At 37.9% G+C, this 72089-nt stretch overlaps 4 protein-coding genes across 7 annotated transcripts in view; 3 read left to right on the top strand and 1 right to left on the bottom strand.

The window, feature by feature from the left end:
- Positions 1 to 7255, top strand: part of LOC306874075 (max dimerization protein 4-like) — a 21596-nt gene extending 14341 nt beyond the window's left edge. For 2 of the 4 annotated variants that reach the window (XM_079423809.1, XM_079423807.1), the window contains exons 4-7: positions 425 to 539; positions 1679 to 1838; positions 2714 to 2785; positions 5553 to 7255. In XM_079423809.1, the coding sequence (XP_079279935.1) occupies positions 425 to 539; positions 1679 to 1838; positions 2714 to 2785; positions 5553 to 5641 (436 nt within the window). In that variant the 3' untranslated portion in view covers positions 5642 to 7255. Of the gene's footprint in view, positions 1 to 424; positions 540 to 1678; positions 1839 to 2713 lie in introns of all 4 variants that reach the window. The other 2 variants (XM_079423808.1, XM_079423806.1) reach the window with 2 other exon arrangements.
- An 11886-nt stretch (positions 7256 to 19141) lies between these two features.
- On the top strand, positions 19142 to 20700 carry LOC306873654 (NADH dehydrogenase [ubiquinone] 1 beta subcomplex subunit 6-like). Its single transcript, XM_079423098.1, has 4 exons — positions 19142 to 19406; positions 19567 to 19659; positions 20365 to 20409; positions 20532 to 20700. Exons 1-4 carry the CDS (start codon positions 19227 to 19229, stop codon positions 20601 to 20603), a joined length of 390 nt encoding a protein of 129 aa, XP_079279224.1. The 5' UTR covers positions 19142 to 19226; the 3' UTR covers positions 20604 to 20700.
- Positions 20701 to 21366: 666 nt separating this feature from the next.
- On the top strand, positions 21367 to 37314 carry LOC306874309 (uncharacterized protein). Its single transcript, XM_079424284.1, has 11 exons — positions 21367 to 21508; positions 21622 to 21678; positions 22220 to 24723; positions 28743 to 28794; positions 30025 to 30111; positions 30327 to 30385; positions 30497 to 30664; positions 32098 to 32200; positions 32310 to 32549; positions 36488 to 36610; positions 36735 to 37314. The coding sequence occupies exons 3-11, from the start codon at positions 22223 to 22225 to the stop codon at positions 36771 to 36773; spliced, it is 3372 nt and encodes a 1123-aa protein (XP_079280410.1). The 5' UTR covers positions 21367 to 21508; positions 21622 to 21678; positions 22220 to 22222; the 3' UTR covers positions 36774 to 37314.
- A 497-nt stretch (positions 37315 to 37811) lies between these two features.
- On the bottom strand, positions 37812 to 40980 carry LOC306873843 (cyclin-dependent kinase inhibitor 2A-like). Its single transcript, XM_079423343.1, has 2 exons — positions 40609 to 40980; positions 37812 to 38590 (listed from the first exon to the last, which is right to left on the bottom strand). The coding sequence occupies exons 1-2, from the start codon at positions 40741 to 40743 to the stop codon at positions 38339 to 38341; spliced, it is 387 nt and encodes a 128-aa protein (XP_079279469.1). The 5' UTR covers positions 40744 to 40980; the 3' UTR covers positions 37812 to 38338.
- Between the last annotated feature and the right edge of the window lie 31109 nt (positions 40981 to 72089).

The following is a 72089-nucleotide window of genomic DNA, read 5'->3' as shown; positions in this document are numbered from 1 at the left end:
ACCATCTATATGGTAGTATTAATTACAAAATATACAAAAGATTAATTTCGCACATGATATTAATAGACCAATGGTTTGTTTCACTTTTGGTTTGGTGTGAAAGAGCCTTTATACTGAACGATATACTGAACGGTCCCCCTTAGTTCTGTTTTCTATGCCCCTGCCAATATAAATGTATTACGAGACATATCCTTAGTATCTGTGGAGTTTTGGTGAATTTTATTTTTAAATGAATCACAGGAACAGTCCTCTTACATAAAGCTGCAATCACATCTTATTAATCTAGTTCCTCAGTCATGCCTGCATGGCTTCAAACCGGCAGCCTTTTTGTTAGCAGCCCACGGCAGCATCCTGAGTCAGTTGTAAAGTTCTAAATTTATCTTGGGGTAATACTTCACTCCAACCTGTTCTTTATTTATTGCAGACGTGCCAAACTGCGATTGTACCTGGAGCAGTTGAAACAGCTTGTGCCTTTGGGTCCTGATAGCACCCGTCACACCACACTGAGCCTGCTCAAACGCGCCAAAATGCACATCAAGGTACAAACAAATCAGCATCTTTCTGACAGTATTTCTGTTTGCACAGCAGTAAAGAGGTTAGAGCAGCTTAAAGCAGTTACAGTCAGAAGGGAAGTTAATCAGGAACTGTCTACAGGAAGTTTGTCACTCTCCATGTTGCAACTCAGATGAGTTGTTACTGACACAGTACTGACATGATTGAGATGATAATTTATTCCAGGCTTAAAGTCATTGAATCATTGCAGCATTACATGAGGCAATTGCTGAATTACGATTCACATTGATATTTTTGTGTGGTACTATGAAGAAAACATTTTTAGGGTGATACAACTGTCCTGATATCATCAAGAGAAAAACCTGATTAAAAGAATGAAATTCTGGAAAAGAAACCTTTTCACTGCTTATTATTATTTAAAAACAACTCCTCTGCCAAATCAAAGTTATATAGTGTGACCAACATGGTCATGTGGTCCATCCGACATGCATAAGCATGAAGGGAAAAAAGCAAAACAGAAAATGATACCATAGAGGGGAGCCATGCAGACCCTCATGAATTTGTGTTAAGGTCAAAATCTCGTAAAATATAAGCTTTCACCTTTTTAAGACAAGGGAAGCTAAGTTTAGGTTGTAAAATGCTAAAACGTTATGATCTTTTTTTTTAACATACTAATTAAGTTGTGTACAATAACATGCTTTCAAGGTTACTTTTTACTTGATTACACCACATAACATCTTGAAAGTCATTAAACTGAAAATTTTCTTTCCTTTTCTTTATCACGGACACTTTTTTTTCTGCCACCGACTCATTTATTTCTGTCTAATGAAAAGGGGTGTAAGCCTCAGTGGAATGGAAAGTGTTCAAAAAACTGTCACTTAAAGTGTGTGAAAGAGACAAGACAAAGAAAACCCAGTACAATGTGTCTGCTGACCCTTTTGTTTCTTTCCTGTTTGTTACACAGTATTTCAACTCAACCTGCCTGGTTTCTTGTCATGCAGCATAGATCTGTCTTTCTGTTAATGTGATTGTTTCCCTTTTTTAGCTCACAAAATTGTGGATTTCTTGCACTGTGCATGCTCTAGGCAATGGTAGATGATATATGTCATGCAGTGTGGTGTCTCTGTGCTCTGTGGTTTGATTAGTGCAAACATATGCTCTGCAGAAGCTGGAGGAACAGGACAGGAAGGCTTTAAACATGAAGGAGCAACTGCAGAGAGAACATCGCTACCTCAAACGGCGCCTGGAGCAGCTCTCTGTACAGGGCTTAGAGCGCATTCGCACTGACAGCATGGGCTCCACCATCTCCACTGACTCTGAGCAAGGTACAGCACAGCTAAAATAATCTTATATGCTGATATATCACTTACATACAATAAAACCTTAAAAAAACTAAATTAAGCACTATACTTTCAGCAATTATACATGTTACACACATACTGTAAATACCATGCACTACATAGACTGTGTGACCATAGTTGAATGCATATCTATCTATCTATCTATCTATCTATCTATCTATCTATCTATCTATCTATCTATCTATCTATCTATCTATCTATCTATCTATCTATCTATCTATCTATCTATCTATCTATCTATCTATCTATCTATCTGTATAATCACTTTATATATATATATACAGTGGGTACGGAAAGTATTCAGACCCCCTTAAATTTTTCACTCTTTATTATATTGCAGCCATTTGCTAAAATCATTTAAGTTCATTTTTTTTCCTCATTAATGTACACACAGCACCCCATATTGACAGAAAAACACAGAATTGTTGACATTTTTGCAGATTTATTAGCGGTCTGCAGTATGAACAGCCTGTATATATGTACATGCTGTTGATTACCACTGATAATTCGGCTCCTCACCCCTCAATATGTACAAACAAACAGGAAGCGGTCTCACCGTATATATACATGTACAGTGAAAAAACAGTAGGTAAGCGGGCAGCGTTGCTAAAAAAAATTATTAAATAAATAAGCACACTTTTTCATAAGCATAACCATACCACTTGTATTGCCCATTCATTTATACAAGTCAAAATCAGTCTGTGGTAACTGACAGTATCTCAGAGTTGCCATCCATAGAAATGAGATTTAACACCTAGAATATTCCTTTATTCTTGAGATCATTGGTTGAGGTGTAAACAAATCACTATTAATGAGTTTTTATTTCTGTGTGTATTCAGAAGTGGACGTTGACATAGAGGGCATGGAGTTCACACCAGGTGAGGGTGATAGCGTGGACAGTGTTAGCGATGGTGAGGACCACTACAGCCTGCAGAGCAGCTCCAGCGATGGAGGCCACCATTCACATTCCCACAGATTGCAGGCTCACATCTGCTAGGCCGTGTCAGACCGTAACAGTGTGTCACCTCCAACATACCCATCAGCCACTCCCAGCTGCCAGGAAGCACCTGGCTGATTTCCACTCCTCAGAAAGCTCTCTCCCTCTCAACCCTTGCAACGCTTTATATCAAACCCTCCCTAACCCCACAAATACACACAGACAAGCAATATGTGGTTTTGGTAAGAACATGTGTGGTAATGCAGTTTTAACTTGTCTGTTCTGCTGTGTATGTATGAGAAACTGTGGCTCTGTTCCAAAACCTAGTAACTGCCTAGCTGTCTATCGCCTACATAAACGCAGTATCCTAACTGAAAAGGAAAAAAAAACTGTACATAGGCTTGGTTTTGTGTATGTCACAAAGCAGCATGGTTTTCCTCTGTACTTTTTGGCTGCGTTTACACTTGCACAAAATCCAATTTTTTTTTCCTTTTCTTTTTTTTCTTTTTACATAGATCAGATATTGTCACACAAAAATCTGTATCCTTTCTGAGCCACTTCCAAATATAGTTTTAAAGTAGATACATATTGGATATCTGGAAGTCTGACCTATGTCTGGCCACCACTGGTGAGGGCGACACATTTACCCACAATATAACTATTCTTAATGTTATATTATGAAGCACACATGCCTGTATGCACTTGCACAACTCACTTTAGATTAGGAAACTTTATATTAGTCGATTATGCTCACACAGAAACATTCAGGAGCATAGAAACCTGCTCAGTAAATTTTATGAATAGAATAGATTCTCTACTGAACGCTAGATTTTATTTTTCAGCAAAAAAGTGATAACGTCACTGATTTTGAAGTACTTGAACTCATAGATTCATGATATAAAGACACTGCCCAGATGCAGGTAATTATCATGCATCTCTTTCTTAAATTCATTCAAGTGAATGTAATCTTGCAGCGCTACTTTTTTCACTTCAGAATTCTAGATCTAATGGAAACTACCATTCATTTATCTTATAATTACTATAGTTATATTACTATAACTACTATTTAAATTTTATATACGGACATCCAAAACCAGAAGGTCAACTGTGTTGCTGAAAGTGATCACCAAAGGAATTGTTCTAGTTTGGATGAGAATTAATTTAGACGCACATATTGTATATGAGTTGTGTCTTATATGAATATAAACAGATGGGACAAAAAAACAGATATGATCAAAATATCAGATCTGTGCATTTATGTAAACGCAGCCTTTGGCTATTCCAAAATTGGGCACAAGTCTATAATACCCAAAATGCTGTCTAGGCAGGCAGGTCACTAGGTCTGTGGATAGAGCTTGCTTGTGTGTCAGTTGATTTTGCATAATGGGTTTAAACAGGATTCTTGTGTGGTTCTTGAAAGTGCAAATCATAGCATTAGGGACACTAATAGACTCCCTAATAGACTAATGGAAAGGGAGCAAAATGACAAAACTTCAGGGCACTTCTAGTAATTAATTAATTATGTTAGAGTATTCACCCCACGCAGTTAAAGTGACTATGAAGATTCATTAATTGGCTACTTTTTTGTGAAAGAAAAGAGAATATTAATATCTAATGATTGATTCATAGCAATGCAATGGTGCTGTGCAAATGCATCAGTGTAGTAGTCTTTATGTAAAACTTTCAGTAGTAAATGATGTAGCAATAAACTTGGAAAGCTATGGCTTTCTTATGCAGTGAACTGATTCTGGACCAAGCCTGAGAGACTGGAGAAGATGAGTAGCTTTGTTTTGTTTAGTTTGTGTGTATGTATGGCAGCACTCAAACTGACAAGTCAAAACTGTATGACCGTACCTTGTGAAGGTGTACGGGGGGGAAAAGCTCTTTGTTGTTGAGGTGTTGGTACTGTCAGAATATTACATTGATGTTTTTAGTTCATTGTCTTTCCCCGTAACTTACTTGCAATAATTTTTGAAGCCTTTATTCTTCAGCAGTATATATGCAGTGCAGTGTGCAATATTCAGTATATGAAACAAAGTTCTTTGTGCTGGGAATTCCAACTCTTCACAGACAGTCCCAGTTTTCAAAGCAGGTTAGACCAAAATAAACAACAAAAAGAAACAGAAACAAAACAAATGTATATTTGAAAAAAAGAAGCCAAAAAAATGATTGCTCACTGAAAGTGATACATTTTCTGTAGTTGCTTTTGAATTATATTTTCCTAAATAGTCCTTGATTAAAAGACAAATAGAGGAGTTTATGAAAATGAGGCCAGGCTAATTTTGTTTGGGAGAACTCTGGCATTTGTCCCTAACTGTCATGCTGTGCCTTGACTTGTCGTATCCCTGTTCTTTTCCCAATCTATTTCATACATCCATCCCTCCAACCCTGCTCAAAACCACAGCCTGCCAGTCACCCCACAACTTCCATCCTCAGAATAGACTCTTCCTTGTCCTTTTGATGAGAAATTTGGGTTAGTCACATCTGACCTCCATCTTTTTTATTTTTTTTAATTCCTCAAAAACGTGCTTTCCATTCTGCCATGCAACATCATTCACTGCGACACTGGTCATCTTCTCTTGTGGCAGCTCGTCTCACCCCATTGAAAAGTGTTATCTAATCAACTCTGCCCTTGAGGCTCTTTTCATAGTTTTTTTTTTTTTTTTTTTCTTAAGTTTCATAATAGCTGTCTTGTTATAGCCCTTTTGCCTATGATGTGTTTTGTATTTCAAACAATGAAGTGGAAGACCTTGGGAGAAGAGCAATGGAATCAATCACTAATGGCAGCTCAAGTCCTCCCCGCACTCTCGCAATGGTGGTTCCTGTTTAGTGTTAAAGTGTGCGTAAGACGATCATAGTATTTGATCCTCTGCCCATAACAGAAAAGATACAGCAACGATTCTTATGTTCGTAAAGGGTGGGGTGTATTAGAAAGCAGCACTGTTTCAATATTATGGTGCATATTGTGACCAACACATTGAGTTTTTTTTTTATCTCTCCATTCTCTGCAAACACTGAAAGGAGAATGGAAGCCAGTTTTCTGCCATGGAATAATAAATCAATAATAATAATAATAAAAAAAGGCAATTTTGACTTTTTATCTCGAAGTTCGGACTTTCTTTCTCTGTAGATATAAACTCAGAATTCTGACTTTCACACAGTTGTCAATGTAAACAACTGTTATAATATAATAATATATAACTCCACGAAGACATGTCATAATTGTGAGATATAAACTCAAAATTGCGACATTTCTTTGTGGAGTTATATATTACTTTATAATATATTAAAACATATTAAAATGAGATATAAACTCACAATTGCGACATTTCTTCGTGGAGTTATATATTACTTTATAATATATTAAAACATATTAAAATGAGATATAAACTCAGAATTGCAATACAATTTTATTTTTTTATTTCGTGGCAGAAACGGGCTTCCAGAGGAGGGAGAAAATGGTTTATTTTATTTAGTTTTATATCTTTTTTTTAAAGCTACATTTTTAAGAAGAGTTTACATTTATGGCATGGATATGCCTGACTGTTGTAGCAAAACTATTCTTTTTGAGTATGTTGATCAAGTGACTTGTTAAATCAAAAAACCTCTCGCACAGAACCTCCCATTAAAATGCTTTGATTGAAAGTTCAGAGAGTTAGGCATGAGATTTTATAACATCTCTAAGAGATTTGTAGCTTTCATTGGCATTATCTAAGAAATACTTTGTGACCGAGACAGGGCTAATCAGTGGCTGCAGGCTTTTATTTCTTTGGGTTTTTTGTTTTTTGTTTTGTTTTTTGGGGCAAGCTTTAAAACACTAAAATGAGGGTATGTCAGCAGACAGGCACAGATATAATTATATGGAAAGTGCCAGGTGTCCAAAGATTTTAAATGTGTGACCAAGAAAAATATATATAGCTATATATAAAATTGCTTTTACCTTTGTTATTCACATAAAAGCACTAGAAGAGTGAAAGATTCCTGCCGTATAGACTTTTATTTTTCTAACCCCTCCGAATTTGGGGAGGCATCAGGTGTAATATCAGATTTCTATCTTTATATGACTATAGATTTGTGACCCATATTTTCTGCCCACTTTTCCTCTTCCCTGCTTTTATTTGTTTTGTGTTTATGGAGCCGTTTGTTGGCAGGTCAGCGTGTGTGGCGTAGCTCACCGAACGCTTGCGTTTTAGCATGAGGAAACCCGTTGCGGAAAAGAGGAGACTGCGAAAGGGAGGGTTCTGTGCCAGAGACCTGTGAACAGATTTCCTTTCCGAAAACAAGTAATATGCATTCAGATGTTGTATAATATTGTAAAGGTGTTATTTTTTCTTTGTGTGTGTCTGTGTGTACGTACACATTTACCTGGTGCTGGCTATGTTTGAGCCCACATTCTAAGGTATTATGTATTCTTGTATTGTAATATAAATAATTAAAATGTTTTATACATACTGGCTCTGCAGAGTCGTTATTTGTAACAATCTTTGTAAAAAAATAAATTTGTTTGTAGTGTAAATCATTGTTTTTCTAGCCCAGTACTGTCAGGCTCCATAATATGTGGAAACAAATATTTTGTAAAACTGTAAATAAAACAAAGGTAATTTTACAAGAAAATACTATTTTAATCTGTAATACTATTGTCAGCGTTGTACATGTCAAATGTGTACATGGTTAGATTTATGACCTGATTTATGGCTTCACAATATATTGGTTTACCCCTGCATTATTTTGAATGTTGAACAATTGTATCAATATATATGTATATTCTATATCCCGCGATCCAACAGAGGATAAGAGAATGGATCAGTTTTTATAGGGAAAGACAGTCTAGTTAAATGTTTATCCATGTCACTACTGATTTTTGAACTAATCAATCATGTTAATAACTTTACAGTACTTGTTGTGAATTTCACTGACATTGTAGTAGGGTCGCTTTGTGAAAACATCTAAATGGTTAAGTATAGCGATAGTAAGACATAAACTCACCTGTTCCCTACTCATATTGGTCTGAAAAGGTAAAGAGGTGTTTCAGGTCTTGGGAGACTAGCGTAAATTGACATACAGTGCCATCTGCTGTTTTTGGAAAAGAAAGTTGCTCAATTGCACATGTGAGAAAATCTGCCTGCACACGTGTGAGAAAATCAGCCTGCATGCATTTGTGAGAAAATCAAGTCAAGTTTCCTCATAAAAAGGCAAATGAGTCTCACAGTTGCAACACACAATACATACACACATATATTTGTCCATACCTCTGCATTTTCTCTCAAATAGAGTTTTGTATTTGCAAATCACCTTGCGTTTGTTTGAAAGTCGAGTTTTTCTTTGCAAAGCAGATTGTGTTTATTTGCAAAACACTGGATTTGTTTGATGAATATTGGCACAAAATTCGCTCCATACCTGTTGTTCCTGATGCGTCCAGTAGGGGGAGAATGATATACGGCAAAATAACATCATTTAAATCAACGCACGACACTTACACGTTAATACACGTCCCATTCGTAGATGTTGACATTTTTTTTTTTTTTTTTTTTGTGAATTTAAATTTAAACGCTACATTAATATAACAGATAGGTCGTGTAATAATGCACAAATGACACTTGTAGATATGATTTTCACTGTTGGTACTAATACATAGCCCACAAAGGACAACTGAATTGCAATTGAATGTAGGCTAATGTTTTTGTGAATTGAAAAATTAATACACAGTTGGATCAGATGGACAATGTAATGATGTGACCAACTGTAACCTAGTTACCGTAGGTTTTCAAATAGAGAGATTGTGGATAAAGTTACATTAGATAATAACCAAATTTATCCCATCAGACACACAGTGATATGAGCCATTGATAAGATATCTGTTGTATTCACTACTGGTTGTCATACAGCTACAGAACTTTATGAAGACAAACAGAATTAGTCACTTCCTAAAATTCCAAGGCCATTTTGCCATCTGAGAAGAAAAAGACAACTTTTGTGTACAACAATTTTTTATTAACACCATTTATTAATGACACACAGCAATGACCCTAGGTCCTCTCAGAAATTTCTCCTCAGCCTCCAGGACAGACAGGTTTTCAACAAAAGCAAGGGCACAGATTATGGACTACCAGAGAAAGAATTGAGATCGATCACACCCTGAACAAATCAAGTATCATTTTGCATGTTTAGTTTTTTACAACAAACTCAAGTGTCTTTGCTATTAACAACAAAAATAATAATTTTTTAGACCAATGGTCTCATATTGCTCCAGGTGTGTGTTCACAATGTGTGTGTGTGTTTGTTCACTTCTCACTACTGTGTATGTGTGTATAACTTGGATGGGTTAAAAGCAGAGTACAAATTCCGAGTATGGTTCACCATACTTCGCCACACGTTACGTTCCTTCCTTTCCATATTATGGATAAACTATTCAACATTAAAAACAAAGTGAATCTGACCATGCAGAGCACAGCTAACACGAGACCTACCTCTGAAAAAAGGACATCCATGATGAACTTGATCTCATCACTGTGGGTGTGTGTGGGTGTGCTGTCCAGAATTGAAGACAGGTGAGAGTAAATTAGACCAATTTGCTCCTAATCGTCAATGTACAGGTCCTTTTCAAAAAATTAGCATATTGTGATAAAGTTCATTATTTTCTGTAATGTACTGATAAACATTAGACTTTCATATATTTTAGATTCATTACAACACAACTGAAGTAGTTCAAGCCTTTTATTGTTTTAATATTGATGATTTTGGCATACAGCTCATGAAAACCCCCAATTCCTATCTCAAAAAATTTGCATATCATGAAAAGGTTCTCTAAACGAGCTATTAATCTAATCATCTGAATCAACTAATTAACTCTAAACACCTGCAAAAGATTCCTGAGGCTTTTAAAAACTCCCAGCCTGGTTCATTACTCAAAACCACAATCATGGGTAAGACTGCCGACCTGACTGCTGTCCAGAAGGCCATCATTGACACCCTCAAGCAAGAGGGTAAGACACAGAAAGAAATTTCTGAACGAATAGGCTGTTCCCAGAGTGCTGTATCAAGGCACCTCAGTGGGAAGTCTGTGGGAAGGAAAAAGTGTGGCAGAAAACACAGCACAACGAGAAGAGGTGACCGGACCCTGAGGAAGATTGTGGAGAAGGACCGATTCCAGACCTTGGGGGACCTGCGGAAGCAGTGGACTGAGTCTGGAGTAGAAACATCCAGAGCCACCGTGTACAGGCGTGTGCAGGAAATGGGCTACAGGTGCCGCATTCCCCAGGTCAAGCCACTTTTGAACAGAGAAGCAGCACTGGACTGTTGCTCAGTGGTCCAAAGTACTTTTTTCAGATGAAAGCAAATTTTGCATGTCATTCGGAAATCAAGGTGCCAGAGTCTGGAGGAAGACTGGGGAGAGGAAAATGCCAAAATGCCTGAAGTCCAGTGTCAAGTACCCACAGTCAGTGATGGTCTGGGGTGCCATTTCAGCTGCTGGTGTTGGTCCACTGTGTTTTATCAAGGGCAGGGTCAATGCAGCTAGCTATCAGGAGATTTTGGAGCACTTCATGCTTCCATCTGCTGAAAAGCTTTATGGAGATTAAGATTTCATTTTTCAGCACGACCTGGCACCTGCTCACAGTGCCAAAACCACTGGTAAATGGTTTACTGACCATGGTATTACTGCGCTCAATTGGCCTGCCAACTCTCCTGACCTGAACCCCATAGAGAATCTGTGGGATATTGTGAAGAGAAAGTTGAGAGACGCAAGACCCAACACTCTGGATGAGCTTAAGGCCGCTATCGAAGCATCCTGGGCCTCCATAACACCTCAGCAGTGCCACAGGCTGATTGCCTCCATGCCACGCCGCATTGAAGCAGTCATTTCTGCAAAAGGATTCCCGACCAAGTATTGAGTGCATAACTGAACATAATTATTTGAAGGTTGACTTTTTTTTTGTATTAAAAACACTTTTCTTTTATTGGTCGGATGAAATATGCTAATTTTTTGAGATAGGAATTTTGGGTTTTCATGAGCTGTATGCCAAGTTCAAGTTCACTTTATTTATATAGCACATTTAAAACAGCCACGAGACTGACCAAAGTGCTTCACAAAAGATACAGCATCATAAAAGTAATTAAAACAAGCAAACAGATTAAAACAAAGAACCCAAAATAAAACAGTATCAGAAAAATTATAATAGGCAGGAATAAAACCTAATAAGCCAATGAAAACAGATGGGTTTTTAACAGAGACTTAAAAATGGTCAAGCTCGGGGCCATTCGAATTTCCACTGGCAGGTCATTCCAGAGACGAGGACCAATTACAGAGAAGGCACGGTCACCTCTACGTTTAAGTCTGGAGTGTGGTATTAAAAGAAGATTCTGGTCACCAGATCTTAAGCTTCTTGAGGGGATATACTGATGCAACAGTTCAGATAGGTAGCCGGGTGCTTGATTGTGCAAAGATTTAAAAACAAATAGTACAATTTTAAAATGTATTCTAAATTGTACTGGCAACCAATGAAGGGCCTTTAAAAGTGGAGTAGCGTGATCCCTTTTTTTCTTTTTCAAAAGAAATCTTGAGGCAGCATTTTGGATCAACTGAAGTCGGGCAATTTGGGCTTTAGAAATGCCACAGTATAACGAATTGCAATAATCAAGACGTGACGTGATAAAAGCATGCACCGCCATCTCCAAAGTCTTATCAGTGAGGAAATGTTTAATTTTTGCAAGTATACGGAGCTGACGAAAACTGGACCCAATTACTGAAGAAATTTGTTTGTCGAATTTTAATGAGTCATCCAAGATAACTCCCAGATTTCGTACCTGTGGAGACCTAAAAGCCGATAGGGATCCCAAGTCAAAATTAAATGCTTTCATATGTTCTGAAGGGCCAAAAACAATTACTTCCGTTTTCTCCTTATTTAAGGATAAAAAATTTTGAGATAACCAGGATTTAACCTCACCTAAACAGGATGAAAGAGCAGTCATGGCCAGTGGATCATTTTTTCTAAAAGGTAAATAGATTTGAGTATCATCGGCATAAAAGTGAAACGATACCCCATGTTTTCTAAAGATAGATCCCAGAGGTAACATGTATAATGAAAATAGAGAGGGGGCCAAAATCGAGCCTTGCGGAAGGCCACAGGGGAGAGAAGCAGTGGAAGATAAAAATTCTCCTAACCTAACCACAAATTTCCTGTCAGATAAAAATGACTGGAACCACTTTAGAACTGTGCCAGAGAGACCCACCCAAGATTTCAATCTATTAATTAATACAGAATGGTTAATGGTGTCGAAAGCAGCTGATAGATCTAAGAGAACGAGGACCACAGAGTCACCCGTATCAGTTGCTAAATAAATGTCGTTTAACACTCTCAGAAGGGCAGATTCAGTACTGTGGGCAGCCTTAAAACCAGATTGAAAGTGCTCAAACAGAGAATTTACAGCAAGGAAAGATTGGAGTTGAAGAAACACAATCTTTTCCAAAACCTTGGAAATAAATGGTAAAACAGAGATGGGGCGATAATTTTTTAAAACTGACGAATCGAGTGAAGGCTTCTTGAGGAGAGGTGTGACGGTTGCCACTTTCAGATAAGCAGGAACCACCCCAGTTAAAAGACACTTATTTAAAAAGGACATTAGACCTGGTCCAACTGAGTCAACAATTTGCTTTAAATACCTAGGATGGATAACATCATATGAAGAAAAGGAAGGTTTCAACTTGGCAATAGCGTCACTGAGTGATTGAAGGGAGACAGGTTCAAAGACATCCCAGGATACAGACAACTGTGGGGGGAGAGGCAGCTCAATAGGGGGAGTATGAGTTACCAATCCTAGTTTAACTACTTTGTCCTTAAAAAACCTCGAGAAGCTTTCAGAGAGAGCAACAGAGGCAACAGACATAGTATTGACTGGGGGATTTACAACAGAATTGATAACGGAAAACATGATTTTAGGTCTAGACTGATTATGTAATATTAAATTTGAAAAATAGGTTGCCTTAGCCGATTTGGCGGCTCTCTGATAAGCCGATAAACTGTCTTTGAACAACTGTAGTGAGATGTATAGATTGTCCTTCTTCCATTTACGCTCAGCCTTTCTACAAGCTTGCCTTAACAGCCGAGTTTCAGCGGTATGCCACAGTTCAGATTTAACTTTGTGCTTAAGAGGCTTTAGCGGAACAGTCTCATTCAATACATCAAGCCAGATGCTATTTAGCAAACTCAGATGTTCATCCGCATCCAGGTCTGCTAACGGAGAGTCCAGGAGTAGATGCCAAAATCATCAATATTAAAACAATAAAAGGCTTGAACTACTTCAGTTTTGTTGTAATGAATCTAAAATATATGAAAGTATAATGTTTATCAGCACATTACAGAAAATAATGAACTTTATCACAATATGCTAATTTTTTGAAAATGACCTGTACACTGGCACAGGCACCATCTTAACAGAACACTTTGAAAAAGTGTCAAGCCACTTTGATTTCTTTTGGCCTCTGATGATGGACTGTGTAGACAAAATTGAGAATGACATTAAAAACATTGCCATATACTGTATGTCTCTGCAAGTCTTTCATATATTAGACAAGCTATTGGTTTGAAATGCACTCTTGATGCACATACTTGAATGTGGTAATCTGTTCCTTTTTTTGCCACAATGAAGAACACCAGTGCCTGGCTGGATGAGATTCGGTTACTCTTGATAACAACATGTTGTGGCAAGTCATGGGTTAGCCCTGGAAAACCCCTGTAGAGTGGTCGTACTGTCCCTTCACACAGGCATCTTGCCTCCTTGGTCCAGTGGGCAAACCTTTTCCCGTGCCTTTTTAAAAGAAAGAGGGGAAAAAAGAAAAAGAAATCGAATTTGTTGGTGATAGCATCTGTAGTGGCTTAGTCCACTCCTCCTGGCTAAGTCAATGTCCACTTGACAGGATGGCAACTCACACCTGACGTTCTGCTCTGCTCCCCAGACTTTGTAAACAACATGGACTGGAACACTTGAAGAAAGAATATGTTTCTGGACAGCATAGACACCATTAGCTCGGTCTATGCAGTCAGAATAAAGGTGATGGCTTGCTGTAATGTCGTGCCTATATTTTGTGTGTTTCCTCTCCAGATGTTTTCTTAAATTTTTTTTTTTTAATGGTAATGTGGCAATGAGGGCATTTTATCTTAATAGCTGCAATGCTCCGTAGCTGCACGGAGGACCTACTGGCGGTCAAGGGTGGCACATCAGGAATGGTTGCTGATGTAGTGGCGGTCAAGGGTGGCACATCAGGAATGGTTGTTGATGTAGTGGCGGTCAATGGTGGCACATCAGGAATGGTTGTTGATGTAGTGGCGGTCAATGGTGGCACATCAGGAATGGTGGTTGATGTAGTGGCGGTCAATGGTGGCACATCAGGAATGGTGGTTGATGTAGTGGCGGTCAATGGTGGCACATCAGGAATGGTTGTTGATGTAGTGGCGGTCAAGGGTGGCACATCAGGAATGGTTGTTGATGTAGTGGCGGTCAATGGTGGCACATCAGGAATGGTTGTTAATGTAGTGGCGGTCAAGGGTGGCACATCAGGAATGGTTGTTGATGTAGTGGCGGTCAATGGTGGCACATCAGGAATGGTGGTTGATGTAGTGGCGGTCAATGGTGGCACATCAGGAATGGTGGTTGATGTAGTGGCGGTCAATGGTGGCACATCAGGAATGGTTGTTAATGTAGTGGCGGTCAATGGTGGCACATCAGGAATGGTTGTTGATGTAGTGGTGGTCAAGGGTGGCACATCAGGAATGGTGGTTGATGTAGTGGTGGTCAATGGTGGCACATCAGGAATGGTGGTTGATGTAGTGGTGGTCAAGGGTGGCACATCAGGAATGGTGGTTGATGTAGTGGTGGTCAATGGTGCACTGTGGATCTTACATCCTTTGAGGTGGACCACAAAGTTGTCACGTCGGAATAAAATTGAAGAACAATATACACAATGGTAGTGTAGATTTGTCCAACAATTCAGACCACACCGGTGTATTGTATAATCTGAAAAAAATAAAAATTAACTCCCTTACTGACATTCCTAATTTATGTGATCAGCATGATGTTTTAGAACAGTGGTTCCCAAACCTGTCCTGGAGGACCCCTAGCCCTGCACATTTTCAGTGCGTTCCAAATGGGATATCACCCTCCGAAGGGCACTTCGGAGTGAAAACAATCATGGCCGCCATATTGAAGTGTCATTCCGAACCGAAGTGCTCAAAATTAGCCACTACAAAGGGCCCTTCAGAATGAAGGATTTCGAAGGGTACAACTGATGGACACTTCGGGCCCCCATGATCCTTTGCGCTGATTCTTTGCATGATGACGGCGCCTCCGTATAATGACGCAGAAGGGCACTTCAAGAAACAGTTGTTTGGTCCCCCTACACCCTTCGAAGCCCTCACTCCGGAGGGTAAACCCTTTATTAGGGATTAGGGCATAGGGATGAGCCCTTCCGAATGGCCAGCGGATGGCCAGTATGTCTCCCTTATCAGACACACCCAATTAATGTCTTGCAGTCTCTACTAATGAGCTGACGAGTTGAATCATTTGTGTTAGATAAGGGAGACATACAAAATGTGCAGGTCTAGGGGTCCTCCAGGTCAGGTTTGGGAACCACTGTTTTAGAAAAAAGGTAACAATGCCCATCACATTGCATTTGTAAACTATTTGTAAAACTCATATGCAACATGCCCTGACAATGTTGACAGTGTTTTGTTTCAGAAATACCAAAACACATCAATCATGCATTTAACATCAACATTCCATAATATTTTTAGAAAAAATAAAAAAAGTAATTCACAAATGATGTTACCTTCATGGACGACTGCCCTCGAAAAGTGAAGCTGAAGATGAGCCTGTACTTTACTTTTCTTTGAGGGTTTGTAAAAGGTAGTAGAACAGAAAGGACAGTGGTACAGTGTGGGAAGTCGTGGCCTAATGGTTAGAGAGTCGGACTCGTAATCGAAAGGTTGCGAGTTCGAGTCCCCGGGCCGGCAGGGATTGTAGGTCTGAGATTGGGGGGAGGGAATGTCCAGTGCTCTCTCCACCCTCAATACCACGACTGAGGAGCCCTTGAGCAAGGCACCGAACCCCCAACTGCTCCCCGGGCGCCGCAACATGGCTGCCCACTGCTCCGGGTGTGTGTTCACGGTGTGTGTGTGTGTGTGTGTGTGCATTTGTTCACTACTCACTGCTGTGTGTGTGCACTTGGATGGGTTAAACGCAGAGCACCAATTTCGAGTATGGGTCACCATACTTGACAATACGTCACGACTTTACTTTACTTTACTTTACTACAGGGAACAGCAGGAGGTGCATTTGTTAAGTGTTGGTAATTCACCATCTGTGTTGATAGAATTTCTACACCTAAAGAGATAAAACAATTTACATTAGATGGAAAGAGAAAGAGTAGATGGGTGTTTATAGTTTATACAAGTTGAGAGATTTACATTTCCTTAAGTAGATAAAATGCTAGAGAAACTACACACCTTTGTGAGGTGCAAGTTAAAGAGAACACGAAGAAAGAGTATAACTGCTCACTCACTTAAGTATTTTTATTATTTCCAACATTTAGGCAGGCAAGCAGCCTTTGACAAGATACAGCTTACTATAAAATGGAGAGCACCACAAATATAATCACAGGTAATATCAACAACATCAGAATTAACATATAATAATTAGCCAGCAAACAATTAAAATACTCTTAACTTTATATTAATAAAACAAGATACACCATAAATAATTGAGCACCAACAATCACAAACATGATAAAACCACATTAAGTTCAAATAAACTTTAATTAGATATTAGATAATCTCATTTATAAAAGAAACAACTGAAACCAAATTTTTACATTCAAACCATATGGGACAAAAGTTTTTAATGTGGGATTTATCATGTTTGTGATTGTTGGTGCTCAATTATTGATAGTGAATCATTTGTTTTCTTAATATAAACTTAAGAAATAGTCTTTTAGTTGACTTGATACTTGAGTCTGCAGTTAAATTCTCCTTACTTAGAGATTTACATACATACATGGCTATTATAAATCTGTCTTTTGTATGCTCATATCCAACATGTACTCTAATGTTGCTGCAAAAGAAAAGAATAAACGGTTAGAATATCTTACCAGAAAAGGCCATTTCATGCAAGCTAGAGACCTGTTCACAGGTGCCAGACTCCATGCAACACAGATGTGAAGCAGTTCTCAGAAACCGTGGCTGTACAACTAAATGTTAGTTCAGTCATTCACAAGAAAGCTTAATCTTCAAGCATTTTTCTGTTTAAGATTCAAGATTCAACATTTTTAATTGTCACATACACAATTATACAGAGTATAACCAGCAGTGAAATGTAAGTCAGGTCCGCTCCAAGGACAGTGCAATTATATAGAATACAAACACACAAAATATACATAAATATATAAAAAAAAAGAAAAGTAGAAAAAATAAAAAGAATAAAATAATATAAAAGATAAAAAATATAAATATAAATGTGCAGGTCAGTATGTTGTTGACTTAAATAATAATAATAATATAAGCAGGAATGTGCAAAAAAGTTGTACAGGGTATTTAAATAGCAACAATACGAGGTAGAATAAATTATGAATAGCTTATTGATATAGTGATATTTAAATGGAGTCATGTGATGTTATGAGACCAAGTTAGAGTTTAGGAGCCTGATGGCCTGGGGGAAGAAGCTCCTCCTAAGTCTCTCAGTTTTTGCCATCAGGCTACGGAAGCGCTTACCAGATGGAAGCAAAGTGAATAGACGGTTACCAGGGTGATTTGAGTCCTTGATTATTTTAACAGCTCTATTTTTGCAGCGTTTGAGGTAGATGTCCTGCAGAGAGGGGAGAGCAGACCCTGAGATATGTTCAGCTAAGCGCACAACTCTCTGTAGTGCTTTGCAGTCCTGATTGGAGCTGTTTCCATACCACACTGAGATGCACTGAGTCAATACACTTTCTATGGTCCCTGAATAGAACGTTTTTAGGATTGCTGGTGACACCCTGAATTTCCTCAGCTGTCGCAGATGGTACAGTCTTTGCCTGGCTTTCTTAACCTGTGTTTGGATGTGTGTAGTCCAAGTCAGGTTCTCGGAGATGTCTACACCGAATTACCTGAAGCTACTCACCCTCTCCACAGGGGTCCCACTGATCATAAGAGGGGTGTAGGGCTGCTGCTGTCTCTTCCTAAAGTCCATGATCAGCTCTTTAGTTTTTCTCACATTCAGAGAGAGTTTGACTTTGTAAAGAAAAATGCAGACACTGCTTTTTTTAACAGCCAAATATTCCTTTTGCTTGACTTTCTGTAAAGTAATAACACATTTGCCAAATTTTTCTTCATGTTTTGATTTAGAATAGAATGCATCCCAAAGCATTTGTGTGTATTGAAGTAACAGTTATTACAAGGATTTTGAGCTTCAAGTCAAGTCAAGTCACCTTTATTTATATAGCGCTTTTTACAATGTATTCACACTGCTATTATTTTGAACACAACTGTATATAGTGAGTGAGAGTGTCTACTATCAATTAAAATTAGACGAAAGTGCCTATACCAAATTTCTAAATTAATTAATTAAAAAAACAAGCAAACAAACAAACAACAACAAAAAAACTTGTGGCCATGCTCCCATTGCACAGCTGCATCTTGTGGTCCTTTACAGATCCTGTTCCCCTTTTCCTGCTTTTTCCTCTGTTCTATAAAAATAAAGGCAAATACGTCCATAAATAGAAACAATGACATACAGCATGCCCCATATTAGCGTTAATTTGCATTTTAAATAGGAAAACAATGAGTTGATTCATATGTATTTCAAATATGCATAATGCCATTCTAGAGACTTTTTGTACTACACATTATTCACAGTTTCTTTAAGACACCCATAAACCAGCCATTCAGAATATTATAGAGAGCAGTACATTCATTTTTGTTTTCTTCATAGAAAATTTTCCAGCAATCTAACTTACTGAGGTGTGTGACCTGAAAGGCAGCATGCAGTGGAAAAATACAGACAAATTGGGCACTGGCAAAATATGTTTTATAATGAATTATTTGCTATTTATATGTCAGCAAGAAATTACTACTTTTGAACCATAAATGAAGAAATATATTTTTTGCACCCAGACGATCTTCTAGTAGGGCCTAGCATGGCTATACGCTAAACAAAAACCTTGAGCTCTTCTGTCGAAGAAAGTGCACACTGCACAGGTAGTTTTTTTTAAATCGTGTAGTAGTGGTGCGAATCATCGCAATAGTGATTTGACTCCAGATCAGCAGGTGTCGCTGTGTAAAACCACGATATTCATATTGATATTCCTGAGTTCGCGTTGCATTCTGGGAGGTTTGTCCTCTTTAGATGTCATTGTAAATTCGGCTTTATTTGAGGAATAAGAGAAAATCAGTATGACTGGACACTCAGCGGATGAAAAACTCCGCTTTGAGCAGTTAACAAAGCTTCGACGGCAGTGGCTCAGAGATCAGGAGCTTAGTCCTCGAGAACCCGTCGTTGCACCCAAAACACCGGGCCGCATCGAGCGACTCTGGGCTGGGTTTCTGCAGCCCAAGACACTCTGGAGACTATACGTGAGTTTATGATCTATATATCGGATTAAACACATCTAAAGTATAAACGTATATTGTGTTTAGGTATTTGCAATGCTCTGAATTATCTGAGCATTTTACCAGCACTATACTAATATAACATCCAATGTTGTCTTATCTTCTTGTTATGTGGATGAACCAGACATTTAAAGCCTATAATGCCAGTGTTTTTGCTGTCACGCGGATTCTGATCCCAGCCTGGATCGTGCATTACTACGTGAAGTACCACGTCAGTGTAAGTTCATCTTTATACTGTTTCATTTACAGATGCACTGCTTCCATTGAACTGAACTGTAATTTGTGCTCTGTCCTAAAATAACAGGGAAGTCCAAGCCACTATAGAGGCTATATAACTATGAGGGTAAATCTAAGGCTTCGATAAGATTTCATTATTTTCTGAAGATGCATATCAAAACTGAAAAAGAAATAATCCCATTTACATACAAATTTAATTATTACAATAAAAATAAATATTACAATTACAATAAAAGTTATTACAATATACATAATTTTACATTATTGCAATATATATAATTTATTCAATAGAATAATATTTCGGGAGAACTCAGTCCAGATCAAAATAGAATGCTTTGTTCTACATTGTTTTATGAAATAAAAATTAATGTAATTAATGTAGTATTTTTCTCTATTTAGTTTAATGGAGATAACAATTATAAAGCTTATCATTATTATTATTATTATTATTATTATTGAAACATAATCATAGCCTTTATGACCTTTGATGTCTTATTTCAAAGAATGTCAGATTTATTCATCTTTTTGTTACATTTAAGAAATGTAAAATATAATATTTTCTTAAACGCTTGTATTATGTGTGCAAAGGTTGCAGATGAAATGTAACGCCAAATATCTTTGTGCTTTGGCTGATCAATGTCATGCCTAAATTTGAAGTTCATATAGATATTTCTTGTTTCCACAGAAAATGCCATATGGAATTGTTGTTCTTAAACCCAGACTGTTTCCTGTAAGTATATTTGGTCCAAACAGTATTATTGCACTAATAAACAAAAGGAGCTTTGTAAGTTACCTTCAAATAATCATTCATTTTGATGTTTACACCTTCTTTGTTTGTGTATGTTCTTTAAGGGAGACACCATTTTGGAAACAGGAGAAGTTGTCCCAGATCTTCCTGAAGCAGACAGTCATGGTCATCACTGAAAATCCCACATTATATTCAGTATAGACATACCTGTCAGCACTGGTTGTAAAAACATGTTTGTGTGTATACTATGTCAATAAAATGTATTATACAGATTCTGAATGCCTATTCTGTGCCTTTGAATGACAGTATTTGGGTACATTCTGAGATCCATAAAATTTAGCTAATTTAATCGTTTTTTTTTTTTTTTTTTGCTCCACACATCTCACATTGAAAGTAGAGTCTTGAATTATTTTAATGAAATGCACACTGAAGAGCCAAGAGTGACATTCTTGACAACATAGTGTCTTTGACATCAGTCATTGCATGATTTTGAAAAAAATATCACAATTCAGTGCTTTAAATGCCAAATAAGACAATGACAAATAATAAGGGGGGAAAAGCAGTAAACTATTAAAGTCTGTGTTTGAATATTAGATTACTAAATTAAAATATTTTCTTAAATGCTCCTCATGCTTTGTCGTTGCTATTTAGTCAACAGTTCTCAGAATGGTCTGTGAGTGTTTTAGTATTTTGAAATTATGAAATGAATAGCATAAACCACAACTAGAAAGAGCTATTTCTCTGATACATCATTACCGCTTCAAAATGTCAAAACTCCTTTTTTTGATGTTTGTCTCGCATATGGTTAATGGACTTTTATTGTGAAGTGATAAACAGGAAGTTCTGAAAGTTTGACAGGATTTCACTTCCGTAATGTTCTTGTTTTGTTACGTTACGATGACCAACATTGCTTTTGGAGACCGAGACCGACTGAGAGTTGTTGTATCTTTTTTTTTTTGACGTTATTAAGCTTTTTATACTTGAAGCTGTAAAGGTGTAGCAATAATCGTAAGATATAATGCGTTACAGGCTTCTTAGATGCCGTGTGTTGATCTTTAAAACGGCGCTGGTTTGTCAGGCAGTAAGTTATCTTCAGTTCAACATGTTTTTGTGGATTCTGTAAAACATTACTATAAGTATAATAATTATTATTAAAAAGTCATAATGCTCTTTTGTTTGTTTCGGATATTTAAGTGAGATGCTGCCAGCGGAATTCAGAGGATCTAAAAGTTTCAACACATACACAAAAGAGTAAGTTTAAAACAGCATTTTGAAAGAGATATTTTTCTTCGTTTCTGTTTTAAATAAAAATGAATTTATTGCGCTTAAATAAACACTTAAATAGACACCGTACTATTGGTTTGTTTTGTAAACATGGTAAAATACCAATATTGTCTTATTTCTGTCATAAATTAGTTTATTAATAATAAGAAAACGAAATAAGATGAGTAAATACGATCAATAATGATTTGGGCAGACAAAAAGTTTTTAAATATTAATAAACAGTGGAGCTGTTTTATTAAAATAATACTTTTTTGTCTCTAAGAAAAAAAAAAAAAATCCTATACTGCCGAATATGGTTTTCTTTGAACGAAAACGTTTTCTTTATTATCATATCAGGTCAGTTGGATCACCTTGACAGTTTTGACTTGATCCCCCTTAAATAATAATAATTTTTAGTTCATTCTTATTCTTTTCGTTTATAATTTCAATTAAATTTAAACACTATCACTTTTACACACAAATGTAGCAAATGCGAGTACCCTAATAATTCAAATATTTCTTCCATCAGATTATGGCATCACCACAGATGAAGGAGCGCCTGTCAGGAGTTGTGTTAAACACTGTATCAAAAGGAGCATCTCCAGAATCTAAATGCCCAATATGCCTGGATCATTTCAAAAACATATCATATCTGGATGTGTGCTTGCATAAGTTTTGCTTCTGCTGCATCCATGAGTGGTCGAAGAACAAAGCAGAATGCCCTTTGTGCAAACAGCCATTTAATTCAATTTATCACACCATTAAGTCTGAAGATAACTACAAGAGGTTTGACCTGCGACCAACTGAAAATGGCTCATTTGGCAACATGGCAGGGCAAAGATTCAGGTATCGCACCACGCTTACAGGTGACCGCAGGCAAGCACCGAGGAGAATGTCTCCTCCTCCTGACCATGGGGTCATATTTGAGGGCCTGAGGGGATCTCTTCCACAGCGGCACAACAGAGATCTCCATAGCATGTTAAGGAGGTTGGCAGTAAGACGAAGAGAGAGAGAAGGAAGAGCTGTGCAAAGTCTTCACGAACAAGAAATGGTTAAATTTAGACGAGCCTTGTACAGAAGAGGTGTGCGAGTCCAGGGCGTGCAGGATGGCGGTCGTAGCAGGGAGACTTCTGCAGAGTTCTTCAAAAGAAATCCTGCTTGTCTCCACAGGCTCGTGCCTTGGTTGAGACGAGAGCTGACTGTTCTGTATGGTACTCACGGTTCCCTTGTGAACATAGTGCAGCACATAATCATGACTTTGATCACTCGACATAACTTGGACGACCAGGCTGTTGTACACGAGATTCGACCCTTCTTGCTATCCCATACAGAGCACTTCCTGCATGAGTTTCTTAGATTTGCTCAATCCCCGTTCAACATGGAGGCATATGACCAGCGTGCTGTTTATGACTTGCCTCTGCCCTCCGGAGAGGGTAGCAGTTCGGAAACCTCTGTGATCGCCATCTCTGAGGACGAAAGTGATTCCTTAGTATCAGGATTCCAGGATTATGCCACTCCTAGTCTGACTTTAAACCAAACAACATGGGATGATGAGACCCCAGGGCCATCCTACTCCTCAGAGCTATCTCAGGTATTACCTTTCCCTGTGAGGGACTCGGATTCTGATAGTAGTGTAGGGGAAGCAGTAGTGTCTGTTGCTGCTATGCCACATCAAGACCGTCCAGCAAATACTGGCTCTATTGCAGTGGAAGAGGAGCATTCCACTGGCAGTGATGATGACTGTGTTGTTATCGGCTATGTTAAGGCAGTGTCAGAAAGGACTCCAGAACTGGTCCAGCTTTCATCTGACTCAGAACATTCTGAGCAGAATGCAGAGCTACAAAGCCTTCGGGCACCCCAACACATTCGATTTACTTCAGAGTCTGATTTGTCTCCCACTGACACTCAGAGAACCTCAAGGAGGCCAGCGAGATGCTCTCGCTCACCTGAGAACACCTCTAGTCACCCAAGAAAAGAAGATAAATATGGCAAAGGGCATCATGAAAGGGAGTTGTTAGGATCTAGAGAAGGATCCTTGCGCAGCAACAAGGCACACTCCTCCTCTCGTAGCAGGAAACACCCATTGTCTAAAGAGAGCAAGCATAAGCAGAGACGAGAAAAAGAGACAAGTCACCACACCTCATCTTATTGGCATTCATATAGCCATTACAGTCAAAGAGACAGCAGCAGGAGATGTTATACAAAGACATGCTCGTCCTACACCAGCTATTACAGAAGTGTACATGATCGTTCTCGTTCCCGATCGCATAGCAGAAGGCGAAGCAGGGACCGTCAGGACAGAAGTTGTTCAGGGAGCAATTCTAGAATTAAGTCCAGCTCCTCCAACCGTCAGGACAGAAATCGCTCAAGGAGCAGGTCTAGAATCAACTCTTCCAATCATCAGGACAGAAGTCAATCAAGAAGCAGGTCTAGAATCGAGTCTAGCTCCTCCAACCGTCAGCACAGAAGATGCTCAAGGAGCAGTTCTAGAATCAACTCCAGCTCCTCACATCAGACATCACGGCATGATGAACATGGCAGGAAAAAGAAATACAAAACAAAGCATCATGAGGAACCCTCTAGCAAATTGTTTACTGATTCTGTTAAAGATGATGCAAAAAAGAAATACAAGAAGCATCACAAAAAGTTCAAGAGGAAAAGCAGGAGTCCAAGTAGAGATGACAAATCTGAGGGTCACAGTCGGAAACATCACAAGAAGAAGAAGAAACACAAGAGTAGGAGACATAATAGTGAGGAGAGGGTGGGAAAAAACAGCCCTGTTCTTATTACAATTGCTAGTGACAGTGACAGTGCTGACCCCAGTGAACCCTCAACCAGTAATATCTGTGAACCCTCAACCAGTAATATCTGTGCAGCTGACTCCACTGTCAAAATAGCAAACAGTGCTACAGAAACTCAGCCGCTCCTGTCCAGATTCCTAGACATGGAGCAAGAGTCAACTGCTGGAACTGGATGTAGTTCTGTGGGTGATGCAGGGAATCACGCTCCAGACAGATTAACGCCAATGCCTTTGTGAGTTAGTATGTTCAGTTTAACTGAACTCCTCAATTTGTGGCAAATAATGATTGGCAAAGGACTATTGCTGTAATGGCCACATGTATTTTCAGTGTTTTATAAATACAAAAGGGATGGGTTTAAAATATGATTTTGATTTGGGGTTTCTTTCTTTTTTTTTACATTTAAGGTATATGTACATTTGTATATGTGGTTTAATGGAAAATGTATTTCATTTCGAACTCCCCTATGCAAGCAAATTAACAATCACCAATTTTCAAATTTTCAGTTTTGTGTGCCTTTTTTTATTTGGCTATGTCAAATAAATTGAAAGGATCATAAATGTGTCTTTTTTACTGAATGTATTTTTTCATAATGTGTTCTTTTGTGTGCACATTTCTATGTGTATGTTTGCTTAAAATAGTCCAGAAGCAGTTTCATGCACAGGCATTCATTATTTATTTTTGTCATTTACAGTTTATGACACATGAACTCAGTGTATATCCTCAGATTTCTAAAACGGTTTCAGAAAATACACTGAAAATTCATCTTTAAATTGAATCAATACATTGATGCCGAGAAAAAATACTTAAATTTTTCATTTGGGTATTTTTATTATGATTTCTTGATACTGTCCAAACTATTTTAAAGGTAAAAAAATGTAAACTGCTGTAAGAAAAAAGTACGTTATCTATGTTGAAAAATCCATTGTTTTATTAGCCAACACGTGATATTTTATTGCAAAATATGTACAAAAATTTGATATTTTTTTTTGCAAGGAGTATTCCCACCGCATTATGTAATATTTCATATACATTTATATAAATCCTGGTAAACGTTTTTCTCTTAGTTCGTGTTAATAATACTCTTTTATTGACGTGTTGTGATGATGGTGTTTAGTGGGCTAAATCATGCACCATACTTTTGAGACTATTGTTGATCTTGGATCCCACTCAGTAGGTGGCGCTAATGCGCATCTTTCTTTTGAGTTTCCTAGTTCCTTCACAAGAAAGAACTAGCTGATGTTGTGTTTTACACGTGAAAGAAAATGGCATCGAACAGTCACATAAAGGTAAATCTAATAGTATTGAATGATAATTATCATTATTGATCATGAAATATATGGGCGTACACAAGGAGAAAATGTATGCAAGAAAATAGTTTAGGAGATGGACCACTGCAGTAATTTCACATCAACACGCCATTAACCAAATGTTGTTTTAATTAAGTTCTGAAATGAAGATTACATTTATAACTATGTCGCTGTATTGTATTTGGCAGTATACAGCACTTTTCTTTACATCCAATGTCAGCAGCCCGTTTTGCACTTTATAGAGCATGACAATCTGCTATCACCACTGGCTTTACCGCTTCTTCCTGGAGCCGAGCCGATGCCGCTACCTAACGTTACCTTGGGCGTATGCATACATAGATATATATATACAGTATGCATATAGGACTACCGTGTTAATATTTCTGTGGGCATGAACTAATTATAACGTAATTGTAAATACATGTAACGTTGTTTTGTCGGTGCAATCGATATCATTAGACTGTTTTGTATACTCGATGCTCTTTTTCACTTTGGTAGGAAAAAAGTTTAGGTTGTTACAGTTTTAATAGAAAATATAGTCTAAAACGTACAAAACATACGACTACTATCCTATATTTAGGTTTACTGGCACGTTGAAAGGATTAAACCATTATGAAGTGACTCTCTTAACAGTACCCTGATTGAAACTTAGCCCCAAAACTTTACATTAAAAGAATAGTTCACCCCAAAAAGAAAATTCTGCCATTATTTACTCACCCTCCATTTGTTTCAAACCTGAGTTTCTTCTATTGAACACAAAATATGATGTTTCTTAGGCAGATGACACACAGGGCAACTTTTTGAGCAATTTTGCTGGGCAACGTTTTTGGAGCAATATTTCTTGAGCACTTTCCCACTGAGAATGGGTAACAAATTTCTATCTGGATACTTTAGATCGGTCATGGGCCCTGTGTCTCAACTGGTTGCCCGCTGACAGTAACATTAATCAAAGTTGCCCCATGCATCATCAGCCTAAGAATGTTAACCAGACAGTTGATGGTAGCCTTTTACTTCCATAGGAACCCCCAAAACCCCCACCCACCTAAATCCATTCTTCAAGATATCTCTTTTTTTATTTTGTGGATCCGAAGAGTACGTTTTCTGAAAAGCCAATGTGTAGGCTATTTATTTCTTTTCACATTCAATATGTAACGCTAGTCAGTAATATTCATTGATCCTAACAGCCACTTTTTAATTTGTTTTCTATTTTTTATTGTTTGGGAAATATTTAATATAACTGCAACATTCACAAACATATTTACATATTCCATTAATTAAAATTAGATAGTTTAATCAACTAAAATACTTCCATCATTCTCATGTCATTAGATATGCTTGTTTTGACTTCTGGCTGCAACACACCTTAACGTTTACGTTTATGATGAAAAAAAAAAAACGAGATGCAAACAGGAAAGAACAGCTGAAAACAAAAACCAAGTTGTTGCATGAATAAATTCTAATATATTTATATACCAATTCCAGAGAAGTTGGGACATTTTGTAAAATGCAATAAAATCAAGAATCTCTGTGTTTTTTCATTCTCTTTAACTTTTATTTAATTGACAAAAGTACAAAGAAAATATTTCCAAAGTTTTCACTGACCAATGTAAATGTATTTTGTAAATATGAACAAATTTTGATTTTGATGGCTGCAACACGCTCCAAAAAAGTTGGGACAGAGGCATTTTTAACACTGTGTGACATCAACGATCCTTTTAATTACAATGTTTAATTGTTTAGGAATTGAGGATACTAATTGCAGTTCTGCGACCAAAATCTTTGTTCAATCTCGCTTGATACAAGACTTCAGATGCTCAGCAGTCTGTGATTGTTGTTGTCTGATTCTCCTTTTCATGATGAGCAATACATTTTCAATAGGAGACCGATCTGCTGGCCAGCACATTCACTTCTGTCTATGAAACCACGCTGTTATAGCACATGCAGAATGTGACCTGTCATTGTCTTGATATAATGACCATGGACTTCCCATGAAAGATATCTTGATGGCAGTATATGTCTCTGTACAATCCCAGTGTATGCCTCCTTGTCAATGGTACTTTCACACATATGCCAGTCACCCATGCCATTTGCTTTGCTGCGCCCCCATACCATGACAGACATTTGCTTCTGCTTCTGTCGCTAATGAAAGTCTGGATGGCCCCTTTGGTCTTTGGGATTGAGAACTCGAAATCCATTTTTCCCGGAAACAAGTTGAAATATGGACTCATCTGAATACAGCAAACATTTTCACTGTCTTTTTGACTCTCTGAGATGAGCTCTGGCCCAGAGAACCCGGTAGCATCACTGCATAGAATTGATGTATAGCTTTCTCCTAGACTAGAGTAACAGATGTTCAAGTTGCATTTCTTGATGCAGCAGCAGACTGTGTTAATTGACAGCAGTTTTCTGAAGTACTCCTGAGCCCATGTGGCTATATGATGCTCTTGTTATACCCAAACATGATACCTTGACCTATTACCAGTTGACCTGCTTACTGTGAACTGTTTCAAAACAGTTTAAAGGCCTTTCCACACTGAGCGCGAAAAAGCAAAACGAATTGCGCTGGAATAAAACAACAGCTTCCTATAGATGCTTCCACACAGACCGCAAACATTCGCCCACTGAAAATGCAAATGTTTTTTTCTTCCAGTCCGACAAATCTTTTCAGTTTCGCAAAGCGAAAACACGGGCCGTCCAATAAGATATAGCCAGAGCAACTGCTGTTACCCAAAAGGTCGAAGCTCAGAAGACTGTATTGAGCACGAGCATAAAAACAGAGAAGTAGAGGACTTTTTCCTCAAGATAAAAGAGTGAATGCTTGCTGTGTTCTTATTGTTGGTATTTAAGAACAAACTATTCTCACATGTTCTTTATAGAGAATAACATTTTTATTAATTCTCCACTGAATTATGTGATCTGAAGAGCACCGTCCATTTTCTTCTAGGAGCGCGAGTGTTTATGAGTCAGATCTTGTTCACTCTAGACCTGTCAATCATGTAATATGTTTATGACATGACAAGCAGGTATCGATCAGTCCATTATAAAACATACAAAGAGTGCATGTCTGCCTATAAAATCAAAATCCATTTTAGATCACAATCGGAAGTTATTACAAGCACTCGATGATGATTTAAAGTGGGTTTTGCGCAAAAACGTTAATACATACATTTTCAATGTAGCTTGATGCTAATTTTACCTCTAAATGTTTCAGATGTATTCTTGTAAACACTATGGATGTTTTGTGTTTCTGATGAAGAAACAAAAGTTATTTATTTTAATTCAATGCTCTATAATGAGCAGCGGACGATGTAAACCTACGCGACATGAAGAAAAAATGCATTGTTGGTCGGCGCCACCTAGCGTGCAGGCGAGAATTAGCAGAACATTTGTTTCGATGTGAAAGCAACATCGTGTGTAAAGGCCTTAATGTGGATATTCTATAACCTTTTTGGAATGTGTTGCAGCCGTCAAAAACAAAATTTGTTAATATTTACAAAATATATTTACGTTGGTCAGTGAAAACTTTGGAAATCTTGTCTTTTATAGTTTTGTCAATTAGGCCTAAATAAAAGTTAAAGAGAATTAACTATTTATATATATATATATAGTCTCTCTCTCTCTCTCTCTCTCTCTCTCTCTCTCTCTCTCTCTCTATATATATATATATATATAATATTGCATATTGTGCAGAACTAGCATTATACTAAAGTGACTCCTCTGGAGGCAAAGAATAAGAATCAGAATGAAAAACCTATTTTTCAGCTGCATTCTTGATTCTTATATATTCTGATGGTGTTTCGCAAACTGTCTAGGAAATCATTCAGGTTAAGTGAATTGGCTGTCCTCAACTTCAGTGCTTAAGACTCTACTGGCTTCTGGAATACTTGATTCTGTTTGTTCAATAATGGCATTTAGTGGTCAGATATCTATGGCAGCACTGTAAATCAGAATGTTCATCTGGGTAACTGAAACAGGCAATGCATGACTCATGTCTCATGCAGTAAAGTACATACAGTATCACAGACTTGCTCTCTCTTGTTGCATACAAATGCAAATGGCACCATATTGCATCTATATATTGTGAAAATTGGCTCAGAGTATGAAGATCATTTAAATATATTTTTAATGAACCACATCCTATATGTTTTGTCGTTATAAAATATTTGTGAGTGTTGGAACACCCATACCACATTCAGATATGTCTATAAAACATAATGTTCTCATAGATAGGAATAATTGGTGGATCTGGTCTTGATGATCCAGATATCCTGGAGGGAAGGACAGAACGGTATGTAGTCACGCCATTTGGAAAGGTGAGTGTCTCTGCGTTGTGTCTAGTGTACTTTCTTGCATGCATAATTATGGGAGAGTACATTTGGAAATGAATATATGCATTTGCTTTAATTAAATAATTGCAAATCATGGTTTGCTTCTAAATCATGTGTTCCCAATAATATATAACAGTTGTATTGATAGGCAGAGCCTGTAGTGTATTTATGCATACTCATTTCTTCCTCTCTTTTGACAGCCATCTGATGCTCTAATTTTGGGAAAAATAAAGAATGTTGAATGTGTACTTCTTGCAAGGTAATTACACTACAGGGTATAATGATACAATATACAATCTGACTTATATTTGTGTTCTGGTTTTATATTCAAGGACAGAAGTCTAATCTAGAACTTTTCCCCCTCTACAAGGCATGGGAGACAACACACCATAATGCCCACCGATGTTAATTACCAGGCCAATATTTGGGCCTTGAAGGAAGAGGGCTGTACTCACCTGTTAGTCACCACAGCATGTGGTTCCCTCAGAGAGGACATCCAGCCTGGGGACATTGTTTTGATTGACCAGTTTATTGATAGGTTAGTGTTAATTTCTCTATAATAATTTTTCATCACATTTTCAATTTCACACTCACTTAAAAAAAAAAATGAAATATATATATATATATATATATATATACTGTATATATAAAACAATAGGAAACAAACAACCCTGTAAACTTACGGCCCTGGAAGCTTAGAACCCTTTGAACACAAAACCCTGGGAACATAGGAATGACCTTCCCAAAGCTTCGTTTTACCATCAGTGAGCATCATAGGAGTTCCTCCATTTATTTTATTCACTTCTTGATTAAAGTGCACTCAATGATAGACACTAGGGCTATTCGGAGTCGAGGAATTGACACCTCATCACTAACATCTAGCATCCAGACACAATATAAAAAACTATATCAACATTATAAAAAAAACAGACATTTTAGATTTTAGATCTTTCTGGGTTTTTTTTTTTTTCTTCTTGTTTTCCAAATATTAATACTCAACATTAATGTTCAGGGAAGACAAATAGCTTAAATTTAATTTACTTTTGAGCAATTTGACCTAAAGACATCAATAGCTTTGTCTTTAGATTTATTGAACCATGCAGCGTAAAACAATATCAACGGTTGACCAAATTGCTGCTCTGCTATTTTTGTATCTGAAATGTTGTATCTTTGAACCTTATTGCCCATAATGGCCAAAACCTGATTGTTAAAAAAACAACAAACTTATATGGCGGTCATTGGCCAGGTTTGTGTTTTGAACTCGACATGGAATGTCTGCAACCATGCATTTTCAATGTGCATTGTATTACCTCAGTTCTGGAGCTCCAGGAGCTTTTGCCAATGAACCCCAGTAAAATCCAAATCCACCTTGAGATTGAAAAACCACAGTATGCTCAACCCAAACTTAAAGTTACTTAGGCAGCCACCGAAACAAGATGTGCGTGACAGGATTCCTGTCTTAACAAAACTGTTTAAATTGTAGCCAGGAGTGGTTTTTTTTTCCTTTAAGCATCTCTTATTTCCATTTAATATTAATTTTGCTAGAGAGAAATGTTTCTTGAGGAACTTAAAGTTTAGCTGAATGTCACAGAACTTTGAGAGAAATCAAACAAATTCTTAAGTTCGCACACAGGCTACGTCTGTCGGACGACACAAACTGGCATAAAATTCGAACACATTCTTTTCACACGAGTATACAGTAATGGTGCTATCACTCAGCATCTGTTGGCAATGCTAAGATAGAACTTTAGAGGCTGCTCAAAATCCTGCCTTTGATGTTGGACTGTTTTTTTTTTTCATGCATCACACTTCAAACTCATTGACAACACTTATTCATTGTTGAAGTGAACATTTGCCTGTGATGATGATTTGAACCGCCCTTGAATTTGAGGACTCAGTTTGGTTCATATTCATATTTCATTTTAATCTTAATTTCCACGCAAAAATGTCACACACCACCCTGAATTCAAGGACATCAAAACGTGTCCAGACATTATATGATGGGCAGCCCACCAGCCCCCCAGGTGTGTGCCACATCCCTATGGCTGAACCTTTCTGCAACAGGACTAGAGAGGTGAGTGACATTTCTCAGCTCTCTGTCTGTCTCATTGTTCATCTTACCATATTCTCATTCTTATTATTTTTTTCTTATTCTCATTCCTTTTTCTTACCTCCTCTTGTAGGTGCTTGTGGAGGTTGCCCAGGGACTTGGTGTGAAGTGTCACACCCGAGGGACAATGGTGACGATAGAGGGTCCTCGTTTCTCCTCTCGGGCAGAGAGCCTCATGTTCAGACAATGGGGTGCTGATGTCATCAACATGACCACAGTACCGGAGGTGGTTCTTGCCAAGGAGGCCGGGCTGTGTTATGCTAGTATTGCAATGGCAACTGATTATGACTGCTGGAAAGAGCACGAAGAAGCGGTGAGCAGATAGAAACCTCTGTGGTAACATTTTCTATGAAGCCCGTATTTATAATACATTATAAGGGCATTCTTAAGGCATTATAATGAATGCAATGTTTATATATATAAAACTAATTGTAGTAGTAGACTTAGGTAGGGTAGGTAGAATGTTCACATACTTGCAAAGTATCCTATACTCAGTATGTCTGTTGAGGAACCATCAAAATAAAGTGTTAGCATACAGTATATTCAGCAGACACACTACTAATACTCTCATGACTGCTAGTTGACATGTAGTTGCAGAGTTACTTATCAACGGCTGTCTAAAGAGTACCAAATCAAAATAATCCAACTGATATTATATATTTTTTTAAATGTTCAAAGCGAATGTGTCATATTACACATTCATCTGATCTGATATCTGATTTTATGGCTGTTTCAGAAAAAAAAAATATTGTTATTATTATTACTTATAAGTGGTCTTTGTTTGCTTTAAATAAAAAGTAACATAAGTAACGTGGCGAGATATGAGACTTATAATACATTATAACTATGAGAAATATAATCCATTGTAACTTAAGCGGATGGATCGTTATAAATCATCATACTCTTAAAAGCTATAACCACAAATAAGTAACTATTATAATACATTAAAACTGTTCTTATGAATATTCATGAGATGATACAACATATTATTAAGTTATTTATAATGCATTATGCATTCATTATAATGCGTTAAGAATACCTTTATAATGTATTATAAATACGGGCTTCATAAGTGTTACCACTTCAGTTTATGTGTTTGTACAGTATGTGTGTTTACTTACTTAACCATATTTTATGGACTATTCTGTTTTGGCAGAAGTTAAATAAATATGACAGAACCTCCTTTTCAGGACATTCAAGGACATTTCCGTTTGTAAAAAAAAAAAAAATAATAATAATATATATATATATATTTATATAGGGCAGATGTTGAAGTTAGTTCATTCTGGTGCTCCCTCCAACTGTCCAGGTTTTATGATCATGACATCATGTTTTTAGCATTGGTGTCTGTGATTCAATTTTTAGCAGTTGCAGCTCTTTCATGAATGCTGGCTTTGTGAAGCTCTATGTTGTCGGTTTTTGCGGAAACGGGGTCTTCAAGGTGAAGATTGAGGTTTTCTGTCGCTTCATTTTTCTTAGTGTTTGACGGCCCCTTTCATTCACCTTGGGTATTTTGCTCAATTTTCTTCTTCGCTGATGGATTCTTGCTTTGTGTATGCATTCATAATCATAAAGGCTGCTGATCTTAAAATGCCAAACAATTGGGCTGTTAAGGTTACAGATGCTCCTGCTGAACAGACTTCCATGATTTTTACTTTTTGGAAGTCTGAGAAGTTAATGATTTCACGCATGGTTTGTGCTAAACACTATTGAATACTACTACTGTGATATACAAACTAGACAATGATAATAAATAATATAAAATAAAAGTTAATCACATTTGTTTTTCACAGTAGTGTACATAATGATATTAACCTCTGTAATAATTTTGTCAAACCCCTGTGTTTTTGATTTTGTTTTGTATTTATTGTATTTTAAGTTTTTTTTTTTTTTACAGTTTTCTGTCAAGGTGGGGGTTTGGGTTAGGTTATAGTATTTATAATTAGATAATCTAAGATTATTACCTTACAGATACACCTTACATGAACCTTACTTTTTCTTTTGTGTGTGTTTGTGTATGTCTTTTTATGTATTTCTAAGCTGTGCACATGCACAGCTGCACACTTTTTAATGTTACTCCCACACAGGGGCAGTCGTGGCCTAATGGATAGAGAGTTGGACTTGTAACCCGAAGGTCGTGGGTTCGAGTCTCAGGTCCGGCAGGGATTGTAGGTGGTTGGAGTGAATAACCAACACTCTCTCCACCCTCAATACCACGACTGAGGTGAGACCCTTGAGCAAGGCACCGAACCCCTGAACTGCTCCCCGCATTGATGGCTGCCCGTGTACCTGGATGGGTTAAATGCAGAGAACGTCCCTTTCCCCCTTCCCCTTTAGTGGGAAGTCGTGGCCTAATGGTTAGAGAGTCGGACTCGTAATCGAAAGGTTGCGGGTTCGAGTCTCCGGCCGGCAATTGTCTCTCTCCACCCTCAATACCACGAGCAAGGCACCGAACCCACAACTGCTCCCCGGGCGCCGCAGCATTGGCTGCCCACTGCTCCGGGTGTGTGTTCACGGTGTGTGTGTGGATTTGTTCACTACTCACTGCTGTGTGTGTGTGCACTTGGATGGGTTAAACGCAGAGCACCAATTTCGAGTATGGGTCACCATACTTGACAATACGTCACGACTTTACTTTACTTTACAGACCAAAAAACCTTTTGTGCAGGAGACAGACTCATAAATGTGTGCGTGAAAAAAGCATAAGATTTCCTCAATCAGAGCTAAGTGAATGGACAGTGTTTCAACTGGAATCCAATTTTTTTTCAGCATGGAACTGAAACTGCCAAAATACACAGATTCACAAGGATTGCATGCTAGAAGAGTATAGAGGTTTTAAATGCATTCCCAGGTCAAATGATACCAAGCCCACAGAGGCTGTGCATCAATACTTTTTTCCGTCTTGTTTTATCTCAGAATCATGATTAAAGTTCTGATAAATGGAAAATTGGTATTTTAGGAAAGAGAGAAATGTAACTAATTCATGTCTAATATTAAACTGTAATATAAAAAAATATATTCTTGCCGTATTTAGCCTAAATATAGTGTTTTTATAGTGTGTAATTTATTTATTTTTACTATGTAAAATAGAACTTTAAAAATAAATGGCCTGTTTAATGAACTGAGATGTTTTTAAAGCCACTCTAAGTAACTTTGGCCCTCTAGTAGTTAAAAAACAATACCGTATGCATCTTGCAAAATACCATTGCTTTGGTTGTACTTTTGCTCTGCTTCACAGTACAGATACATGTAGTTGAGGCACCAGGGATAGAAGACATTTTATCAGAGCAGATGGGCAAAGAATGATTTTTTTTTTTTTTTTGTCTTTACAACCGGTGATTGCCTGGAGGTTAGCGCTTCTGAATTATGCATGGTCAATTTTCCTGGTTCGTTGTGATGACAAATCTTCAGTTTCCCACTATCCACAGCTGAACCTTTTTTTTTTAGCTAATGTTTTGACGTGACATGCATGGGCAAATGATGTATGCAATTTCACACGAAATCCATTGCATTAGGCTTACTTGACTGATGCCCTTTCAAGAAAAGGTAATGAGACAAAAACAAGATTTTTTATTTGTATTTTTTCCCCGTGTAGTAATTTAAAAGCAAATACTCATTTTAGCAGCAGAATTAATTAATATCTACAACCTTGGGTCTATACAAGCCCAGCTATTCCTTTGGTCCTTATATTTGTGGCAAATACTCACTTCAAAAATTGAGTTTTTGAGATCAAAGGCTGGTAGTTTGCTGCAATGTTAACTTCCCCTCACAGTTCAGAGTCCTCCTTCCAGGTTCCTGCTGCTGACCTCTAGTTTTAACGCCCCAATTCACCACATCCTTCCGTCCCTGTCCTGTATTCTCTTTCGCTCTCTGACTCATGCACAGATAATCACATATTTTGCTGGCAACCGATTAGTCATTCCTCTGAAGGAAAACAATATTTGTGCATGTGTCAGAGAGCATTATCTGTGTGGCTACAGGGAAATGTGAGACGCGGAGACTTAACAGCCTGATATCTGTTTTGAGGATGTTGTTGTTGTTTTTTTAGAGGTAAAGCTTAATTTTAAGAATAAATATGATCATTTTAAGTTCAAACTGAATTTCTGCATTTACTGCCCAGTCATAAATTAATGGTTGATCTCTTGCTTGCTGGTCCATTAATTTTTATTTGTGTTTTTTTCTCATGTATTTTTTTATAAACCTGCATATACCAAACTTAGCAACTTTTTTTTTTTTTTTTTTTTTTTCTAGGTGTGTGTGGACAATGTTCTGAAAACCATGAAAGAGAATGCAAATAAAGCTAGCAGCATCCTGCTCACAGCAATCCCACAAATCTGTCAGATGGACTGGGAGAGCACAATAAATGCACAAAAAGTGAGTTTAAAGCTCTTTAAATTATGTAAATTACTGATTTTTAAAATAAATATGTGTGATTATGTAATAGATTTTCTTCTAAATATGACATCTATAATGAGTTTTCCTTTCTGTTGTTGCCCAGCTGATGTCACAGTCATCAGTAATGTTGCCCAAACATTAAAGTATCCGGCCATTGAGGAGCCATCCAAGATGTGGTGTCCACAGCTGCAATCATGTATCTTTAAACAAGCGTGACATTTCTACCATTATTAACCTAAATAAAAAAGAAAAGGGGGTTGTCTTCCTCCCTGACATGGCTGTTATTTTTCTCTTCAAAATGGGGTTTGTTTAAAATGTAATGCATGGTAGCATTGCCAGAGGACAGGATCTATTGATTATCTCGTTTTCCAGTGCCTTTTAATAGTAGTAGTGTTGTTACACCTTTAAGTACCTTGGATAAATCAAAATGCAAGTATAAATATATTGGTTGGATATAAAACTAAATACATGTATTTCATAACCACAAATAAATATGCATAAATATATGCAGTTTCTCCCTATGAAAATTGTGTGGGATATTATTCATTTCAGTGTATTGATGAAACCCCTCCATTTTGAGACAGCAGCGCATTGCTTTTCCAGATTTTTGTGAAGAACAGATGCATATTTGTAACAAAAATTGGTAAACTTTGGTTGTCAGAAATAAATACTGTTTTCTCTTCATTGGGTTTGCCGCGAGGAATGGTAACAGATCTCAGTGTATCATGTTTCTTTTAAAATATTCCTGCTTCCAAAATAGAGGATGTCTAACTTTGATTATTTTATTATTTTCTGTTCCTTTCATGAGATTCGATCAGCCAACCTTACTGTCCTCTTGTCTTGTTGTATTCGGTCTAATATGTCACAGTCTCGTTGCTAATAGCAATCTCTTCAGAGATAAACCCTCAAGTAATAGCTTCTCTTCAAATAATCATTTGTCTTTTGCACTTTGGTAAATGTAACTGTCTGGCTATATCAAGCTTTAGCTACATTTTGTTTTCTTTCTTTCTTAGGTTTCACAGGTTATTTGCAATATGCAGGAGGTAAACTGTGTAAATAAAAAAGAATAAACTTTACGTTCCGAACAATATCAATATTTCTTTGCCCTCAAAGCTGGCGAGGCGATGATATAAAAAAATAAACAAATTATGCGTTATAAAGAACAACAACAACAAAAATTCACGGTGACATGTAGAGAGTTGCATTTATTTAGCCTATCATAAAACATCATAAACTTAACGAAAATATCTTATTTTCTAAGAGAACTGAGAAATATAAGCCACACATTAATAGGTTATTTGGTTTGAGCGCATACCCAATAAACGGACTTCGTTATCTTTCCTCGATTTAACTCCATTTATTCATATCATTCACCAAGTAAAGAACAAATATAGATATGTTAAAATTTTGAATTTTATATATTAGCCGTAATGCTGCGTCCAGATACTTTTACTAGGGTGATATTATCATTATCATTTTTTTTTAGTTTTCGATAGCGATGCCGCATGAAGGCCTATTAAAAATGAACTGTGAACCATAAATTATCATAGGAATACTCCAAACAGCATAATATTAGCCTACAAAGAGCCTATGTCCTAAACCATTAAAGTGCATAACTGCTGCGTTCATTCCTTTACTTTTTAAAGTTTTAAACCTGTCATATGTGATAAATATGTAGGCCTAGTTAGAAAAAAAAAACTTTAGCGTTTAAAAACGACTGAGAAATTCAACCACGTCCATATGGCCAGTCTGCCGTGCCACATCCACAGGTCGTAAATTGCTGTGATCTGTTGCATTGGGATCAGCGTTAAAGCGAATTAAAACCCGCACGGTGTCCATGAATCCGGTTCTGGCAGCATCGTGCAAAGGAGTGCTTCCTGTCCCGGGATCAGGCACATTAGGATCTGCTCCATATTCCAGCAGCAGGTGAGCCAACGGTGTGTTACCCATCATCATCACCTGCGGGATAAACAATCAAACAAAAAAAACGTTCTATGTTGTCAACAAGGTTTTTGGTATAAAGAATTGTTCATTTTCTATTAAAAAACACGCTGACTGTAATTCCTACTTTAAATGTCATTATTTGGAGTCACTGAGAAAGATTTTCTTTCGTTCGTAAGAACAATGTAGCTGACAACAGCTAATAACAGTTCAACAACGTTAATAATTTAACTGCTCATGTTGTAACATTTGTTTTTATTAGGCCTATTACTTAATATTGTTTTTAGATAGCCTAAGTGTGCATCATATAATATTTCCACTTTGTGATAGGCCTACTCATAAACATATAGCCTAGGTATTTCGTTAAAAAGATTAAAATGTTTCACTTAGCATATCTTCCCAATAAGCCCGAAAATTGTCTAATCAATCAGTCACAGTTTCTAATTTTTGCTCTTTGTGTAGGTTCGTTTTAAGCTTGCTAAACTATTACATCGTCTCCGCAGGCACTTTATTTTACCTCCGTGTTTTAAATCCTGCGAAGAATGGGGAGCATCATCATTAGATCGTGACAACAGACTAGATATTAGCTACGAGGGGAAATTGCTTTCAAACATGACCACCACCCTCTTGAAGCGACAGCAGGACAAGAAGTTTGAGTTTTAGGCTAATCTGGTTTATAATATTGAGACAGGGTGGTGAATGTTGATGTGGGATAGCCTAATTTTTTATAATAATACAATAAATTCATATCAAAATATTAAACGGTTGTTTTCTATTATGTACAATCGTTCTGATAGTACATAACCCTTTTGACATTCATTTACACAGTTTAGGAATAGGATAAACTATAATAGACTTTTATGAAGATTTATGAAATAGGCTAGCTACTAAAATGCGACGATGAAATATACTCCACAGTCCATGAAACTCACATACACTCTTAAAAATAAAGATGCTTCACGATGCCATAGAAGAACCTTTTTGTAAAAATGGTTCCATAAAGAACTTTTAACATCTGAAGAACCTTTCTGTTTCACAAAAGGTTCTCTGTGGCGAAAGAAGGTTCTTCCGATTATAAAAAGATAAGAAAGAGATGGTTCTTTAAAGAACCTTTGACTGAATGGTTCTTCTATGGCATCGCTTGAAGAACCTTTTGAAGCACCTTTATTTTAAAGAGTGTAGGTCCTACTTTTAAAGTAGCCTACAATTAATACAATGGGATTAATTTCTTATTTTAAAGTAGCTACATGATTTATATATATATATATATATATATATATATATATATATATATATGTATGCATGTATGTGTCTGTGTGTGTGTGTAAGAACAACTATAATTATATTACATTTAAGACAAATAAAACAAATTTTTTTTTTTCTCTACGAGATTAAACGTGTCAGGCCATTTACTAGTGTTTATTTTATTTTTTGTAAAACAAGATAAATGTTTTAGCCTTAAATACCTCCAGATAACTACACCTAGGATAAATTGGCTACTTTACTGAAATATTAATAATGTTTTAATACATAATAGAAATTAATAGAAATAGAATAATAATAGAATAGAAATTAATAATAGGCTATTAAACAGATTTTTTTCATAGTTATTAGAATTGCATTATAGTCTAAATATGCCGAAAATGTTTCCAATTAGTCTCACTACTCTTTAAAGACAACGTAAATATTAAATCAAAGTAAATGATAGATAGATAGATAGATAGATAGATAGATAGATAGATAGATAGATAGATAGATAGATAGATAGATAGATAGATAGATGATAGATAGATAGATAGATAGATAGATAGATAGATAGAATCCTATTCAACCGAGTGTAAGAAAGAATTAAACAAAATTCTAAAGTTAGGCTATTAAGTTATAAGCATATTACCATAATATAAAATAACTTGAACTTTCGTACAATATTTCCTTTTAAGTGTCTTTGTATTTTTATATTTAATATTTGTACATCTCCAGTCCGGCTTATGTTTGCATTTTTACTTATTTATTGTCAAGACGTGTCTTAAACCTACCTGTATAGGTGTTCTTCCGAATTTGTTAACGCCGTTCACATTCACTCCGTTAGATAGTAAACACTGAACATGGTACGTCTTTCCAGTCGCGGCTGCTTTGGTCAGTTCATCCTCGGCATGCATCATTTTCATCATCAGTCCACTGAAGGATTTCTCATTGACAGGTACAAGCAATAAGGAATCATCTACTGGTTACTCCGAAAATAATCACTTCTGATTATTAATTTTCTCTGTCTCCAGACGAAAAGGGATCCTCTGAGCTGGGTAAATACGTTAAATCGACTTCTTTATGAGGCTGCTGAGTCTTATAATTATTATGTAGGGAGATATGTGTTCAGACTTGCCTCTGTTATGAACGTCACGGCAAATCGTGCTGCAGTAGTGTATGAACTGCGCATGCGCACTCAAACAGCTGATCCAGGAAGACTCGGAGCTACAATGACACAGTAAGGAGAGAGTATCAGTGTTTTAAAAACTGGTAGCCTAATAAAGATATTAAAACGAGTTTTCTTTGTCGGTGTGCACAATCGGAATTATAGACTAATATAGGCTACACATTAAGCAAATCAGACAGATGCAGTTGGTGCCATTTTGAATAGGCTCTTTGGGAAGAATAGTTATCCTACCTAGGGGGAAAAAAACATTATTTTTCAGAGTACGTACCTATTTTTAAAAAAATAAATAGAAACGCGATGCTATAGCTAATAATGATGACTCGCTCAGCATCCCACATAACTGAACTCGATTTAAAAATGAGTTGTTCTATATTATTTATTATTATTTAGTCATTTAGCAGACGCTTTTATCCAAAGCGACTTACAAATGAAGACAACAGAAGCAATCAATTGTAGTATTAAAACAACTAAAACTGATCCAAAACTAAAAGCTGAAACTTTATAATTACTACCTATACACATTAAATCTTTATAAGTACTATATATATACACATATTAAAAAAAAAAAATAAACTAAATAAAAATGACAAATGCATACAACAAAATTTCAAAACTTAACATTTAAATGAAAAACAAAAAAATAAAGCTAAAACCAATTAAAAATATTAAAGAACAAAAGGTGAGTATAATAATGATTCTAACATAAAGCTAAGCCAAACACCAAAAAAACAACAACAACTATAGATATATATATATATATATTGTTACGTCCAGAGCCGTAAGGTTCTGTTTGTGTGTGTTCAGCTGTGCTGTCTCTCTTCATAGGAGAAATGGTTCCACCTGATACAGATAATCAATGGCCTGCTGTGATTGGATGCTGGGAGTATTTAAACTGAAAACACCATCAGAGCTGTGTTGGTGGTGGCTTGACTGTGTGCAGCAGCAGCAGCAATAATAATAATAATAATAATAATAATAATAATAATAATAATGAAGACCCATCTTCAACCCCAGATCTGAGACTTTGTTGAAGCCAGTAGTGAACCGTGTATCTCTACCTTTTATTGTGTGTACTACTTAGTGAAGTAGTTTTCTCTTTTTAGTCTCTTTCTATTTCAATCCCTGATTGAGACTTTAAAGACAGAAGTGAGTGTTACCTTTAATAGTTAATCATTGTTTGACTTAATGGATCATTTTCTCTTGGTTTATTTGAAGTTTGTTATTTAATTATTTATTTCTTTATTTTGTGAGGTTAGTAGGGAGGTGGGTGCCATTTATTTTGAATCATACTTTTTTTCTCCTGTTTATGCTAGAAAGGGAGTAAGCTTATTTTGTTGTACTTTGGTTTTCTTTGTTTTTAGTTTAGGTAGTATGATTAATGAGGAGTAAAATTGATTATGTTTGTTATTTTGGCTATACCCTCTTCTGAACTTGATACCTCTTTTTCTTTTGCCTAAATTGTAAATAAAACTACTTTCTTGAATGAGATCCCTATGTGGTTATTGTGAAACAACTCTGGGTCTGGAGACGGGGTGGCTTTATGCTGTTGCACATTAATTTCACCACCATCCACTTTTTTTTACTGTTTCATTCCTCCCCTAGACCAATCAGGAAATCGTAACAATATATGTACAACCACACACACATTTATCAATTCAATATATATAATTTAATTTCCATTTAGTTTGTTGAAGTATTAAAATAACTCAAATTAAATAAAACTAAAACTTAATAAAAAACCTATACAGACATAATAAATTCAGACATTATTTATCTAAAATTAAAATAGATAACAAATACAAATCACGACAGTATAGTTTATCAGTAATCCTAAGAAATAACACTACCAAACACGCATGCTAAAAACAACAACTTACTTACACATAGTAAGAAATGGTTCTAAAAACTGAAACAGAAGTGAAACAAGTAGAAAAGAGGAGAAATCAAAAGCGATACTTATTTATTTTATACAGAGTAATACTGTCAGTCCTGTGTCTTGTTTCCCCCTCCTCTCGTGTCCATATTTGGCCTTCCTGTTCCTGTCCTCGTTCCCTGTTCATTAGTTGATTAGTCCCTAGCCCTGTGTTTAATTGCCCCGCACCAGTTTCTGTTCTTCCTTGTTGATTCCCCAGTGTTCTTAAGCCCCGTGTCTCCCTGTCTCCCATGTCCTGTATTGTTCGTCCATCCCCCAAGCTCCATGTACCGTGTGTTTGGGAGTTCAATAAAACACGGTGTTTGGATATCTCCGTGTCTCCTTGCTCCAGTGAAACGTGACAGCCACACTGCTATTTCAATGTAGGCTAGTATTTCTTCTTTTAATCATCGAGTCCGTCCAGTATAGGACACCTACTTTGAGCAACATCCCTCATAATAAAACATACATTAGGTTACATTTACATACACACGCTACTTTTTATCTCAAGTTAGCCTATTTATTTTCTCAAGTGTTTGATTGGCTGCACACAATTTATTACATCTGAACGGTATAAAGGACGGGGAATTCCAGGGATGTACTGCACCTATTCTGACCATTATTTTGTCCTCCTTTTAGTTTTACTGCTATTTCCCCCACATTGCTGAACACTATAAAAACAAGGCCTTAAAACGTCTTAAAGACTGCAGCAAGTAGTTCAAGTAGTTTTTGTTTTGTTTTGTTTTTTACAGTGTTGTACTTCGTTTGGTTGTATGCTGTTCTTTTATGTCAGTGAAACCAGTACAAAATTTATTACAAACTGAAACATGATCACTTAGACCATTAGATAGAGGGGACGCAATCCAATGTGATCATGTATTTCCAACCTAAAATAGAAGCTTTACATAACTGCAGATGTTTAGAAATGCCCTAAGAACAATGTGCATTTACTTTTTAATTTTAAGTTCTTTATAAGTTTATCATACACAGGATGATGATCCATTAGCCAATGTGTTATTGAGATAAATATTTGTTAATTTAATTGTCATAGCACAAAATGTAAAATTAAAGGGGTGCACTAAACTTTTACAGAATGTATAAGTGACTTTTAATATCACTTACTACTTGTGTGTAACCTACTGACAATTTAGTAACTTTAGTAAATTTATTCTATAATTTATTCGACTTGTGCATGCATTATGCAGACATGTTTAACTTCACTTTAAGTGAAGATATGTCATAATATCAACACTGTGAATTCAATTTGAATGATTTCACTCAGTAAGCCTATGTTTAGATTTTTTTAATGTATGAAACCTATGGAATTACTGAACGGTAACACCCATGGATTAAAATAATTATTAAAGCATTTAGTTTAAAAATAAAATTAAATAAAATTAACTTAAATAATAATAAAAATAACACAAGTAAAAACATGCCACTCAGGGCCTTCTGTGCAATTTCTTTACTCCACAAATCTAAACACATTAAATGTATCCAAAAATCTCTCACTGACAAATAGACACCAAAAACTTGTCACAGATCCCAATTTGTTTAGAGACAACAAATTAGATAAATTGTCCTCAAAACGGTTTTGATGAACTAAAACAAATATTGATATTCAGATGAAATTACAAAATTAAGAACAAAGCCATTCATCAAATCTGTTGAGATGAGATTTTGTGCACGGTCAAGAGAAAAAAGTTGGGTGGGTGTCTGTCTTACTCAGTAGCACTGTTTTGTAATATATTGGGGGAGCATGGTGTGAGCTAAGCCATTTTTTTTAAATAGAACCAACCAGATTGTTTTGTTCATGAGTATATTTCTGACGTGTCAGGTAACTCCCAGTTAAAGTTTATAAGACGTCCAGCATTTATTTCATTGGGATTTTCCCACTTAAGTTCTCCTTCCTTGTTCAAAGATGTACACGTCACTGCCTAAAAGTCATGTCACGTCAATGTGGTATTTCCTGCATTTGGTGGTGAATTAAATTTTGTTCTCAAAGTTCTCATACACCAAAATGAAAGAAAGAAATATCACTCTCTTTTAAACGTTGTGCGTGTGTGTATTATAATTCGTTACATAGTAAGGGGGGTATCTCCTCGTCCACCACCAGTGTGCAGCATCCACCTGGATGATGCGACGGCAGCCATAGTGGGCCAGAATGCCCACCACACACCAGCTTATTGGTGGAGAGGAGACAGTGATGAAGCCAATCAGTAGATATGGGGATTGTTAGGAGGCCATGATGGTCAGAGGCCAATGGGCAAATTTGGCCAGGATGGCAGGGTTACACCCCTATTCTTTTTCGAATTTTCAGATTTTTTATGACCCCAGAGAGTCAGGACCTCGGTTTAATGTCTCATCCGAAGGATGATGCTTTTTACAGTATAGTGTCCCCATCACTATACTGGGGCACTAGGACCCACCCAGACCGAAGGGTGAGCACGCCCTGCTGGCCTCACTAACACCTCTACCAACAGCAACCTAGTTTTCCCAGGAGGTCTCCCATCCAGGTACTGAACAGGCTCAATACACACACACACGTTGGTTTTTGTGGTTTATGGGGACTCTCCATAGTCGTAATGGTTTTTATACTGAACAAACTGTGTGTGCTATTGCCCCTCACCAACCCTACACCTAAACTTAGCCCTCACAGGAGACTTTGTGCATTTTTAGATTTTCAAAAAAACACCATTTAGTATGTTTTCTAAGCCTTTTGAATTACGGGGACATAGAAAAGTGTCCTCATAAACCACCTTCATATTTTAATACCTCTGTCATACCCATGTCATTATACAAATTTGTGTCCTCATAAACCACATAAACATGCACACACACACACACACAATATTAAAAAAAAAACCCCACAAAAAACACAGTATTTTGACTAAGCAGTTTTTGCAAGCAACATTTAAGATTTTACAATTCATTATAGTGCCAGATTCTTTCTTGAAAGTGTGTAATTGATTTTGTTTTACTGCCCCTTACTGCTTCTGTTCATATCACAGCTGGGGAGAGTTGCTAGAAGGACTTGAGGAAGAGTACATGCATGATGCCTTCGGTCAGTCTGCATTGTGATGACATTGACTTTCTTGGTGGGTGATCTGGCACAGGCCTCAGTCTTTCCACACCGATCATTTTTTGAAACTGCCTCCATGTACAGCCTCGTTCTGAACTCGATCTGACCAACAAATAAACATGATGTTGCTTGGGAACAATGGGGTCTCTGTGAGCAATTGTGAAGCAACACTAGGCCATGTGCAGTGAGAGTTACTGAATTAGAGAAAGACAGAAAGTGATTCAGTCACATGCACACTGCTTAATGGTCTGTGAACTGAGTGTTCAGACACAGCCCTCCTATTAACCCTATAAAGCCTATCATATTTGATGTACTGTACAAATTTCGAAGCCCTCTAAATTAAAAACAATCAAAACTTTTCTGAACAGAGAATCAAATTAAAACCCTCTTGTACACAGTCTACATGTCTTCTGTCCTCTGAGTGATAGTTTATACTTTTTTAGCAAGTTAAAGGCCTTTTAGTAGAATTCTAAAAACATTCCCCTTCAGGTTGTGGTGCACGTCTTCTTGCTTTGAAATCTTTACTGATTACAGTAATATTAACTTTATTTATTTATTTAAAAAAAAAAATATTTAGCACAAATTAATTAAGCTAAATACATTCCTTTATACCAACAAAACAAATTATTGTGTTAAATTATGTAAAATGCAAAAGCAACAACAGCAGGTTACAACTTATTACAGTGTAGGTTTATTATAATTGTAGTGTAGGATAGTAGTGTAAAAGTGTAGGATTTTGATACATAGTTTTTTTTTTTTTACAAAAATCAAGTTAAAATGTGAGTATCAAACATCAGGCTTTTGAGGTTTTTCACGTTTTTGTAAATCTGTCAGTCATCGTTGTTTTGCATTACAATATATATTTTGCCCCCACAATAAAAAAAATAGCTCTGATCATAAAAAGCATTTAAATAGATTTTTTGTTTTTTTTTGTTTTTTTTGGACAATTTATCTATGTTGATTTTTTAGTTTAACACCGTTTTATGCGTTGTGAATTGAAAGATCAGGACCACATTAGCTTAAGGATTTATTAACTTGGCAAGCTAACATGCATGAGCACAACAATTCTGACAGGATGTGAAACAATCATAGGATTCAGACACAGCATATCTGCCACAGGCTGCGATCAAGCACCTGACCTAATAACAAAAACTGTTCTGTCTGCCTGTGGAATTGCTTTGTGGTCATTTCAATTGTTTTATAAGCACCACCTTGTCTCCCTCCTTGTGTCCCAGGACCTCAGTTTGAAAACCCATGGCTTTGACAGTTTATCTCATTAAAAGCACAGGAGCAAAATTCTCAAATAAAGCATTTAGTAGAAAAGAAACAAGAATTCTAAGAAATGTGCCATGATCTCAGTGACATCTGTTTTTGAAGAGAGGTCAGTCCACTATTAAAACATACTTGTATTGTTAGCATCTCCTCTTCTTTTCAAAACAGTTTGAAGACGTCTGGGAATCGAGGTTATGAGTTTCTGGAGTTTTGGTGTTGGAATTTGGTCCCATTCTTGCCTGATATAGGTTTCCAGCTGCTGAACAGTTTGTGGTCGTGTTTGACGTATATTTAGTTTAATGATGCGCCAAATGTTCTCTGTAGGTGAAAGATCTGGACTGCACCTGGACTCTTCTACTACGAAGCCATGGTGTTGTAATAGCTGCAGTATGTGGTTTTGCATTGTCCTGCTGAAATACACGAGGCCTTCCCTGAAATAGACGTCGTCTGGAGGGGAGCATATGTTGCTCTAAAATCTTTATATATTTTTCAGCATTCATAGTGCCTTCCAAAACATGCAAGCTGCCCATACCGTATGCACTTATGCACCCCCATGCCATCAGAGATGCTGTCTTTTGAACTGAACGCTGATGACACGCTGGAAGGTCTCCCTCCTCTTTAGCCAGGAGGTTGTCCGTGATTTCCAACAAGAATGTCAAATTTGGACTTATCTGACCATAGAACACTTTTCCACTCCATTTTAAATGAGCCTTGGCCCACAGGACACGACGGCGCTTCTGGACCATGTTCACATATGGCTTCCTTTTTGCATAATAGAGCTTTATTTGGAAACTGCAGATGGCACGGTGGATTGTGTTTATCGACAGTGGTTTCTGGAAGTATTCCTGGGCCCATTTAGTAATGTCAATGACAGAATCATGCTGATGAGTGATGCAGTGTCATCTGAACGGCAAACTCCGGTGCAGGGGAAGACAACAATGTCTCCAATTAAGCGATTGAGGTGTTTTGTTGTTGGATGTAATAATAAATTTAGCAGTTGTCATTTACTCCCGACATCTGAGCCGCTGAAGACGGAGAGGATTAACATTACTTTCGTTCTGAAGGGAATGCGCCGATCCCGATCTGCCTAAATGTGTCTATGTTAGCGTGAATCATTCGTGATCCAGCTTTATCTACAGAAGAAGCAAGTATAAGGGGTTTTATGAATCTTTGCTAATTTAAAGCAATATGGACTAGAATGGCTTGCTAAAAAACAGAGCTGATTTTGACATGTGTTTGACAGTTGTTTTTACACTACCACTGAGAAATTTTAACCAAAGTAGACTTTTCATTAAGACCCTAAAGAATCATATAAACTTGTGGAAAATGGGCATCCGATGACCTCTTTAAAAAATGTCCCAACATTTCCGGAATTCGGGTTGTAATTAAATTTAATTACTGTTTGCTGTTATAAAATATTTATTGAAGAGCATATGCTTTGAGTGAGAGAAAAGTTCTATATAATTGTTAAAACAAACTATGCATAAAACACAAACTTGTATTTTGAAGTTTTCACCGTATCTTGATTTTCAATGTACAGTGTATTAATAATGCAAACACAGCACTTTAAAATGACATAAATAGGGACTTATTAAGATTATAGATTATGTGATGGTCTGTCGTAACATGTCCCATGCTGGTCAAAGGGAGGTGGTAGATAGGCTCAGGACTCAGATATCATCCAAAGAGGACTTTTATTAAATACCAGTAGAGAAGTAGGGGTATTCACATTTACAGTAAGAGAGGGAAAAATATATAAACAAAATTAGGAAACTAATCAAACAAACAAAATAATATATATTTTCAAAAATAAATAGGAACTTAACTCAGTGTCCCCTTTGACATTAAACGACCAAAGAAAGCAAATTGCTACAGGCAGCAAAACCTACATCGGGCACTTTAAGCAGTATGCCCCCACCTTGTCCTCCCAAAGTTCAGTTTAGACTGGCTTATATAGCCTAAGACAGACTCATTACACCTAAGACCAAACCAACTACAGGGGCACCAATATCAGAAAACTTGAAACCATAAACACAAGCTCTTTTAACCATTTAAACCATTAAACTTCAAAAATACATAAAATAAAAACATAAATGCAATTCTTTAACATAAGCAAAATGTAAACAACATCATAAGACCACTCTTCATGTCTGCATCACCAAGGGTTAAGCCCCCTCCTTATTAATAGAAATGGTTTAACCCAACTCAAGAAAAAGGGACACTGTAGTCCCGCTTCTTCCTTTGAGGAGTCACAAGACCAGGATATGGTACACAGCATGTAAGGTAGCTGTTTACAAATGTAAAAATAAATAAAGACTTGAAATAATAAATAACACAACTACAACTCGTCTCTGTGTGGTTAATGAGAAAAATATATCATAAGGAAACAGTAGTAGACATAACACTATAGATGACCACTGATATGTGCACCTATCTGCAGTCAACACAAACCGCAAATCTTAAAAATGTATTATACATTACCATATAAGGATAATGAACCTAATAAACTACAACCTAGTCAACAGAAATGCAAAAACATTAATAATAAATGTAAAGAGACATAAAACAGTTATTTGTACAGACTTCACATGCTCCCGCCACCGCGGTGGTGATGACGTCACCCCAGCACCCGTCATCACGTGGTCAAGAAACAATTTGACTGAGATCAAAAAGTCATAATTAATATGTTGATGAACATATGACATGTAGATCTAGCAGACTGATGGCAGCAGAAGTGGAAACGACTGGTCAGTGGTGAACAGAAAGCTACTCTAAAGATGTTGGAGCTGAGAGCATCTCACAACTGTTTGTGGGAATGTCCCATGTCCCACCCTATAGAGAACACTGCCCTGCTACTGTATTGTAATTTTGTGACCACTTAAATATGTAAAACACTCCGGTTACTAGCATTAACTTCAGTTCACTGAAATAAGGGAATGAGCATTGCTGACACTTATGGAGAAACTTCTGTTTACTCTGGTACTGAAGCCTGATTAATTCATCAGAATCACAATCACAATGAGCTTTATTGGCCAAGTATGTTTACACATACGAGGAATTTGTTATAGTGACAGAAGCTCCACAGAAAGACAGCAACAGGACAGGACAAAGATAATAAAATAATAATATACAAATATACAAATAGGCAATGTACAAAACATCAAAAACACAATATATAATATAGACAATTATGTGTGTACAGGTCTGATATGTGCAGATTTGAAATGAAAAAAAAAAAATGTATATATATATATATACATACATACAGGTGCTGGTCATAAAAATAGAATATCATGAAAAAGTTGATTTATTTCAGTAATACCATTCAAAAAGTGAAACTTGTATATTAGATTCATTCATTACACACAGACTGATATATTTCAAATGTTTATTTCCTTTAATTTTGATGATTATAACTGACAACTAATGAAAGTCCCAAATTCAGTATCTCAGAAAATTAGAATATCAATTAAGACCAATGCAAAAAAAAAGATTTTTAGAAATGTTGGCCAACTGAAAAGTATGAACATGAAAAGTATGAGCATGTACAGCACTCAATATTTAGTTGGGGCTCCTTTGGCCTGGATTACTGCAGCAATGCGGCGTGGCATGGAGTCGATCAGTCTGTGGCACTGCTCAGGTGTTATGAGAGCCCATGTTGCTCTGATAGTGGCCTTCAGCTCTTCTGAATTGTTGGGTCTGGCGTATTGCATCTTCCTCTTCACAATACCCCATAGGTTTTCTATGGGGTTAAGGTCAGGCGAGTTTGCTGGCCAATCAAGAACAGGGATACCATGGTCCTTAAACCAGGTACTGGTAGCTTTGGCAGTGTGTGCAGGTGCCAAATCCTGTTGGAAAATGAAATCTGCATCTCCATAAAGTTAGTCTGCAGCAGGAAGCATGAAGTGCTCTAAAACGTCCTGGTAGATGGCTGCGTTGACCTTGGAACTCAGAAAACACAATGGACCAACACCAGCAGATGACATGGCACCCCAAACCATCAATGACTGTGGAAACTTTACACTGGACCTCAAGCAACGTGGATTATGTGCCTCTCCTCTCTTCCTCCAGACTCTGGGACCTTGATTTCCAAAGGAAATGCAAAATTTACTTTCATCAGAGAACATAACTTTGGACCACTCAGCAGCAGTCCAGTCAAGACGCTTCTGACGCTGTCTCTTGTTCAAGAGTGGCTTGACACAAGGAATGCGACAGCTGAAACCCATGTCTTGCATACGTCTGTGCGTGGTGGTTCTTGAAGCACTGACTCCAGCTGCAGTCCACTCTTTGTGAATCTCCCCCACATTTTTGAATGTTTTTTTTTTCACAATCCTCTCCAGGGTGCGGTTATCCCTATTGCTTGTACACTTTTTTTCTACCACATCTTGTCCTTCCCTTCGCCCCTCTATTAATATGCTTGGACACAGAGCTCTGTGAACAGCCAGCCTCTTTAGCAATGACGTTTTGTGTCTTGCCCTCCTTGTGCAAGGTGTCAATGGTCGTCTTTTGGACAACTGTCAAGTCAGCAGTCTTCCCCATGATTGTGTAGCCTACAGAACTAGACTGAGAGAGCATTTAAAGGCTTTTGCGGGTGTTTTGATTTAATTAGCTGATTAGAGTGTGGCACCAGGGGTCTTCAATATTGAACATTTTCACAATATTCTAATTTTCTGAGATACTGAATTTGGGACTTTCATTAGTTGTCAGTTATAATCGTCAAAATTAAAGGAAATAAACATTTGAAATAAATCAGTCTGTGTGTAATGAATGAATCTAATATACAAGTTTCACTTTTTGAATGGTATTACTGAAATAAATCAACTTTTTCATGATATTCTAAATTTATGACCAGCACCTGTATACAGTGAGCTCAATAAGTATTTGATCACCCTGTGATTTTCCAAGTTCTCTTACTTAGAAATCATGGAGGGGTCTACAATTTTCAGCATAGGTGCATTTCCACTGTGAGAGACAGAATCTAAAAATAAAAATCCGGAAATCACATTGTATGATTTTTTAACAATTTATTTGTGAATTACTGTGTCAAATAAGTATTTGATCACTTGAGTCAAATTTTTTTAATATTTGGTACAGAAGCCTTTGTTAACAATTACAGAGGTCAAACGGTTCCTGTAGTTCTTCACCAGGTTTGCACACACTGCAGGAGGGATTTTGGGCCACTCCTCCATACAGATCTTCTCTAGATCTGTCAGGTTTCGGGGCAGTTGCTGAGCAACACGGAGTTTCAGCTCCCTCCAAAGATTTTCTATTGGATTTAGGTCTGGAGACTGGCTAGGCCACTCCAGAACCTTGATATGCTTCTTATGGAGCCACTCCTTGGTTTTCCTGGCTGTGTGCTTTGGGTCATTGTCATGTTGGAAGACCCAGCCATGACCCATCTTTAATGCTCTGACTGAGGGAAGGAGGTTTTTGCCCAATATGTCACAATACATGGCCCAGTTCATCCTCTCCTTAATACAGTGCAGTCGTCCTGTCCCCTGTGCAGAAAAACACCCCCAGAGCATGATGCTTCCAGCCCCATGCTTCACTGTAGGTATGGTATTATTGGGATGATACTCATCATTCTTCTTCCTCCAAACACGGCGAATGGAGTTAAGACCAAAAAGTTCTACTTTGGTCTCATCTGATCACAGGACTTTCTCCCATGACTCCTCTGGATCATCCAGATGGTCCCTGGCAAACTTCAGACGGGCCTGGACATGGGCTGACTTAAGCAGGGGAACCTTCCGTGCGATGCAAGATTTTAAACCATGACGTCTTAGTGTATTACTGATAGTAGCCTTGGAAACGATGGTCCCAGCTCTTTTCACGGCATTGACCAGCTCCTCCCGTGTAGTTCTGGGCTGATTCTTCACCATTCTTATCATCATTGATACCCCACGAGGAGAGATCTTCCGTGGGGCCCCAGTCCGAGGGACATTGACAGTCATCATTAGCCTCTTCCATTTTCTGACAATTGCTCCAACAGTTGCTCTTTTTTCACCAAGCTGCTTGGCAATTGCCCCGTAGCCCTTTCCAGCTTTGTGAAGGTCTACAATTTAGTTTCTTGTGTCTTTTGACAGCTCTTTGGTTTTGCCCATGTTGCTACTTAGACTTTGGCTGATTGTGGGGTGCACAGGTGTTTTTATGACAGCTAGCGACCTCAAACAGTTGCTACTAATTTAGAATCATGAGCAGAGTGTAGCTGGACTATTTAAATGCAAAATTAAAGGTCTTTGAGGGTCAGAAATTTGGCGGACAAGCAAGTGATCAAATACTTATTTGACACCGTAATTCACAAATAAATTGTTAAAAAATCATACAATGTGATTTCCAGATTTTTATTTTTAGATTATGTCTCTCACAGTGGAAATGCACCTATGCTGAAAATTGTAGACCCCTCCATGATTTCTAAGTAAGAGAACTTGGAAAATCACAGGGAGATCAAATACTTATTGAGCTCACTGTATATACGTATGTCTGGTGAAAAAATAATGTAGTAGTAGTAGTAGCCCTTTATTGTCACTAGTCACAAGTACCAGCGAAATTAGCCATCAACCTGTCCATACATACACAAACATACATACAATATGACAAGGGGGTAGACAGGACAGGAAGACAGGGAATTTTGGAAGATAATACAGCATAAACATGAGGAAGGGAGAGGAGAAAAAAAAATATAACCCCCAGACTATGCTCCTGCGGGAGTACAGTGTGAGAACAGGAAAAAAAACACCTCAGCAACAGAAGCACATAATCATAACATAGACACATGACTAGCAACGGGGGGAGAGTTGATCCAGCTCTGGCAAGCAGCCATCCGGTCCTGCAGCCCAAGGCGCCGGTCACAGACCCGCTTGTCAGGTGGCGGTGCGAAGCGGCAAAGGCGTTGGATTAGGGTTGGGAGGTGAAATGCATATCAGTATATGAGTGGAGTTCGTGTGTTCGTTGGCCTGGTGAGTCGTCACGCTGGAATTCAAAAACAAGTTGCCTCAGTCCACAGATTGTAATAGCGACACAGCAGGTTGCCACGGAAACAGCCTTGGTCAGGACCCCGACAGAGTCAACAACATCAGGTGTCTGGAAGGGGGGAGGAACGCAAGAGAGCGTCTTCACTGCAGTGCTCTTCCGGGGTTGTTTACACCAGCAGTGACCTTGCCGAGCCAGCTGGTTTAGGGGAGCCGAAAGAAGATAAGATTGCGATTGTTTGGTCTTGGATCGAGTAGCCGCATTCCAATTTCACGGCTACTCTCTTAGTCTTTTCTGGTCTCCAAATCCATCAATTTTCAATCATGACGGGCAGCCTTGTGAGGCTTTGGACAGCTGTTTCCGTCTCCTGAATTCTTCGATAACCCAGAGCAAAGCTTAATCCAATCAGCAGAAAACCCGTTATCGTGGTTCCGAATAGGTAGATGTCAATGTCCTCCATGGAAAGAGCCGCCAGACACACGACCCCGATCAGGTTCCCCGATCCCCTCGATCCCAGGCTTCTCGTCGAGAAGATGGTGTCAATTTCGTTGCGAGACCAGTTGATCAAATCCATGATTTTTCAGTTTTTCAGAGCACTGCAGAAGGAATCTCTCAAGTACAAGACGAGACGAAGAGCAAGCAGGGAAGATAAGGGGAGGACAGGAGAGAAAATGCGACCGCCTTCGCTGAGAGCCAAACGAGAAAACCATATAATAACCGTTTCTCCATAACCGTATAATAGAATTGTGTGTTCCGCGTTTATTGTGAAGTGTTCATGAGATGGATTGCCTGAGGGAAGAAACTGTTCCTGTGTCTGGTCGTTCTGGTGCTCAGAGCTCTGTAGCGTCGACCAGACGGTAACAGTTCAAAGAGGGAGTGTGCTTGATGTGAGGGGTCCAGAGTGATTTTACCAGCCCTTTTGCTCCCTCTGGATGAGTACAGTTCTTGGAGAGTGGGGAGGGTTGTACCAATGATTCGCTCAGCAGCCCAGACTACCCTCCGTAGTCTTCTGAGGTCAGATTTGGTAGCTGAGCTGAACCAGACAGTTATTGAAGTGCAGAGGATGGATTCAATTATGGCAGAGTAGAACTGTTTCAGCAAGTCCTGTGGCAGATTGAACTTCCTCAGCTGGCGAAGGAAGTACAACCTCTGCTGGGCCTTTTTCACAATAGAGTCAATGTGATTGTCCCACTTCAGGTCCTGAGAAATTGTGGTGCCCAGAAATCTGTATGACTCCATTGCAGTCACAGTGCTGTTCATGATGGTGAGTGGGGGGAGAGCAGGGGGGTTTCTCCTGAAGTCCACGATCATCTCCACAGTTTTGAGCGTGTTAAGCTCCAGATTGTTAAGACTGCACCAGACAGCCCGCTCCTTAACCTCCTGTCTGTAAGCAGACTCGTTACCATCCTGAATGAGGCCGATCAGTGTGGTGTCATCTGCAAACTTCAGGAGCTTGACAGAGGGGTCTTTAGATGTGCAGTCATTCGTGTAGAGGGAGAAGAGCAGTGGGGAGAGAACGCAGCCCTGAGGAGCTCCAGTGCTGATCGTACAGGTGTTGGATGTGAATTTTCCAAGCTTTACTAACTGCTGCCTGTCTGTCAGAAAGCTGTTGATCCACTGACAGACAGAGGTGGGGATGGAGAGCTGTGTCAGTTTATTCTGAAGGGTGTTCGGGATGATGGTGTTAAAAGCAGAGCTGAAGTCTACGAACAGGATCCTCACATAAGTCCCTGGTCTGTCCAGATGCTGCAGGATGAAGTGCAGTCCCATGTTGACTGCATCATCTGTAGGCAAACTGCAGGGGGTCCAGTAAGGGTCCAGTTATGTCTTTCAGATAAGCCAAAACCAGTCTTTCAAATGACTTCATGGTCACAGACGTTAGAGCCACAGGTCTGTTGTCATTAAGTCCAGTAATTTTGGGTTTCTTTGGGACGGGGATAATGGTGGAGCATTTGAAGCACGAGGGGACTTTGCACAGCTCTGTTGAAGATCTGTGTGAAGATTGGGGCCAGCTGGTCAGCACAATTTTTAGGCAGGCTAGTGACACACCGTCTGGGCCTGGTGCTTTCCTTCTTTTGTTCTTTCTGAAGACCTGGCGCACGTCATCTTCACTTATCTGAATTGTAGGTGTGGGGGAGAGGGGGTTGCTGGAGGTGTGAATGGTTGTGTGGAGAAGTGTTCAGGGCGAGTGTGGGGTGATTTTTCAAATCTGCAATAGAACTTGTTCAGGTCGTCTGCTAGTTGTTGATTCTCCAAAGTGCTGGGGGATGGCGTCTTGTAACTGGTGATTTCATACCTTTCCACACTGAAGCAGAATCACTGGAAGAGAATTTGTTCCTTAGCTGGTCAGAATAATTTTTTTCATGTTTGTGTAGCTGCACAAACCATTGGTGCTCTAGTCCACCAGAAGGGGAGGAGCCAATCGCTATATAAGTCGACTCAGAGTGCCATTTCATCAGAATCTTTCTACTGAAGCAAGAGCCATTGATTCGCGTGCAGCCTTATAGTACGACAACTTATGCAATGCTTGTTCCCTTATTTCAGTAACCGGAACAATGTCTCCCATTGTTGCTTATGGGGAATGCATCCAATAGTGCCGTGCTATAAGCAAGTGCAGAATGAAGCCGTTCTGCAAGCCCAGCCCCAGAGCGCCGCACTGAAATCTACGATTGTCTGAACAGGCCAGAATGCTCAACATACACTCTAAGGGCCCATACTGGGTAGACTGGATTGGGCTTGCCGTCCATGATGGCGAGTGCTAGAAGGGGGATAACTTGATTTCTGCATTGCCTAGACAGGTGATGCAGTCACTGTGCCTGTCTGCATCGTGCAGGGGTTCCTTTCACGAGTCACACTTGCGGCACGACAATTGCAACAGTCGCAGGAAATTCACTCAGAAATTTCAGTCAGAAATTCACTTTACTATAATATAATATAACATAAATACTGATAAGTATTAGCATAAATAAGTAGTAAATAACATGTGATAATAAATAAATGCGCCTTGTAGGTATTTTATGATTGAATCTGAAAACCAGACATGAGTTTACTCCCAAACAGAGAAATGCAACCCACAACTATGCCTACAGTGACAAGTAGCCTACTTATTACAACAAAGAAAAACATGAGCAATATGAAATGCCTAAAATAGTCTAACAGACAACAAAGGCAACAAAATAAAGGCTACATTTTGTAATTTATTTGTAGATGTTAGCCAGATATCTAGCTAGTTAGTCTAATTACTAATCAGTACTTCTGCAGCGATGTAGGACGATTTTGAAGTTGGAGGAGAAAATGAGATGGGAGTTTTTCTGACATACCCTGTCATGAACTGGAAAAAACAGAGTTCACGCAGAGCTAGACAAGAGCAGCGTTTGAGGTTAAAAAGTATATAAATTGTAATTATTTTTTAGAAAATAACCAATCGTTATGCTAGATAAGACCCTTCTTCCTCGGCTGGGATCGTTTAGAGCCATTTGAAGCTGCATTTAAACTGCCTTTTGGAAGTTCAAACTCGGGGGCACCATAGAAGTCCATTAAATGGAGAGAAATCCCGAAATGTTTTCCTCAAAAAACATAATTTCTTTACGACTGAAGAAAGAAAGACATGAACATCTTGAATGACAAGGGGGTGAGTACATTATCTGTAAATTTTTGTTCTAGAAGTGAACTACTTTAAGAGCACATAAATGGCAAAACTATTTTAACTGTGTGCACCATCCATGATTAATGCCTTACCATGATGTATTGTAATTAGAATGACAATGATGACAATTTTATGAATTTTCATTGATGTCAATTCTATTTTATTCTAACATTATTTTAATCAGTTGGATGATAGATCAGTACTAAAATTATGTTAACTCAGAAATTATTTTGCTTAATATAAGGTATGGTCACAAGAGGGCGCACTTCCGACAAAAAAAACCCTTTCTGTCTGCACGTGCCTGAAAGCGCTGATGACATATTCTGTCTGCAAACATAGGTATGCAAATACAGGTAGGAAAGCCAGTTAAAACGCTCGGACCGAACGTTTTGATTGGACGAACATTTCTTGGTCCTACACCTTCCATATATAAATGCAGATAAATACATTTAGACCACTTAACTTAATGATTGCTATCAGGATGTGAAGAGACTTTCAACCAGAACAACAAAAAAAAAATCTGAAGACAATCACCTATTGCACCTTTAAGTTTACTTAACCCATTTATGACTACATGAATCTTTTTGTTCTCGCATTAACTGAAACTGTGGGTGGAATTTTAGTTCCAAACATGATTAGGACTGAATTGAGAGAGTAAGTTGAAATTGTGCACTTGAATTTAAGTGAAGTGAATTGTGTGAATTTGAAATATATTTTAGATTGTTATATTTTCAACTGTTTGAACGAATTGAATGAATCAATGACTTACTCATTAAGACATTTACTGCCACCAACGGGAAGTTTTAGTTTCTTAATTAGATTATCATGTCATTAAAATGATAATTTAATATTTTAATATTAATAAAAATATGAAGGGATATAGGGATAATCAAAGGGATATTTCACCCAAAAACTAAAAATGTTTTTTTCTAAAATATGTTTGATGCTTTTCTTAACAAAATAATGGTTTTAAATGAGCTTTTGGGAGCAATTTCTCAGCCACATTTTATGTTGATTAATGTAGATTAATTAATCGCCACATTGTGTAAATAATTTGAATAGCCTACATATTTTGAGTGCTTGAAAGCTCTAGTAAAAAAAAAAAAAAAAAAGGTACAATGTATTTATTGTGTTTATGTTGTATTGCAAAAAAATTATGTAACTATAATGATGAATCACAAATATAAATGGATTTTAAAACAAATTAAGTACAATTTAAACACAAAAGTGTACTGTGTGTACATAGTAGTACATAGTTAAAAACAGTTATAAAATATGGATCTGCCTGAAGATGTAAAATTGCTTCTTCTGGCACACAGATCATGCCCAAGGAATCTATAAGCTCCTGTGGAAAGATTTCGTTTGTTTGTAATTCGTTTGTTCATTGTTTTTTTTGTTTTGTTTTTTCTCTTCTGCACAGTTGTGACATGCTTTGTACTTCTCTTTTATTTGCCCTGTTCTTCTCTATCTACTCTTACCAGATTGTCCATTCATGCACAGGGCATCTTGCACATTGATGTCTGTCAATTAAGCAAATCTTTCCATCCTCCTGTTTTAGACAGCCAAACGCTGGTTATTGTAACACAGTCTGGATGCCGTGGTACTCTTCTGGCCACTAGATGGCAGAGCATCAATAAAGATGGCACAAGTAGAGTGCCCTTACACTGCACCTGTCTAATTATGCATTAGATTGTAATATGCTACTTGCCAGCACTAGGTGAATGGCTTCAGTTTTCTTTTATTCCTACTCTCTAGCCAGCTTCAGTCAATTAGGAGGGGGTGAGCTTTAATAGATGAGTAGATGCATATGTGTATGCAGGGCCTAAAACTAACTTTTTGCCACACTTGCCAATGGCCGTTGACCTGATAAAATTTACCGGACAAATTTTTGAAAAACATGAAACTCTTTTTGCAAAAACAGACAGTTATTACTACTACGATGACTAAACATATTTACAATGTTCTTAATTTGTCCTTTACTTTACTTAAAAGAAGAAAAAAAAAAACAACAAACAGATTTATTGATTTATCTTTTTTTTGTCCTAAAAATTTTGAGATTCTTGTCCTTTGCATGTTTTTGGCAAACGGAGCAGTCAATCGTGTTACACCTGTTTCACACAAAGTCAGTTTGCAAAACGTATGTGGTGCATATTTTTTTTCCACATCCATGTTAACGGATTAGAGCAGGCCTATTCGATTAGCTTCATTTGAGGGCCGGGTTATTGAACTAACAATGTGAAGGGGGTCGAGGGGGAGGGGGCCACCCGATCTCTTTCCGGGGGACCTATAAATTTAGAAACTAAACTGAAATTTAAAATCTATAAATGGTTAACATTAGTGCTGTGTGTCAATCAATTTAAAAAAGTAATCACACATTTCTCTGTAATTAATCATGATTAATCACATATTTATAATGTCATAATTTTACACTAAACCTCCAAATTAATGTAGAAACAACATAAAGATACTATTTTTTAAATATGTTTTAATGGCATCTTTTTACTATTATTAATGAAGCATTAATGCTCTCTATTAAATGCATTTTCTCCAAAAAAAAAATCTTCTTTTTTTTTTTGGATTGTCTCTATTAAAGGCATTTTCCCTCAGTTTTCCCTATTAATTATAGCCATTCAATATTACAGTATAATTGAAAGACATTATTTTTTTTACATTTAATAGGCTCTGAAATATTATGTGATTTTAAAACAATCTTCACATAAACTAAATTGTATATGCATAAACTATACAGATCTTTATTCAGCTACAAAAGTTAATCAGCCACTAGAACAGTCCAATGATTTCTCCTTTTCTTCTGTTCTTTGATTTAAATCAATGACAGACTTCAGCAGGTTTAACTCTAAAATCAGCACTGTCTCTTTAAAACTTGATGTACATGATGCGGAACTGACACATATCCTATTTTCTCCACACTCTTTATGGTTATTCAAGACTTTATAACTCATTTAAGACTACGTTTACGAGGTAACTTGCCAAAACCGCGTATTTTCAAATAATTGTATGTGTTTTCGTCTGTTGAAGCGCTACTGGTGTGCTGTCTGAAGCAGCTCGGTGTATGTGTTCAGCCGAACGCGCAGCCTTTCAAACTATAGCCTACTTCACTGCACCTTTCTGCGGTGTACCCCAGCACCCCAGGTGTGTGTCGACGCATTCTCGGTTATGAAGAATAAAGTAGAGAAAAGTTAAAGGGGTCATATGATGCGATTTCAAGTTTCCCTTTCTCTTTGGAGTGTTACAAGCTGATTGTGCATAGATAAGATCCCTGAAGTTGCAAAGACTAAAGTCTCAAAACCAAAGAGATATTCTTTATCAAAGTTAAGACTCTGCCACACCCCCCTAAAATGACTTATTCAAACACGCCCCCACATGTCTACGTCACGATGTAGAAATATTTGCATAATGCAGCTCAAATGTTCACAAAAAGAAAGAAGGCGTGGTTTCAGTAACAGCAGTAGTGTTGATGCAGCCATGTCAGGGAGACGCTGTGTGTTTCTATGTGAAAGCAAAAGCACTTCCGAAAGTAGATGCATTTAGGAATCATTAAGATTACTTACAACAGAACAGCAACGCATTTTATGGACGACCGTTTCTTGAACCTAGGAGAGGAGGTAATTCTGACTTGCTCTGACAATCTGGCGCTTCTGAATCAGCGATTGTATGTTTTGTTATTAGTTTAAGTATTTGCTATTGACTGTTCAAATGCGGAATTTTGCGTGTCGTGTGTGTGTGTGTGTGTGTGTGTGCTTGCCAGTGAGGGAGAAACGGTCACACAATTGCGGCTTGTGTTAAAAACATATGAGCTTAATCACTGTGTCTGTCACGTGACTCTGGGCTTGAACTGATGGTAAAACTAAGGATTTTTAACTAAGGACATTATTTACTGTCTTGTCTTTCTTTACTATAATTTTGAAAGCTGAAGCTTGCGATTATGGAAAGGGGCGTTAAATTTACGCGGTTGTGGTGTTCGGCCAATCATAATGCACTGGGTCATTTGGCCAATCAGAGCAGACTGCGCTTGTTGGAAGGAGGGACTTTGTAGAAAACAAAGTGTTTGAGAGAGGCGGGGCATAGAGGACCTACAATAATGTACAGTATTTGAAAAATATGTGTTTTTTGAACAATAAAACATGTCAACATATTCTGTTACACCAAATGCACAAAATAATGATCTTTAAAAAAGCATCATATGACAACAATATCTTCTCAGGTAAAAGTTATTAGCACCGTGTCTAGGGACAAGCTGGCCATCACACTGCTCTGACCTTATCAGCCCATTTGTATCTATTATTTGATTCGCTCTTGTCGCCTATGAACAGCTAATCAGATGATCTTGTCTTCGAAAATATAATTTTATTCGCTTATGTCAGAAACAGAGAATCTCTTTAAAAACTGGCTGTTGTTTTTCACTACATTGCATTGTTATATTTCGTAAAAATTTTACCCGCCAAATGGCGACTGACACTGTTACATGTACTCGCCAATGCTGATTTTTACTCGCATTTGGCACTTGGCGAGTGTTAATTTTAGACCGTGTGTAGCCTATGTATTTGGTGCATATGTATAAACAAACATTCAAAAGATTTTTTGTAATGAGTCTCTTATGCTCACTAAGGCTGTATTTATTTGATCATAAACACAGTGGTATTGGAAATATTGTTACAATTTAAAACAATTTTAATATATTTTCAAGTGTAACATTCATGTTAGCAGTGTTATGACTTAAGAAATCATATAATATACTGATTAATTGCTGCTTGAGAACATTTCTTATTATTTTCAGAGTTAAACGTTGTGCTGCTTGTTTATTTATTGATTTAGTTATTAAGTAAGTAAGTGGAAACCATGACATATTTTTATATAAATATATCATCCAGCAATGCGATGGTAAGTGTTGCACATGTTTATGGTAATTGGATAGTTGGTTAACGGAGAAATCCTAAATTGAGCTTTGTTAAGCTAAATGTAACCTTTCATAATTAATAAACAGAATGAATACTACCAGGATAATATCATTGAAAGACAAAAGAAATCCAAATCTCTCATAGAAAGATAACTTGTCAAAGGTATTTAACTTTTTTATTTATTAAAAGATGTGGAGGTGGCAAGGGGCCCATCAAGTGTTTCTATACAGGGGACACCTATCCTAAGAGTTCTTCAGAAAGGCATTCAAAAATGTGTCTGATTTCACTAACTGTACCTCTAGAGGCACTGCTTGGCTTCTGTACAGACAGTAAGATGGCAATTAAGAAATAGGTTCATCCAAATGTCATCAGACTCTCAGAAAGGATATTTTTAGCAGAATCTATAGGCTGCCATAAAATGAAACAAAAGTGAAGGATTAGTGGAAGTTAGTTTAGGGGCAGGTAAATCTAAAATTGATGACATTATGAAAATAGACTGCCTCCAACAAACAAAATGCAGCATTTAAATGAATCAGTTTTTGCAAATGGATGTACACACACACCACTGCAAAAATGATTGGAAAATGTTTGTTAACTTTAAGTATGGATTATTTCACTGAAATGTAGCAGGATATGCAATATAATATGATTCTCAATTAAAACTCTAAACAATATGCATCAGATGGTCTCTTAGTCTATGAGTGTGTTGTCTGGGACTTAGACCATGGGCTGGTGATGGTGATGGTGGGAATGGGCTAAAGAGGTTGGTGAATTATGGTGGAGATGTGATTTGAGGGATGAAGTGGTAAAATGACTATAGGGGGATCCTTCAGGTTCCAGGAACTGTATAGATTTTGAATCCTTTATCACCAGGGGCCCAGTGATGTGCCATCCAAAGACAGAGGACTATTTTGAAAGTAAAAGGCTATTTAAGTGTGTGAGCATATGCATGCTTATGCATGCTTTTAGAGACAGAATGGTGGGAGGATAAAGGCCTGAGAATGGGGTGTTAGAAAAAAAAAACCTTAAGAGTTTTAAAAACTTTTCAGTAGCAGAACTATCTAATTTTACATAAAATAAAAGTTCTGAAATAGGTTTTTTATTATTATTTTGCAGAGAATTGTATTAAAAAAATCTTTTTGGGTTACCCAAAGAACTTTTTAGTCATCAGTTCTAAGAACCATTTTTCTAAATGTGAAGAAAGTTTTCCATTATAAAGTCTATTTTGTGAAAAGGAAAGGTTCTATTGATTTTAAAGTTTCTTCATAAAACAGATGCCAATAATAATAATAAAAAAACATTATTCCTATGTGTAAGCAAATATTTTAGTGACACAAGGCTTGACTCTTGTGTTTTTATTTTTTTTATTATTGTGTTTTTCCTTAATAAAGGGATACAAGGAGACATCTACAAGCAAAAATATTTAATTTAAGTGAAGTTTAGGCTGTATCATGCTTCCTTTTTTTCATCCCAAGTTTTAGAACTCGTAAAAAGTTAATATTTTTGTTATAACATTTAAGAAATTTAAGATTTATGAGAACCTTTTCTTTTTTGCACACATGCTCCAAATATATTTTACAGTTTGTAGTTGTAAATGCTAGTGAAAATCTTGAACTTTCAAGCCTTAACAAATTATATTTGGGCCAAGGGCTATCAAAACACTAAGTGCCAGTCTTCTGAAAATCAAATCTAACTGCTTAGAATGACCTATAGTACCAGTTGGTAAAGTTGCGATATTAAAATTGGTTAAGCATATGAAGTAAGGCACAGAAAAACCTGTCAAGCTGTACTACAACCATAGTAAATGTGCAAAAACATAGCATATCTTGTCAGGTAAGAAATATCTCTTGTCAGGCTGGAAAAATCAGGATATTGTAAAGCAGGACTAGCCTACAGCCTTACTTCCAAGTATAAAACAATGAAAATATGGATAGGTCACCCTGAGATGTAGGTCAGATTTTCACATGGGTGTCTCGCTTGGCAATCTTTCCACAGATTTTCAGTTGTAAACCTCTTATCCTTCAGCTGATGCAAACACACATCGCAAACCCTAGCTGTTGTCCATGATTATTGTGTATTACCAATGGATGTGAAGCAACTATGTCATCCTTGGGAAGGGGCTACAAAGCAGAACAATCACATCTGCAGTGGTCTGTAAGAGCGCAGTGCATAGCTACATTTTTGAAGAGATGCACATCAGGGTAAGACATAGACTTAGTTTTTTTCAGTTGCTTACACACAAACCTTTACTTGTCACACAATTCTGAAACCTGACACTTAAAACACCAGAACCACACACCAAATCTGCAAAACCATACACTAATTCTTGGACTTTGACTCCGTTTTCAATTTCATAAAACACTTTTTGTAAAACACAGCACACAATTCTCCATGTGTGCTGTGTTGCAAACAAAAATCTAACTGGAAGTATCTTGATTACCTTTTTCAAACACAACAAATCAAAATGCCACACTAATTCATCAGTGCCTCACACTAACTCCTCAAATGCGCAAAACTCATTACTTTACTTAACACCAACCAATCATGGCTTTAGAATAGGCCTATAAATACACAGCCACAAAACTTGGCTGATTTCTTTTCTTCCGTACTGTATAATACTGTATTCACAACCACAAATGCTTACAGTAAATAAAGTTTGGTTTCAATTTAGTTTTTTCAACATATCTCTGCCAATTACTTTGTCTTATGCAGAAATGTACATAGGTACTAGCTTTACGTTTGAATGTGTGTATGATATATCCAAAAATATAATATTATGGCAAAGGTGTTTGCAACGTAAGACAAATGTTTGCTTTTGAGATGTGTTTGTGAAAATTTGAATGCAGTGCTTCATTTTGCAAGAGATTTGTGGCATTTTGTGTCTGCAATTTGTGGATTTGTGCGTTAAGTTTTGAAAGCAGACGTTGATGAGAGGCAACAATTTGAAATTGTGTGTAAGCAGTTAAAAAAAACTGTAGCTGCAACTGTTGTAGCTACACAGAGACAATGTTGATGGCCCACCGCAGTATAAATTGGCCTTAGGAAGGCTGCTAATGCATTTAGATGGCCAAAAAATCTGCAATCACTATCAGGACTGTGAAAAATAAGAGCTTATGTGTTAAGAACACTTTCTACAAAAATATGCAAATATGCAGTTGTTTTCCTACCAACGTTTCCATTCCTTCTATTGATTTAACACTAAACTAATTGTATAGAACAGTCCTTACCTGATTTCCTTAACTATTTGCTGGACATGAGTTGATACGAACTTACACTGAATGTTCGCTGGACGGACAGATCTGTTGATGGCAATTTAATTCTGCGACAGTTATTACTGTCAGCCGATATAAATAATTGTAAATGAATCATAATTAATCGTAATTATTTATATACAATTCCCTTTTGAGCTTATAAATTGTTACAAAATACTAATACTAAATAGTAGTAAAGTGAATTCATAAAACAAATAAAAATGAACTGTAGATATACTTTTTTAAGTGAATTCATAAAACAAATAAAAATGAACTGTAGATATACTTTTTTAAGATAAAATACTTAGTTCACCCAAAAATGAAAATTAGCCCATGTTTTACTCACCCTCAAAGCATCCTAGGTGTATATGACTTTCTTCTTTCAGATGAATCCAATCGGAGTTATATTAAAAATTATCCTTGCTCTTCCAAGCATTAGAATGGCAGAAGGCAGCTGTTTTTTTTTTCCAACAGTCCAAAAGTAGTCAAATAGAGTGCATCCATAATAAAACATTGCTCACACAGCTCAGGGGGATGAATAAAGGCCTCCTGTAGCGAATCGATGCGTTTTTGTAAGAAAAATACTTAAAATGTTATAAACACTTTTCTCTCACTTTCGCTAGCTGTCGTACGTGGAAGCCGTTCCGGGTGACTGACGTATGATGTATGTGCAGCGTACACACCAGTGATTAGTGACGAACGTTGAAGAGCGACGGAGAGAGAACAAAACAAAACGGCGGTCATGAATTAGAAGCACAAAACAAGGATTTGTAAAGAAAAATGACGGAGAATTTCGATATACTGTAAGCCAAGAGGAGACTGGTTTTCTTTTGCTAAAGTAAGGAAACTTTGCTTCCTTTGCTTCTGTAAACAAACTTGCGAGACTAGCATATCTGACAGATGTGTGCGCTACTGTCACAGTAGCGCACTGTTAAGTTTCCTGTTAAGTTTCCTGTTTGCCTTTTTTTGGTTTGTTTCCTGTTCTAATTATTAGTTTCCATGGATTTGGATTAATCACTCCACCTGTCAATCTTCCTGATTACGTTCCCATTTTATAAGTCCTGTGTTTTTCCCCAGTCCTTTGTTCGCTGTTATATGTCTATATGTCTTCCCGTGTTCCTGTGTTTGAATTTATTAAAGACTGTATTGTTCAAGATTATCCTTGTCTCCTCGCTCCTTCGTCCCCAGTGTTGCGTGACACATACATTCTACGTCATCCACCAGAACGGCTTGCACGTATAACAGTAAGCAGAAGTGAGAGAAAAGTGTTTATAACATTTGAAATATATATATATATATATATATATATATATATTGTGACGAGCGTCCCGATTGCTCATCAGCGTTGCCCTGGAGACGAAGAGGAAACACCTGCACCTCCTCATCATGGCGGATCGGCCACACCTGGGGCTCGTTTGCCCGCGGCCAGATAAGCCGCGCGAGGCTGCACAACAGGGAGAGACATCTCCGAAGAGGCTGAAACTAATGCACGCTACTCTTCTTGATTTCAGAGCCCAGCGAGTGACCGATCCTGCCCTGCCCCGAGCACCGCACCGACGCACCGCACTAGGGAGGAAATCACACCACGAAGAGCACCGCCGCACCTCAGCCACCCCTCTACAACCGACACCCTCACCTTGTTAAATAAATCCACCCTCCGGGGTATTTATTTTGAGCTCTCCTTGTTGCGTGATTCTTCTCACCTGCCACAATATATATATATATATATATTTTTTTTTTTTTTTAAATGCTTCAATTCATTACAGGAGGCCTTTATTCAACCCCCCGGAGCCGTGTGAGGCATGTTTTATTATGGATTGATGCACTTTATTTGACTACTTTTGGACTGTTGAAAAAAACATGAAGTTGTATGATCTCATTCATACTATATTTTTGCAAGATCTGCTTATGCCCCAGTGATAGATGTTTAGGGGTGGACCTTCATGCTTGCTTGTTTTCTAAAAACCATAGTATTCACATCATACCTCATAAAATTGTTACATTTTCCTGTGTGATCAAATCGGACTTTCATAGAGTTAAATGAACACAGAATGATTACAAAAAAGTAGGCGCTGTATGGATGTAAAGAAATGTTTAGCTATGCATTCATGTTTGTGTATGTATCTCTCAGGGTGTTTGGTTTCATATATGAAGCGTCTTGCTCAAGCATGTCAGTGTGTGTTTGTTTTTGTTTGCGTAAGCTTTTTGTATGTGTCTATGTTTGTGGCAGTAATTTTTGATGGTAGTAAGGTTAGGGCGAAAGCAAGGAGAGGTGGGGGGAGTGAAAATCTGTGTGGCTCTTGTGGAAGTGTCAGCTGCTGCGTTCATTGACAGTGTCAATGCACCCACCGCCCCGGGAGCGCCAGCAGGCTCGCAAAGACAGACAGCATGAATTAATCCCAGGAGAGTGTGCGTGACAGTTTGACAGTGCTGTGAATTTAAAAGGAGGAGGCGCTAGGAATCGGGAGGCAATAGCATTTGTCAAATCATAATTAAATGATGAATCACTTTTGTGTTCTTCAGGACCCCAAAACCTTCTTGGAGATGCATAATATAATAAAGAAAAGAAAGCACGGATACATCATAAAGAATTAGGGAGTATTATGTAGTAAACAATTCTTAAATTTTCCTCATCTACCAGTTTAGTATTAAGAGAAATTAAATGAAATACATTAAAATATCACGACACAACTGGGATTCTACTGACTCTGATGTTGTCAAGTAAATATCCTTAGTTTGCCAGTAGTTATAATCATCTCAATTCTCAAATCCTGAATCTAAGTCTTTTTGTCTTTCATAACATTATCAGAAATGGCTGTAAAGAAAGCGGTGTGAGAAGATGGGGAAGATGATCTTCACAACTTCACAACTGAGCAAAGGTATTTATACAGTAAAACCAGATTACTGAAATTAGATTTTAGTTCAGATGATTGCAATGCAGTCTATTTGATCTGTGGAAGTGGAGAAGTGAAACTATTCTCAGATGTCATAATATGCATTCACATAGAAAGTGACTGCTTGTAAAATCGTTAGTTTATGTTTTGCAGTGCGCTTATGCAAACTTGATCACAACACATATTGTTTGTTTGTGGGCGCCGTGAATATCTGAGAAAATACCTCCAATAATTTATGACATGTTTGGAATGATCCCATTGTATCCTGGCACCACCCTTTGAACACAAACTTAAGAAATCACATACCAAACTACACTGGTTATAGCTCCTGAACTATCTGGACAGAGTCAGAATTACATAAAGCCATGTAAAGTTTTTGGAAAACTCAGTTTTGTTAGAAAGTGGTCAGCAATTTATCTGCATAAAATATTTTTGTTTTTGTATACGGGAGGTTCTGCAGGCCTCAACTGGCTTTACACCGTTTGAGCTCCTCATCGGACGACAGCCTCGGGGACTGCTCGACGTTGCAAAGGAAGCTTGGGAACAACAACAGCCCACCCCACACCGGTCCCTCGTCGAGCATGTCTCCGAGATGAGGCAACGGATCGACCGTGTCATGCCATTAGTCCGGGAACACCTGGCCAAAGCCCAGCAGGCCCAACAACGCCACTATAACCGTGCAGCTCAGCCCCGGGAGTTCCAGACGGGCGATCAAGTTATGGTTTTGGTACCCACCTCCGCCTGTAAATTCTTGGCCACCTGGCGCGGGCCGTACATTTTTGTATGTGTCTATGTTTGTGGCAGTAATTTTTGATGGTAGTAAGGTTAGGGCGAAAGCAAGGAGAGGTGGGGGGAGTGAAAATCTGTGTGGCTCTTGTGGAAGTGTCAGCTGCTGCGTTCATTGACAGTGTAAAGTTTTTGGAAAACTCAGTTTTGTTAGAAAGTGGTCAGCAATTTATCTGCATAAAATATTTTTGTTTTTGTATATTTGTATATTTTTTATTTTTGGCTGCTCTCCTATCGTCATTCCTTACCTATTGTCTGGACTGTGTTCTCTCCACTCCTCACCATCTCTTGTCCTGTCTGTTGTTTTGCTAATAAACTGTCAACTCTATCCTGCATTTGAGTCCTCTCTCATAGAAACCCTGACAGAACGAACTGGCCAGCACTGGACTCAGCAGAATCAGTATCAAGATCCTGCCACCTGCAAATGCCCGGGAGAGACTGGCTCGTCATCTAGGTCTGGCTAACACTTGCCAACAGGGCTGAGAGATAGTTGCATTTACCCAGTTTTTCTGGACGATGTCAAGGGGGCTTGATTATGATGATACCACCCTCAAAGACATCTTCAATGATGATCCCCTGCCTAAGTGGGAGATAGATGGTCTCAAAATTTTTAATTTCTGGGACTTCTGCAGGTATCTTGGTCATCGCATCCAGTGGGGAATGCCTCCACCTTCTGAGCAAGCATGCAGCAACCACTCTGCCCCACTTCCCTTATCAAGTCAAGACCAAGATCCTTTTTTGACTCCTACTCTGAAGTGAAGGGCAAGAAGGAAGAGGGCTCCCCAGTCTGCTGCATCCATTTATGACTCTGACACCTTCCCAGTCTCCCCTGAGTCTGTCAAGTCTACCGATGTCATCTCCCAGACATCTAAGTCAGTCTCCATTATTTCAGAATCTGTTGAATCAACCTCAGCTTTCCCAGAGGTGGTCAGGAGCGCTGCCGACCTTTCCATATCAACCAAGCCCACTCCAGTCACTCCAGAGCCAGTCAAGCCCGCTCCAGTCACTCCAGAGCCAGTCAAGCCCACTCCAGTCATTCTTGACCCAATTAAGCCAGCTCCCGTCACTCCTGAGTCAGTCAAACCCGTTCCAGTTATTCCAGAGCCTGTCAACCCTGCTCCCATCATTTGCAAGATGGCCAAGTGGGCAGCTAGCCAATCAGTTCCAGTCAATTCAAGGCCAGAGTCAACTTCTGTCACCCCCGAATCTGTCACCTTCACTACCTTTATCCAGGAAGAAGTTGTTGATGACAGTCATCACTCAGTCAATGAAGTTAGCACCAGACCTTTCTGAGTGTCCCAAGTCAATTTCTGTCTTCCCAGAGTCTACTGAGTGCACTCCTGTTATTCAAGAATCAGTCACGTCAAATGTTGTCCCTAAGGTCTGTTCCCGACTTGTCACATTTTGCCGGGCCAATTCTGGTCTCCACTGAGACTATTAAGATCACTACCTCTCTGCCTGTGTTGGCCGAGTTAGCTACAGATACTACAGAGGTGGTGAACTATGCAGTTTCTATCCATCAAAAGATGAAGAAAGCAGCCCATGCTGTGCAGTCTAATGTCCTTCCTGTTAGATCCACTGAAGCCATGTTTTTGAATCCTGTCTTGTCTACAGAATGTGTTCCCGCCAGTCATGTCCAGTCAAAGAATGTTCCTGTCAGTCATTTCAAGTCCACAGAGGCTCTTCCTAAGCTGGCTGCTGCTTCTGTCATGACCATCATGGCTTTCATTTTGCCTGTTCCGTCCATGGAGGCCAGTTCCGAGCAGCCTGTTTTCCCAGTTGCGTCCACGGATGCCATTCCTGCTAGCCATGTCAAGTCAAAGAATGTTCCTGCTAGTCATGTGAAGTCAACAGATATTCCTGTTAGTCAAGTTGTGTCCACAGAGGCCATTCCTGAACTGCCCACGCTCACTATGTTGGCCACGAAGGCCATTCCTGAGGCTCTCATTCAGCCTGTTATAGCCAAGCAGGCAATCTCCGAGCACCCCGCTCTCCCAGTCACAGCCATGGAGGCCGTCCATAAGCAGCCCGTTGTCACGGCCACTGAGGCTTTCTCTGAATCTCTTGCCAACCTAATTAAGTCCACAAGGGAGATTCTCGCCACCCTTGCTATGGCCACCAAGTATGAAATTCCTGACGAGGAGCCCCCTGAGTCCACCCCAGTCCCACGAGGAGCTCCCTGAGTCCGCTATGGAGGTTGATTCGAAATCCACTCCAGGTAGTGCGGTCCCTGAGCCCATTGCAGAAAGGACTGGTCCAGTGTCCGCTCCTCCAGTGTGCCCTCCAGTGTCTGCTCCTGAGAGTGCGGTCCCCGAATCCGTTCCAGTGAAAGTAGTTCCCAAGCCCGCTATAGAG

The sequence above is a fragment of the Barbus barbus genome, assembly GCF_936440315.1.
Source record: "Barbus barbus genome assembly, chromosome: 8".
Classification (NCBI taxonomy): domain Eukaryota; kingdom Metazoa; phylum Chordata; class Actinopteri; order Cypriniformes; family Cyprinidae; genus Barbus; species Barbus barbus.
This window is presented reverse-complemented; position numbering and strand designations above follow the sequence as displayed.

Excerpts from the sequence above, each read along its gene's own strand:
- LOC306873654 (XM_079423098.1), top strand. The coding sequence starts at position 19,227 with ATGACTGGACACTCAGCGGATGAAAAACTCCGCTTTGAGCAGTTAACA. Across the intron at positions 19,407-19,566 it reads AGACACTCTGGAGACTATAC|ACATTTAAAGCCTATAATGC; the intron begins GTGAGTTTATGA and ends TGGATGAACCAG. Across the intron at positions 19,660-20,364 it reads ACGTGAAGTACCACGTCAGT|AAAATGCCATATGGAATTGT; the intron begins GTAAGTTCATCT and ends TTGTTTCCACAG.
- LOC306874309 (XM_079424284.1), top strand. The coding sequence starts at position 22,223 with ATGGCATCACCACAGATGAAGGAGCGCCTGTCAGGAGTTGTGTTAAAC. Across the intron at positions 28,795-30,024 it reads ACTCTAGACCTGTCAATCAT|ATAGGAATAATTGGTGGATC; the intron begins GTAATATGTTTA and ends ATGTTCTCATAG. Across the intron at positions 30,112-30,326 it reads TAGTCACGCCATTTGGAAAG|CCATCTGATGCTCTAATTTT; the intron begins GTGAGTGTCTCT and ends CTCTTTTGACAG.
- LOC306873843 (XM_079423343.1), bottom strand. The coding sequence starts at position 40,743 with ATGATGAAAATGATGCATGCCGAGGATGAACTGACCAAAGCAGCCGCG. Across the intron at positions 38,591-40,608 it reads TCGGAAGAACACCTATACAG|GTGATGATGATGGGTAACAC; the intron begins GTAGGTTTAAGA and ends TTTATCCCGCAG.